The sequence below is a fragment of the Trachypithecus francoisi genome, unplaced genomic scaffold, assembly GCF_009764315.1.
Source record: "Trachypithecus francoisi isolate TF-2019V2 unplaced genomic scaffold, Tfra_2.0 Lachesis_group7, whole genome shotgun sequence".
NCBI lineage: Eukaryota > Metazoa > Chordata > Mammalia > Primates > Cercopithecidae > Trachypithecus > Trachypithecus francoisi.
In genome coordinates this window covers 30346004-30418092 of record NW_022681472.1, presented here as the reverse complement: position 1 = coordinate 30418092, position 72089 = coordinate 30346004, and the positions used below count along the sequence as shown (strand labels likewise).

The window sequence follows — 72089 nt, the reverse complement described above, 5'->3', positions numbered from 1 at the left end:
ATAAACACAGGTACATGTACAGTTGAGCACGCTGTACCTTGCAAAACTCTGGTGTGCATCTTATTTCACAGAGTCTTCTGTGTGAATAGTAAGACTTGCAGCTGTGTAGGGTACAGACTGAGTGGCTGTGGATGATGTTCCCAGACAAGTTGACCAAAAGTGACACAGGAGTGTTGAGGACGAGGAAGATCCCAAAATTTGGGTTCTACATTGGACCTGATTACCAACCCCGTCACCAAAAACTTGAGATTGTGATTGATTGGAGAAATGTTCATTGAAATATTTTTAAGATGTAACAAGGTAAAGTGAAAAGAGAACACTGGTTTGGGAGTCTAACATATATCATAACTTTGAGTCACGTAGTAGCTGTCTGACATCGGGTCCCCATGAAAAACTTAGCTTACTAACTCACCACCCCAACACAGAGTTCCCTGTCATCATTTTAGTGCCTACTCTTCAAATTTGAACAAGCACCAACAATTAGTCAATGTTTGAAGAAAGCCTCTAACATGAAAGAGGGAGAGACAGATTAAAAAAACAGCAAAACAAAACAAAACCAAAACAGAGAAATGGGAACCAAGATTAAAAAATAGAGAGTAGAAAAAAACTATAAAGAATATAATTAATATTCTCAGAAATACAAGAGAGGATGTCTCCATATTACAAGAACAGGATGCAATAAAAAGAAAAAATATATAAGGAAAAAACTATTTGTGTGTGTATAAATTTCTGCATGGTGCAGTGGTGTGGCCCATAGTCCCAGCTACTCAGGAGGCTGGGGCAGGAGGACCATTTGAGTCCAGGAGTTCAGTGCCAGCCTAGGCAACATAGTGAAATCACCCATTAAAAACAAACAAACAACAACAACAACAATAATATATATATATATGTGTGTGTGTGTGTGTATTTCTAAGAGCAAAAAAGTATACATTTATGAAATACATAATACAATATATAATAAATATAAATATAAATCCACAAAACTCAGGATATAAAGTTTAAAATATATCAGAAATAAGAACAAATAAAAGTAATAGGAAAATAATAGAGAAATATACATTTGGGAAGATTGGAAGATTAACACAGAAGGCCAACAACAAAAATGGAGATTCAAGAATGAGAGATCAACAACACCACAAAAATAGATGGATCAAAAACACTAAAGAAATACGCTTGGGAAATATCCTAGGACTGAATAACGTGAGTCTTCATATTAAGAAGGCCAAATAAACGTCCAACAAAAAATATCAGTATTGAAGTATATTATAAGGAAATTCCAAAACATTGAGGATAAATATTGGGCCCTAATCCCTCCAGAAAAACTTCTCAACAGCTATGCCAAATGCTAAAAAAAAAAATACAAATGATACCATCAAAAATCTGAGGAAGATGTTTTCCAACCCAAAATTCTATGCAGACAACTATTGATCAAACATAACAGTAGAATGAAGATGTTTTTTAAAATACACAGGAACTCAAAAAAAGTGTTCTTTCTTTTGCATACTGGTAGGAAACCTTTGGGTAAGTGTTTCAACAAAATGTGTGGTAATACGAGAAGGAAGAAGCCTTGGAATGGAACAGAGGATACAGGGATTTGCTAGAGAACAGTTCAGGAAATTTCTAGGACTGAGCTATGAGCCACTTAATGTGGAATCAGCAACCCAAAGTGGTGCAGAAATATAGAGATATGAGTGAGGAGGGAATCAAAAAGAAGGAGAAGGAGAAGGAGGAGAGGAGGAGAAAAAAGGAAATAATAGATTATCAAATGGATGCAATTATTTGAAAAATGTATTGCTGGACATTGACAAATATCTTGGAATACTTCCAAAAATTAATTTTAAGTACATCAAAAACAAAGCGAAAGAAAACAAGTAATTTCACAAAAAGTAAAAGGTGATAATGTATTTTCCAGCATTAATTTGAACATTAATATTATAATAAAGTATTGGATCATCATTGAATAAAAAATATTGTGATTATTATTTTGCAATGATGCAGGTAAAGGCAGTGGTTTCATCACAGTCACTATCTAGCATTGTTATAAGAATGAAGATAGGCCGGGCGCGGTGGCTCAAGCCTGTAATCCCAGCACTTTGGGAGGCCGAGACGGGCGGATCACGAGGTCAGGAGATGGAGACCATCCTGGCTAACACTGTGAAACCCCGTCTCTACTAAAAAATACAAAAAACTAGCCGGGCAAGGTGGCGGGTGCCTGAAGTCCCAGCTACTCGGGAGGCTGAGGCAGGAGAATGGCGTGAACCCGGGAGGCAGAGCTTGCAGTGAGCTGAGATCCGGCCACTGCACTCCAGCCTGGGCGACAGAGTGAGACTCCGTCTCAAAAAAAAAAAAAAAAAAAGAATGAAGATAAATAACAATAAACAGAGAAGAGAGTTAAAAGTGGTTTCCTCTGTGGAGCAGGACTGAAAGGACGCTGTTTGTCTTATTCGTAGTCTGTTTTAATAGGAGCCTTTCAATAATGCTTGTCTTTTTAATGAAATGTCTATATTACTCTGATAAAAATAAAAATTTATTTTAGAAAATCTACAAAACTTCAGATCACATTGGCTAACTATTAAATAAATGGAACAGACAGTGCAGATGATCTGCCTTGTAGAATTCGTCAGCCAGACAGCCCTGTTGTCAGAAAATATTAATATGTTTTGCAGATGAGGAATGAAGAGAAGTTTTCTGTGTGGGATCCTTGGGTGCTGATGGAGGAGACCAGTCATCAGGCAGGTGGTGACAGGCCTTCAACATCATGGTGAGTTGTTGGAACTTTATACTGTGGTCAGGAAAAAGCAATCTTGGGTTGCAAATAGAGGAGAAAGAAAATTAAATTTATTTTTTTGGAAAGATACCTAGCACCAGATGGGAGAAGAAAAGTTTTGGAAGGCAGAATAGTGAGTAGCAGTTACAAAGTTTTGAGACAGGATGAGGGTCACAGAGACCTTAGATAAAGGTTACATTTGGAAAATATTTGTGAGATAAAACTTCATGGAAGATTGGATGTGAGGAATGAGGGAATATTCTAGTGTAATTTCAAGCTTTCTAACAAGAGAGACTGAGAGATTGCTGACCCATAAAATTGAGACTAGAAAACAGTGGAGGAGATACAGTTGTCATCCCTTTGTCCATGGCTTCACTTGGCTCAGTTTCAGATACTCACAGTCAACCTCAGTCTGAAAACGGTGAGTACAGTACAAGAGGATTTTTTTTTCTTGCTCTGTCACCCAGGCTGGAATGCAGTGGCACAATCTCAGCTCACTGCAAGCTCTGCCTCCCGGATTGAAGCAGTTCTCCCACCTTAGCCTCCCAAGTAGCAGGGATTACAGTCGCATGCCACCACACCTGGCTAATTTTTGTATTTTTTTAATAGAGACAGGTTTTCATCACGTTGACCAAGCTGGTCTCGAACTCCTGACCTTGTGATCCACCTGCCTCAGCCTCCCAAAGTGCTGGGATTACAGGCATGAGCCACCGTGCCCAGCCAATAGGATTTTTTTTTTTTTTTTTTTTTTTGAGACTGAGTCTCACTCTGTCGCCCAGGCTGGAATGCAGTGGCACGATCTCGGCTCACTGCAAGCTCCACCTACTGGGTTCACGCCATTCTCCTGCCTCAGCCTCCCGAGTAGCTGGGACTACAGGCGCCCGCCACCACGCACCGCTAGTTTTTTGTATTTTTAGTGGAGACAGGGTTTCACGGTGTTAGCCAGGATGGTCTCGATCTCCTGACCTTGTGATCCGCCCGCCTCAGCCTCCCAAAGTGCTGGAGTTACAGGCTTGAGCCACTGCGCTCGGCCCGCCCATAGGATATTTTAAGTGATAGAGAGTGTGAGAGAGAGAGAGAGAGCGATCAATTCACATAGTGTTTATGATAGTATATTATTGTAATTCTTCTGTTTTATCATTGGTTATTGTTTTTAATCTCTTATATGCCTAATTTATGAATTAAACTTTAGCAAAGTTGATGCGTATAGAAAAAAACATAATATTTATATAGAATTCAATACTGTCCATGGTGTCAGGCATCCACTGGGGGTCTCGGAACATATTCCTTGTGGATAAGGAGGGAGGGACTACTGTAATTCCATTGCTGCAGATTTTTGAAATAATCAACAGAACATGCATTTTTCCAAAGTGGGTCACACATCCAGAGGGGTGACACGGGCATGTACTTTAAACAGTCAGAAAGTCAGATGTGTGAAAAGCAATTCTGTTTATATCTCAATATCTGAAAAGTCACTTTGTTCATAAGACATCAATTCCAATTGTAACAGAAAATGTAACCTTTCTACTTCAATGTAATTCAGTCAGATCCTATTAGAGCTCAGTGTCCTTTGGATAACTGCAAATATATAATAATGGATATATATCCAATGTCCTTTGGATAACTGCATATAACATAGAACTCCTCATGGATTTCTTTCCTGCTCCCTCTTCTCTTTCCCCTATTTCCAGGACAAGGGAGTGAGGTAGGATCCTGGTTAAAAGGATAGTTAGTGAGGAAGCAGAGGTAGGCAGGGTGGTTTGTGAATTGTTCTGGCATTGAGAGAGCTGTGTTCGTTCTCTGGTACTCATACATCCCTGCTGGCCTCAGCTTGTACCTTCCTGTCTTGCACAGTAGCCTCAATCCCAATCTGCTGCCAATGTCCATAGTCCTGCAACAATCCTTATGTCTTAGACCCACATGTTATTCATCCTCCTTTCCTCAGGGAAAGCTTACTCCTCAACTGGTCCTTAAAACTATTTCCACACCTTGCTGAAAGTGTTTTAGAATTACCCAGTGTTTTTTCTGCAACTTGCTGATCTAAGCTGAAGTCTGTAGGCCCATATTCTAGATTCCTCCCACAGACTTAGCTACTCTGGGACTCCAGGGCCATGTTGAATATCAGTGCATTAACATTAATTGCTAACATGGATCCATACTTATTTTAATTTACTTATCCATCCATCCTATGCATTTATATTTCTATTTGTCATATATATCTCCTCACCATCTCTCTCAGTATATATGTTGAGTAAACCAATTTCAATACAAATCACTTCCTTCTTTACTTTTATTTTAAGTTTGGGGGTAAATGTGCAGGTTTGTTATTTAGGTAAACTTGTTTCATGGGGGTTTGTTGTACAGATTATTTCGTCATCCAGGTATTAAGCCTAGTACCCATTAGTTATTTGTTTCCTGATCCTCCCCTCCTCCAATACTCCACCCTGTTCTTATCATTTAACTCTCACTTATAAGTGAAAACATTTGGTATTTAAAGAAGTCACTTTCAATTAGATCCTTTAGTGGTTATGAGAAAGATGAAAGTGTATGTGAGTGAAGCAAGCAGAGGCCTTGAGAAGACTATAAATTCCAGCAAAATGCACTAAAACTAATAGACCAAGGCTAATGGCGAAGACTTAGAGGACAAATCTTTACCTTGATGAAGGTCAGAAAGAACAAATGGTGACACACATCAGACACCCTACTGTCATTATTTCAGGACACATCGTAATTCTCCCGCACATCCCTTGGTGTAGGAAAGGAAAAGGGGTTGGGGGTAAAATTGAGAGTTGACTCAAAAGTTACAAAAAGAGACTGTTAAAAATTGGTCATAAAGAACATGGTCTTTTATTTGTTTATTTATATTTTTGGAGATGGAGTCTTGCTCTGTCACTCAGGCTGGAGTTCAATGACACAATCTCGGCTCACCGCAACCTCCGCCTCCCGGGTTCAAGCAATTGTCCTTCCTCAGCCTCCTGAGTAGTTGGGATTACAGGTTTGCGCGACCACACCCAGCTAATTTTTTTGTATTTTCTGTAGAGACAGAATTTCACCGTGTTGGTCAGGCTGGTCTCAAACTCCTGACCTCAGGTGATCGACCTGCCTTGGCCTCCCAAAGTGCTGAGATTCCAGGCTTGAGCCACCACACCCAGCCTAGAACATGGTCATTTTTTTAAGAGTAGAAATGGTGTAAATATTCTTCTGACCATAAAACAATAAGTAGGAATCAATGCCAAAATGAGTTAAAATAGACAATACATAACTTTTCACCTGGAAATTTTAAATAAAATACTTTCTTAAATACCATGTCAATGTGGGAATAAAGTGAGAAATATATGGAATTTGACAGTGGAAACCCTATCTGTTAAAATCTAATAGATACAGAAAAATCAGAGGAAATAAATAGCTTTACTCATTTACATTAATAAAACAAGTATAAAAGATAAATATAATTTTAAATAAAGATTGATAAAAATAACAAAATCAACCAAAGGCATAGAAGAATTCAAGACCAGCCTGGGCAACATGGTAAAATCCCATCTCTACAAAATAATAATAATAATAATAATAATAATAGAAAAATTGGCCTGTTGTGGTGGCATGTTCCTGTAATTTCAGCTACTCAAGAGATTGAAGTGGGAGGAATACTTGAGCCCAGGAGGTCAGGCTGCTCTGAAACATGATCCCCCACCTCACTCCAGCCTGGGTGACAGGATGAGACCCATCTCAAAAAAAAAAAAAAAAAAAAAAAGAATTAATGAATTTTAATAGCTTTAAATATATAGTAGTTCCAAGAGCAGATCTTTTGAAAATGTCAAAAAATTAAAAATATAGTTAATTTAAACAGATAAAGACATCACAAATTCACAGAATCCAAATGATAATCAGTGAGGAAACGCAAATGCTTAAGAATGAAAAGAAATGTAAGATATTGTTTGGTTCAAAAAAGTATGCAATTATATTTGGAAGTCTGAATTAAGGTGAAAGGTTTTTTCCAAAACTGTGCAGAAAGAGCTAGAAAATGTAAAGATACCAACAAATATAGACAAAGTATTTAAAAACCTACTTCCTCTAAAAATAACAGACCCTAAGAGCAAGATATATAATTCCTACCAAGGTTTTAAAAATAGGTAACTCTCATATTATTTACACTATGTCAGAATATTGAAAAATAGGAAAACTTTCACATTCTTTCATAAATCCAGTACAACACTGATACCAAAGCTATTAAAATAGAGTAAAACAAATCTTATTTCATAAAAATTTAACAAACACTACATGAAAAAAGCCAAAATGAATTGCAAAATCTAAATGAAATACTGTGAAAAAGGTATTCTTAAAGGTTTCAGAGTTAATATATGTAATGATCAAAAAGGTTATGCAAATGTGAAAGCAACAACTAACAACCAAATAGGAAAAAGGGTAAATATTTAAAGTTATTTTAAATAAATGTAAAAAACTATCCACAAGATGAAAAATAGAAGCTAAATCTATAATAGAATATTATTTTTCTCTAGTCAAATATACCATACAACCATAAAAATAATATTTTGTCCAGAGTATGGAGGTAGGTTGGAGATGAATTAAGTGATACTTATTAATTTTTCTCTTTTTTTCTTTTAGTTGGAGTGGGGTGGCATGTTACCTCCTCATCACCCTGGAGGATCCCACATGGGCTTTTTTATGCTTTTTCCCATTAAACTTTTAAATGTAAACACCTTCGACTTAATAATGTTACTTCTATAAATCAAACCTGTAAATAAATGCACATTGTACATTTCAACATTCATTTAAGAATTTTTTTAGTAACAAAAATGGGAAACAACTGAAATGCCCATCAATAAGTTAAATATGTACATTCATACTAGTGAATATTTTCTAATATATTTAGAGGAAGGTGATGAGTTAAGCTTTCGACCAATTAAATATGTGCTATTTGCAGGAACTCCAGAGATACATGTTCAGAAGCAGTTGTAATTGCAGTATAAAGGATGAGAAAGAGGGAGAAACTACAGGTTAAAAACAAAACTTAGTGATTCTATAATGTGTAGCAACATTTGGAGGAATGGGTAAGATTATCTTGAGAGAGAATAGAAGTAGTAAGACAGGAAATATGGGAAACGCAATATTTAAAAAGCAGGCAGAGGAAGAGAGGCCAACACAAGTCACAGAGGAGTGAGCAGAGGAAGAAAAACAACAGAGTAAGAGTGGAGGAAGTTTCCCAAAGAAAATCCTCAGTTTTGCACAGCACATAATTGAATGCCACTGAAAAGGGCTACGTGGTATTCCATATGAGAAATGAATGTAACCCACAAAAGAAATGTTCCTATGCTAATTAAAGACTAGAATGTTATCTATGCTTAGAGGCACATATAAAACACTACATTTTGAGCTAGTAAAATAGCCTATATCCCTATTTATGATAATCAGTAGTTTTGCTTTGCAGGGGGCATAACAAAGGGTCCTACAAAACTAACATTTAATCTCATTAATCAGAGGATGAACAAATATGTAATATGTGACACATTGTAGGAAATCAATAAGTAGCTACTGAATAAATGTTGAATAAGCACAATTGCTTTTTCAGGCTCAACGAAATGTTATAGTTTAATAATTATAATATGTTCTGCAACCATAAAATAGACTAAACAGCTATTAAATAGACAAGTAATCAACTATGAAATAGTTCCACTTACACTTTTCTAATGCTTCTCCCTAATTATTAGCAATAAATTTAAAATGCTTGTTAATTTTCCAGCTGAGGTGCAGGGAAAGAGGAAAGAGGAGAGGGAAGATGGAGGGCATGGAGGCTGTGAGTGCATCATTTCCATTGTGAGACACACTATGACACACACACATGATTATGCAATTCACAAAGAAAAAAAGAGTGAGACATGAAAGTTAACATTTTCTAATTACTATCCTAAAAGTGAATTAGAAGGCATTTAAATAGTAAGTAACCATTCTACAGTAAAGGAGGCATTTGGGAAGGCATTTTGGCAGTTACTCACAAAATGAAATAAACTCTTGCCATATGACCTAGTCACTGCACTGCTAGGTATTCGAGTTGAAAACATAACGTTCACGTAAAAACCTGCACATGCATGTTTATAGCAGTTTTATTCATAATTGCTAAAACTTGGAAGCAAACATACTGTATGATCTCAACTACATGACACTCTGGAAAAAGAAAATCTGTGAAGACACTAGAAAGATGAGTGGTTGTCAGGGGCTGGAGTGAGGGAGGGATAATGAGGTGGAGCACAAAGGATTTTTCAGGCAGTGAAACTACTCTGTTTTTGTAATAGTAGATACATATCATTTTACGTTTGTCAAAACCCATAGAATATACATCACAATGAGGGATCTCCAATGCAAATGATGGAATTTAGATAATAATAATTTATATTGACTCATCGACTGTAATAAATGTACCATAGTAATGCAAGGTGTTAATAATAGGGGAAACTAGTCAGGCATATTGGCTCACCCCTGTAATCCAGCAATTTGGGAGGCTGAGGAGGGTGGATGGCTTGAGCTCAGGAGCTAGAGATCAGCCTGGGCAGCATGATGAAATCCCATCTCTACAAAAATACAAAATATTAGCAGACATGATGATGTACACCTGTAGTCCTGGCTGCTTGGGAGTCTGAAGTGGGAGAATCACCTGAGCCTCGGAAATGGAGGCTGCAGTGAGCCAAGAGTGAGCCACTGTACTCCAGCATAAGCAAAACTGTGGAATGAGGAGGTACATGGTAACTCTTTGTGCTTTTTACTAATCTAAACCTAAAATTAATCTAAAAGGTAAAGTGTATTCATGTAGAGGGGGAAGTAAAGGAGGCAACCCCCAAGGACATAAAAAGTAATATACAACTTGCGATAGTTTGAATGTTTGTGTTCCCCACAAAATTAATATGTTGAAATTCTAAATCCCAAAATGATGGTATTAGAAGGTAGGGCCTTTGGGTAATTGCGTCATGGGAGTAGAGTCTTTGTGAATGGGGTCAGTGTCCTTTCAAAAGAGGCCTGAGAGACAGACTCCTTGCCCCTTCCACCATGTAAGGACACAGCGAGAAGGTTCCATCTATGAACCACGAAGTGGGTGCTCACCAGGCACTGAATCTGCTGGTACCTCGATCTTTGCTTTCCCACCCTCTAGAACTGTGAGAAATATATTTATTTATTTAAATCACCTAGTTTATGGTATTTTGTCATAGCAGCATGGATAAGCTAAGGCATGAATTATTTAATTAGTAACTTATTTTTGACCTAAAGAAAATAGAAAACTGAAAAGTCAGTGTGCATGATTAGGTATTGACCAACTCTGTATTTATTTATTTACTTACTTATTAATCTTTTTTTCAACTATATTGAGTCCTTTTTATGTCAGGCAGTTTCAGAAACAATGGAAGCAAGTAAAGCCCCTGTTTTCATAGACCTTACATTTGATGGGACACAAAATAATAACAACAATAATCAAAGCGATGGGATAAAGTTGAGAAGTCACGCTTCTCCTGTTAGCATTCCAGCTACACCTGAGCTTCTCCTCATTGCAGCAGCTACACTTTCACAGCCTCAGTGAAGGGATGACAGCAGAGCACAGATAACAGAACTGAATTCTTGTTTCTCAAATTTCTAACTGAGCCAAAGACAAAAATAATTTTTTAAAAAAAATCCATGATAGTTAAAGTTAGCTGTCCTCACCACCACCTGGACTGTACAATAACCCTGCACTGGAGGACAGGAAAATGAGAACAGTGGCTGAGGATTGGCAGGCATTGGGCTCCTTGGAAAGGGAATGCTAGATTCTGTGCCAATTCAGGCCAACCCCAGGGGTGGTGATGTTGGATGATGAAGCCACTCCAGGAAGGTTTGCAGAATTGAGAGGAGATGTGGTCCTTTACTATCCACTGAAAGCCCCGAGGAGCCGTGAGACAGCAGAGCGTGGGGCTGAAATCTTCTTCTGAGGCCATCTCTAACTCTCAGAAACTTAGGTTAGGAACCTGCATGTCATTAATCTCAGACATATTTTTTTTTACCTTTACTGAAAGATATATGTAATAAATGACGTGTTCCTTTTGTACAATTACATTCTAAAAAATAAATGCTTCCCCATGTCTGAATTTTCAAATGAAAATGAAAATATCTGGTCATTTAATGCTTCTCTAAGTTTTCTTACTCCGATTATAATGATGTCTTATAAACAGGAGTGAGCTCACCTCAACTGATTTTTTTAAGATTAATATCCTAATAGGATTAAAATAAATACCTGTGTATTCATTTGAGACAAAATAGGAAAAATACGTCCGTTGTCATTCTTAGACAACTATTTGGATAAACCAAAGTACTTTGAATTTTAGAATCTGACATTGTTTTTGAGTCTCTAAGTGTGAAAAGAATGCATTTTTTTCTCTGTACATTTTAAGGCAATTTTTTAAAACGTTTACTTAACAATTAATTTGATTGTTTTGGGGAAGGGTCTGATTTTGGACAGTTAAGTTACCTTACAACTGATTACATTTCAGGTAGATTTGAACACAAATCTTTTGTATGAAAATGCTTCTTTTTATATACTTCCTTCTTTTTTTTTTTTTTTTTTTTTTTTGAGACAGAGTTTTGTTCTTGTTGCCCAGGGTGGAGTGCAGTGGCACGATCCCCGCTCACTGCAACCTCTGCCTCCCAGATTCAAGTGATTCTCCTGCCTCAGCCTCCCAAGTAGCTGGGACTACAGGTACCTGCCACCACGCCTGGGTAATTTTTGTATTTTTAGTAGAGATGGGGTTACACCATGTTGGCCAGGATGGTCTCCAATTCCTGACCTCAGGTGATCCACCTGCCTTGGCCTCCTGAAGTGCTGGGATTACAGGCGTGAGCCACCGCGCCCAGACTATACTTCTTTTTAACACTGTTTCTATTCTTACTTAAGCATCAATAGAATACACCATAGGTCACAGGTTCAAACAAGGCCATGGTACATTTGCGGTTTTCCCAGTGATGTGGCCACTGCAAATTAACCCAGTAGTTGATTTGCTTTCCAGTTTTAGAATTCACTTTAGCTTTCTTTACTAAATGTTAGAAGAGATCTTGAGCCTGGTCCGTTGGTTGCTTGTTGGATGTCAGGGAAACATGTCTTCCTCAGAGAAAAGGGCTTTGGCTGTAAGGTAACTCTTACCAAATGAAGTTTTGATGACTTAAGTGTAAATGAATCAGAACATACATATTATATTTCCATTGAAATACACTGGGATTTAAACATTAAGGAGCAAATGGCTTGGCAAAATGAATTAGGAGGTTTTGCCAAACCCAAAACAAAAAAAAAAAAAAAGAAAAGTCAGGCTATTTGCAGAATTCTAACTGCCAATAGTTTTGCCTATCCCTAAAGTTTATAGTTTGGTATTAATCATGAAATCTTGTAGAGCGGGACTGAAAAACTGAGAGGAGAAGAAGATTACCATCTAATTGCCATTTATTTGTCACTGTGTTTTCCAGAGTTAGCTTTCTAGCACATTTTAAATCTACATTCAGAGTAATAGATTTTCTGTTCTGACTTGGGTTCACATGCTGCCTCTGCTAGTTACCAGTTATTTAACCTTAAGTAAGTAACTTAATATCTCTGTACCTCAGTTTCCTTATCTTGAAAATGAGCAAAATTATATAATGTTACCTGTATATATATAATATATTTAAGAGCCTTAAGCTGAACCAAGCACACAGTAAGTGCTCAATAAATATTAACTATTAATTATCAGATTGTAAACCGCTTTGGTTACTAAAGACCAGCCACTTGTAAATAACTTTACTTTTCCCAATACCTACTGGAATTGGAGGAGTTAAACATCCAGACTTTAGTGCGGGTATTTGGCTCAAGCTCCCACACACTTGTTTCTAAATTCTCTAGTTTCTTCTCCCCTCTATCTATTTCTCTTTTGAGCTTGCTCTTGCATTCCCTCTGCGGAAGAGGTGTTGTAGTGACTACTTTTGTCAAGACAGTTAGGACCATATTCTACTCCTCTGCTGCTGCTGCACCAGGCCTTACAAGACTACAGTAACTCCATTCCTTGTTCCTTCTGGTGCTCTCACCAGGGAAGAGGGTGCTATCATACCTCCTCCCCCAACTCCAGCATATACACCCTGTTTTAGTTCATTTGTGCTGCTGTAACAAATATCTGAGACTGGGTAATTTACAAATAATAGAAATTTATTATCTTATAGTTCTGAAGGCTGGGAAGTCCAAGATCAAGACACTGGCGGGTTTTGCATCTGGTGAGGGACGTCTTGCCACATCCTCACATTGCCAAAGAATGAAAGAACAAAGAAAAGGGGACTAATGCTATGTCCTCACATGATGAAGAGGAGAAGGGCAAAAAGAGCCAAAGCTGGATGCCTTCAGCGCTTTTGTAAGGCATTAATCTATTCATGAAAGTGGAACCGTCACAACGTATCAATTCCCCCAAACGCCCCACCTCTTATTACCACCACAATGGGTATTAGCTTTCAACATAAACTTTGGAGGGAATACGTTTAAACCGTAGCACACCCCAACCTTTGACATCACCATTTGAAGCGTTAATACCAGAAAGCAAAGCATAATCTTGTCTTGAAGTGGTAGATTTTCTCTCGGATGGTGCTCAGAACTGATCTTCCCTCACTCACTCCTTTATTCATCAAATATATGTTGAGGATACAACAAATTATTTGATGTGTTATAGGAATCATTTTAATACAAGATAGGGAACTTCATTTATCCCTGCCATTCAGAAACTTGCAATCTAGCTGAGGAGACCCATAAATCCTGACCGGGATGTTGTAGAGCAGACTACCGGTAAATGATGAACTGAGAGGAACACACTGTGGTGCCACAGGAGACCAAGAGGAAGGCTGAAGGCTCTGCAAACTGGTGGGCAAAAACAAGGCTTTGTGCAAGAGGTAGAAATAGAAAGTTAGCTCATGGGAAGTCAGGCAGTTACTAACTCGAACAAAGGAGAAGGGAAGCTGGTTCTGGGAACTCAGAAGAGCACAAGCTGAGCACAAAGGGAGGGAATTCCCCCAGGAAAAAAAACAAAATACAGCATGGTGAGAAAATACAGACATGTTTTTGAGGAATGTTGCATATAGGGAATACATACAAAAGAAATCATCCTTGAAGTGTACACAGCCTAATGAGGCTATTGGCTGGTGTTGCATGAGTAAGGACACCCAAGGTAAACTGGGGCATGGAGAAGTACCTGCACCTGTATCTCCAGTTTTCTTGGTAAGATCCAACAGCTGTTTGATCCTGAACTTAAAGCTGTCTTGTTTATTACCAATGTCATCAAGTAATCTAAGTATTTGCACAAATTGCAATAACCTACCAAACTGACTGTCGGCCCATCAGCTGCCTCTCTAGTCTGTGTGAAAGTTCTTGCTACTCCCCTCTCCTCTCCTCTCCTCTCCTCTCCTCTCCTCTCCTCTCCTCTCCTCTCCTCTCTTATCCTCCTCCTTTTCTTCTTCTCCTCCTCTTCCTTCCTCCTCTTTTTTCTTTTAGGCTCTGATAGTCTTTCACTCTTAGTCCATCAACTTTAATAAGAAACAAAATGGAACTGTAATGTATATCATAAACTATGTATCTGAGTTTGTCTATCATCATGTTGCAGGTTCTCTTATATTTCAAATAATTACAAGCAATTTGTTCCTCTGTCAGCCTTTTTTGAGGGCTCAGTGCTGTGAAAGGGAGGGGTAGAACCTGGAGACAAGGACATATATAACCTTGGTGATTTTTGTAATGAGCTTCCATCAACTTTTTAACACATATACATACACTCTCTCTCTCTCTCTCACACACACACACACACATGCATGCACACACACACTATTTATTAATTTATTTACTTCTTTATTTTGAGATAGAGTCTCGCTCTGTCACCAGGCTTGAGTGCAGTTGCACAATCTCGGCTCACTGCAACTTCTGCCTCCCAGGTTCAAGAGATTCTCTTACCTCAGCATCCCAAGTAGCTGGGACAACAGGCACATACCACCCAGCTAATTTGTATTTTTACTAGAGACAGGGTTTCACCATTTTGGCCAGGATGGTCTCGATCTCTTGACCTCGTGATCTGCCACCTCAGCTTCCTAAAGTGCTGAGATTACAGGCACTAGCCACCATGCCCAGCCACACATACTATTAATATATATTCATTATTAATTCCATAAACCTTATCAGGGACTTAACATATGCCAGGCACTATTCTAGGAAGTGGGAATGCAGCAGTGAACAAAAAAAAAAAAAAAAGAAAGAAAGAAAAATTTAAAAAAAATCATGGAACTTTATTCTAGAAAGGGAGGGAAACTAGAATCAAACAGGATAATATCATTTGTCATGTGGCAGAACAATAAAGCAGGAGAAGGCGTGAGGATGGTCGCCATCACACACACATGATCACTACCCTGCTGTAGTCTCTGTTCAGATAATAATTTTGTGTCTTTAATAATATGGAGATTTTCAAAGATAAGACTGGAATGGAGAAAACATAAGTGTCTTATACTCAAACTTTTCCTTTCCATTAATGGTAAATCTGTAGACCACAATCACAAATAAGTATTTCAGTATTTCAGTTGTATTTAAAGTTGCATTTAAGTTGTATTTAGTAATACATATATATATGCACACAATATATAATGCAATATATGTTTGTAGTTTTTATATATTATATGTAATATATGTGTTTATATATTATAGGTAATATATGTAGAAAGTAGGTATATTATGTAATACATCATTTAGTTATTATATATCATATATTATCTATAAACATATATAAAATACATATATATATTTAGTCTCTAGTGGAATTTAAAGTGTTCAAAAGTCTTACTTTTGGTGCTCTTTTGAGAGTCTGACAGTGAACCCCAACTCACCTGACATTTTTACCCCAGGGAACATGGATGCTGGGTGCAAATGAAATGCCACCTGACCTCTGACACCCCAGAGTTCCCAAGTCCAGTATACACTCTGGTCCTGACTCCCAATCGCTCCCCAATCCTAGACCTCAAATACCAAGAAGTTCCAAAATTGATTCTTGGCCCTTTCACTCCTTCTCGTTTCCAATATGATTCACAAAGCCTGTGAAAATAGACCTGTACCTAATTATCTCCCATAGTTGTTTAAAGTTCATTTGAGTAAACTTTCTATGGATTTCCTCTCATTAGGGCAAAATCACAGTTAGACATTTCACAGGCATGTGTGATTGAACACGGGGAGAAAGTGGGTGACAGGTGGCTAAACTCAGCAGGATACTGGCAACATTTCTAGGAGAAAATATCTACTCTTATTATTGAAGAAGTGACAGATTAATTAATTAATAAAAGTACTTTTTTAATGCTAGTGAATGAAATATAACTTTAAGAAATTTTAACAAAGCATTCTACAAAAGTTTACAAAGTCTAAGAAGAATTGTATCACTGGTTAGGAGATTAATTCTGTAAATTTTACAAATTCATTATTTATACTTGCTATTTCTTTTGCCTGGAATGCGCTTCCCTTTGGCAAAACTCTTATCATTTGCAGTTCATTTGATGACCTACCTCTGCTTCTCTGATAGCATGGCTATACAAAATTTAATGCACATCTGTGCTCCTATAAAACACTAAGCTTTCCTCTGTTACTGATTTTTCAATCAGAAGCATTACAACTCAAATCTGATTTTCTCTTTATTTCCATTCTTTGTGGTTGGTGGATAATTTGTCCTGAAACCTGTGCAGTTTCTTACTTCTATAATTTAAAAAGAGGCTCATTAGGAGTCACCAATGCTTCCAGGCAGATTTGGAAGTTTTAGGGACAGAAACTATGATCAACATCTTTAGACTGAGATAGGTTGAGATATAATTTGATCATTAGATTGAGATTTCACATTGACTACAGAATTAGTGAATCCAGAGTGGATTAACTAGTTAATTAATTTATGCTTATATATAATCAGTTAATCGGTAGTCGTTGAATACCTACCTGTCAGGTATTGTAAAAAGCAGAATAAAAAGTTAGAATGATAAATACCATTATTATTATAGGAATACATAATAATTTTAAAAATATCTAAATATATGATATAGGAGTGTAGAATTGCCTACCATCGAAGAATTTGATAATTTTGATCAGAATATGGAAAATCTGAGATCACTAAACACAAATGAAATATTTACAATGAAAAGATTAAAAATGTGTTTTAGTGGGTTGTTCGAGATGAAAGAGAAGACTATTCTTCCAGGCTTCCAACAGTTTTATCAGCAGGATTTTTACTAAGAACCTTTTTGCACAGAATGAGAATAAATAATTTTCGAAGTCTCAGAGTCAGAGTCAATCAAGACCTTTGGCTCCAGAGTGAATACCATTATGCTATTCTGCCTCTTCTATGTTCTGGAGGTTTTAGAAAGCCAGTATGAAGCTTGCTTGGACAGTACTGGGATGGAGCAGAAGGATTTAGGAGGGGGTAAGCTAAAAGTTCACAAAAGCCTCTCTCCTACCTACTCTCCTCCCTTCCTCACCCCTCTCCAGGACTGAGGATAAAGAAAACGAGAGCATCAGGGTTATTTGTCCAATAGATGCAAGTCTGAAGTTGGTCTAAAATCAGGATATCAATTAAAAGAGAAAAACACATGCGTACACAGGAACTGTTAGGCATTTCACATTCTGGTACCTAGAATTTCATTTATTCAGCAGTGGTGGCTTGAGCCAAAAAAATGCAGTCAATCAACCTTAAAGTTTCAAGTTGAACTGTACATGTGTAGTTTCACAGCAGATTTTCCATGATAACGCATACAAAGTCACAAGATGACTGGAGTTCAGAGGTGGAACTTCATTCAGTGGAAGGACTAGAAGAACCAATTAGGAGCCTGGTGAATGGAGACCTAAGGACAAAAAGGAAAAGCCAGCAGAAAAGGCAAACTCAAGTACTGGGGGGCTAGAATACCAAGGTCCTAGAGTGACTGGTTGGAATGAATTCTTGTAATTTTGAATAAGAGTTGTACTTTCTCATAACAAAAGTAGAGCTTAGTCACTTTTGAACACAGTTTCCAGTTCTTCAACTCCTCCCAATTTTCAGTAGGATCAATCCAGATATCTGCCTTAGACAACCACCTCCCAGTAAAACCACCTCCCTAAGGACAGATGGGTACAATTCTCTTGACTCACCCCACTGATCCCCACACCTTGCATGGATTATTCAGACAGGTCACAGTGATCCACAAAACTTGTGCCTGCTTGCTGTAGGTCAACTAATTAGAACTCCCTGCAGGTAATCTGCTTGGGCAATGCCCTGGACCCCAGTGAGGTCTTGCACTACAGTCCTTCTGTCTCTCTCACTTGCTTCTCACCTGCTGGTTGAGCCGAGTGTTCCCGTTCTCCCCTTCACATTGGCCCTGCAAAGTGTGCTACCATCTTCTCTCTGAATCTGTTAAGTAATACACCATTTGTGTTATTTCATGTGTTTTGTTGTGTGGCCTTCTTTGCATCTCACCTGATGGGCACACTCGAGCACAACTCTCCTCCTGCTCAGGGCCCTCCTAGAGAGTGGCTATTTTTGTTGGAATAAACCGAACACAGGCCAGCCAAGAGCTTCGAGGGCACCTGCTAGTATAAACAAGTTTCCTGTAAGAGAAACACCTGATCAGAGGTTAGACACTTAGGTATTAGGCCATCCACCAGGATAAAGAAGCATCCCATGAAAGGCATTCTGTAAACATCCATGACAACCTCCCCTGGAGCCATCAGGTCAGGGCTAGAATTATAGTCACTCTCCAGAGAGAGAGACCTCAAGACCAAATTAGAGGAAAATTTGACACCAGTTGTGCATTAGTCCATTCTCACATTGCTATAAAGAATTACCTGAAACAGGGTAATTTATAAAGAAAAGAGGTTTAATTGGCTCACAGTTCTGCAGGCTGTGCAGGAAGCATGGTGCTGGCATCTGCTTGGCTTCCAGGGAGGCCTAAGGAAATTTACAATCATGGCAGAAGGTGAAGGGGGGTCAGGCTTCTTAGCTGGCAGGAACAGAAGCAGGAGAGAGAGAAGGGGAAGGTGCCACACACTTTTAAACGAACAGATCTCATGAGAACTCAATATCACAGGGACAGTACCAAGAGGGAGAATCCTAAAGTATTCACGAGAAATCCGCTCCCATGAGTTAATCACCTCTTGCCAGGCCCCACCTCCAACACTGGGGATTACAATTTGATGGAGATTTGGTGGGGACACAGATCCAAAAGATATCATGTAGTGCTATGGAAGTTCACCTAGCACTGATCTAAGTTCTCTTGTTGTCTTCTTGCTTAAGTAGAAGGCCCCAGACCTTTAGTGTTAGCCTAAGTCTTAAGTGACACTATCTGAGAGTTATGGGACTTAAAGACTGAAAGAGCAGTTGGTACTATAGAGCAACAAAAAAGAGGCTGTCCAATCCACAGGCCTATTTTGCAGTCCACCATGTGGCAGAAACTGGTCTAGAATATGGGATTCTCTGTGGCCAACTCCTCAGACAAGCCTCATTGACTGTCTTTCTTCAAGCTGAATTCTTGCAAATAGGAGGAGAAGTAAGTATCATAAATACTGTAGCCAAAAATAAACCAAAACAATCCGTGTATACAACATGTCCTGCCAATTAGACATTCCTGAATGAATTCATGCCAAAATATTGGGAACATAGAACAGCAAAAGACTCAAGCATGAGAGATTGCCAGGACATCACAATGGCTCATATTCCTTTGTCTTCACTCACACAAACTCACTTTCCAGAAACCTTCAGTTCATTCTTTCATCACCTTGTCCTGCCAGTGGTGTTGAACCTCTGTGGAAGAAGGGCAAAGTATAAAAGAAAACTTTTCCCACCTGTTACGAAGAGGGTCAGAGTGGCAGACTCCACTGGAAAAACATCACTGACTCTCTTATTCTTCCACAACACCCAAAGAAGGTTTTTGTTTTGTTTTGTTTTTGTGTTGGTATAAGCTGAGACTGCAGTAGCCTCCATAAAAATGTCCCTGATATACTCATGTGTGCAAAAAGACAGAATATGAAGACAAGGGTATTATCTGTAGTGTGTGAAAAACTCATATACTCCTTAGAAAGACTGCGCCAACACTGAGGCCAACCCCAAATGAGAATGAGAGAATGGGTTTATTATAGCCATACTCCCCTCAGTGCCTTAGCAAAGCGTCCACCTCTTGTTTAAACTCTGAAACAGAGCAAATCTTTTAGGCACTGAAAGACTTTTCCAATCACTGTTTCAATAAAGTAAGTGGCTCCTTAAAAGACACAGAGCTAGTTGAACTTCAGAGTGAGGAAGTCATCCAGTTTTCCATTCAATGTGGTGGAGAGAGTACAGAAAGGGGGCTAGTTATATTAAGATCAGGTGAGCCTATAAGCATATGTGCAGTGAAGCTGGGTGGGCTTCCCTTGCTTATTAAGGGCTCAAAGTATTAATGGACTTATTTGCTGAATGCACAGATACGTTATAAATAGGTCAAAGAGAAGGTAAGCTGTGTTTAGTTTTTTTGTTTGTTTGTTTGTTTTCTTTTCCCTAAGTTCTCTCTAAGCCAGAAATTGGTTTCCTACCTTTTGAAAAATTATTGTGTATAAGCAGGCACTGAGACTACTGCCCAAGAACCAGCCCAACTGCCGGCGGTGGTTACTGGGAATGCTTATTTGTTCTGGGAAATGACACCATCCGGGTGGGGTGGGGGGTCAACTTTTGAACAAAATACTAAAAAGAAACAGATCTGAGGAATCTGGTGAAATTGAAACATTTTATCCAAAGAAGATAATAATGACTGAATGGAAAATAATTTCATCCTCTCATATTTTGATTTCAAGAAGCATTGGAAGTTCTTTTATGGTCTAGAATTGCTGCCATAGCAGTGGATAATTGTGCTTGATTGGCAGTAGTTTATTGGAGATATTTCTTCTTTTAACCTCAGTTTAACTGATGGCAGCAAAACAAATTAACTGGGGAAATTGCTTTAAAGACAACCATTTTAAGTAAAAAGCCTGTCAACTAATTCTGGGTTCCTTTGGCTGTGATGCAAGAATAATCACATTAAAAAATAAGCACTGAAACTAATTGTAGGCATGGCCAGTTTCTAAACTGAGCTGAGCTTGACTCAAGAGGATCCCTTCCAGGGGCTAACATGGTCTTACTAATGAACATACTTACATTTTAGGGGAAATATCAATGTGGAATTTGTCCATTCATAGTCCATGCCCAAAAGCGCTCTATTGTTTCCCATTTAGCAAATATGGTGAAAAAGACAAAACACTACAAATTAGAACAGAAAAGACAGCCTTTCCTACTTATTGCTCATATTGAATCAAGTGTGTATTACTGTTCTAGTTTCATAGGCTCTTCTTCCCATAGCAATAATAATGTCTTGGTAACATATGTTTTTTTTTTTACCAGAAATCTTTATTTTTTTCTAAAGTTCTCTCAGGATTCCATGAAAATTTCTTTGAAATTATTTTTTTTTTCCTTTTCGTTGACGTGAAAGCCTTAAGTGGAAGTGTACTGAAGATTTAATTCACTTTTAAAAAATAAGTTAATGTTTTATAACACGAAATGATAGCAAAAAAAGGTATTTCGTGTTATCTCCTTACATTGTTTCTCAAATCACTTCTTCTATCCAAGTTTCTGCTGAATGATTCATCAATACAAAATCCAATGCTTGCAAGGCAAATCTCAAATTAGGCCGCTTTCTGTAACTACTTGTGAACCTTAGATAACCAGTAGACAAACTCCATCTTGTGACAAAACAACAACACAAGTATTCTAAAGAAAAAGTGAACCTACTTGACAAAGCAAAAGTTAACATTAGCTTGTGTTTGCTGTTCTAAAAATGTTACCTTGTGTATTCTTTGACTTCTATTTAATGTTCCCCAACTCTCAGTCTGCCCTTCGCTCAACTCTGAACATCCAATTCGTCTTCTGGAGTAACAAAATAGCATTTATTCAAAAACCTATACCCATTTACATTGTACTGCATTGTACTTAAATCACCTATTACTTCTATTACTTCTATTTTTTAAATTCGTATTGGAATTTAGTTAACTTCAGCATCTAAAATTGTGAATTAGAAAACTATTCCTATTTGCACAAAATTCTAGAATCAAAAAAGTTATCTAAGACAACTAAAAGCAAGTTTTGTGTGTGTGTGTGTGTGACATATGGTAGGTGCCAGAGGTATTTTAGCTGTACATAAAAGCAAATGGACTTTCATTGTTATATTTAAAATATATATTGGAGTTTTTATCAACCATCTATCAATGAAAACTGGAATTACGAAACAAAGACTATTTTAAACTTGAGGAAGGAAATCTCTGTTTGACAAGACTGTTATAAATTTGATAAAATCTCTAAAAGAGAATAATTTAAGTAGGAAAATAACCTACCAATCTTTCAATGGAGAAGGCGGGAAAACTCTAGTGGTTTAATACATTTTTTTACAAAATTAAAATAGCAAAAATGAAACCTTTATTCTGATTTGGAAGAATTAAAAAACTGTAAAAAAAATCTTACTTAAAAATTTTTAAGAGTACATCAAAAATTAAATTATTTATAGCAAAACTCCTACCTTCAAGGAAGAATCAAAAACATTAATGCAAAAGTGTTTGATGATTTAGTGTCAAATGTTAGATCCAAAACCAGATCATTTCTCCTCATGTAATTATGAGTAAACATAGCAACATATGGAGAGTTCACCTAAGACAAGATTCCTTAATTTTCTTTACTCCAACTACATTCACTTGAGTTTTACTATATCTCTATGCAGTATTTTCAACTAATTATTCAATATTTAACTAAGGGCAATGTCATTATTCAACATTTATTAAATTTCATTAGTTCACTAGTCATCAGCTGAAGAAATTTAGTATTGGTTAAGAACATATTCTAGAATTTATTTACATGGGTTCAAATTCTGGCTTACCTACTAGACGAAGATCTAGCTGAAGATCTCTTCCTCGTATTACACAACTATTCATCCAAACCCTATTTAGATTTAAAGTTAGTGCAAAGATGCAACCTTGCTTCTAGCCAAGTAATAAAATAAATATCTTCAGAAACCCTCATACTTAAAATCATTAAAATTCTGTATAAAATACTTACTTGCTTTAGCGCATCACTGGACTGATAAAAAATGAAGGAATCTGCAGAACAATTTAATAAAAGGGGAAGCAACTGGATATTCTCATAGGAGACTTCAGGTAAATCTGGACCCCAGCAGTATAAGAGCAGATGAGAAATAAACCCAGCACACAGAAATGAACAGCAGGAAATCTTAGCTGACTTGATCTTGGCAGTAAGTGGTAAGATAATAAAATCGTCCTTGAGACTTTATAACCACAAGCTAGCCCTTACATGACCAACGTTTCAGTCTGAATCCACTCTATCTTGGCAGTCTGAAAAATCTGAATCCAGGAACTTAATTTAAAGTGGTAACTGAAGCAAAGCCGTCTTAGAGAAACTCAGCTTCAGCCCAGGCCTCAAATAATCTACAGGTAAAGTTCCTGGTGTGTGTGTGTTGTTTGTGTGTAAGCAAGGGAGGGCTTTATGTAAAAAAATCGCAACTAAAACAAACCTGCAACTAATGCAGATATTAGAAGTAGCAAATGCAGACTATAAAATAACTACCTTTCATTTATTCAAAAAATTAAAAGAAGCCTATAAAAATATAAATAGAATAAGATACCATAAATAATAACCAAGCAATTTTGAGTAAAAACCAATTAAATCTTGGAAGATAAAAATTTAAATTTTTTGTCAGATTTTTTAGAATTCGAATATCTTTTTCTTTTTGATTTATTCAACAATTCTGGTATAAATACTTTTTTGGAAGTGCACTATAAGTTATTTCTCCTGGCTTATGCTTTACCTTTTTATTCTCTTGATGCCATCTTTTGATAGGCAAAGGTCTTAATTTTAATAAAATTCATTTATATTAATAAATAATTCTATTTTTTGAGTAAATGTTTATTGTGTCCTGTTTAAGGAGTGTTTGTCTCTCCCAAAGTTATGAAGATATTTTCTTAGGTTTTCTTACAGAAACCTGATGTTTAATTTTTGCTTACAGTTCTGTAAATTAAATTAATTTTTGTGTATGGTGTGAGGTAAGGCTTAATATTATTGGTTTGTTTGTTTTCAAATAGATAGTCAAATTATAAGGAAGAATTTATAGAAAATATCAACCTTTCCCCAGTGAATTGCAGTAGTACTTATGTTATAAATCAGGAAACACAGACACGCACACACAAACACACATATACATATGAGTTTGTTTCTCGTCACTCTATTTGAATTTTAGTATTCTTATGCCAATACTACACTGACTTACCTACTCTAATTGTAAAATTAGTCCTGAGATCTGGTAAAGTACTTTCAATTTTGTTCGTTCAGTTCAAGACTTTTGGCTATTCTAGGTCTTTGCATTTTCCTGTAAATTTCATATTCAGTTGGTCAATTTACACACACAGACACACACACACACACATACACAGAGGAACTTTAGTGGGGACTACATTGAATTTACAGATCAACTAGTAGGGTACTGGCATCTTAAAAATACTGAATTTTTCAATGTTTAAAAATGATTTATACATTTCAATTGCTTTTTAAAATTTCAGAGTAAAAGTCTTACACATATTTTATTAAATTTATAACTAAGTATTTGGTTTTTTGGCATTATTATAAATATTTTTTAATTTAATGTTTAGCTTTTGTTGCTGATAAGCAGAAAGTAAAACTTACATTTGCATATTCAATGACCTTGTCAAACATACTTATTAATTCTAATTATTTGGATATTCTTCTAGATTTTATATGTGCACAATCATGTCTTGCATTAATAGTGTAACTCAAATATTCCCTTTCCTCTCTTTATATATATATATTTTTTTCTTTGCCATGTTACACTGGATAAGACTTCAGTACAATGTTGAATAAAAGTGATGATAATACATATAGTTGTTTCATTCTTGGCTTTCGTAGAAAATTGTTCAATATTTAACCAGATTAAATATGATGGTAGCAGTAAGACATTTGTTAATATCTTTTATCAGATTAAGGAGGGTTACTTTTCCAAACAATGAGAGGTTTTTGTTATTGTTTTATGATAGTTCATTAATTTTATCAAATTATCTTTCTACTTCTATTTAAATGATATATGAATTTTTGTCTTTATTGTGATAATGATTAGAATTATATTAATTGACTTCTGGATGGCAAACCAACTTCAAATGGGTTTTGGATTTATTGGTTTCAAATTTTTTCAAATTTCTGGAATAAATATATTTTGGTAATAAAATACATAAGCTGTTCATATATACATTATATATATATAAAGAATACAGAATCTGTGTGATTGTAATCTTTTGAAATTTGCTTAGTCTTGCTTTCTGGCCTATTATAGGGTCCAATTTGATAAGTGATCCATTGACACATATATTGAACATTGTTAAGCAGTTGTTGGATAAAGTCTTCTATATGTACAAATAAGTCATATAGGTAGGTCCGATCTTCTAGGTCTCTCTTGGATTTTTTTGACTGCTGATTCTGTCAATTATTGAGACAAGTGCTCCAACCTCCCCTGATGATTGTTGAATTCTACATTTTTAGTTCTGCCATATCTTTACATTGAAAATACATGGCTTGTTGCCTAAAATTTTGTAATTTTTGTATTTTTCCATAAAATCAAGATAAAATAACTATTTAATGTAATTACTGATATACAACTTGAATTGTAAAATCCAGCCATTGTTTCTCTGTGTCTCATCTTTGCTTCCTAATTCTTTCTTTTTGACTTCTTTTGAGTAATCCATTTTTTCTCATTTTCCTGCTCTATTAGATTTTTATTTTTACATTCTTCTATTATTCCTTCAATAATTGTTATAGAGATTATATGGTTTCTTAACTTACTACTTAAATTAATACAACTACCATTTCCTAATCAATGCAAGACACTCTATTTTCCTCCCCACTTTGTATTATTGTTGTCATATATATTATTGTATACACATTATAAACCCCATAAGACATCATTATTGTTCTCATTTTAAACAGTTAATACTCATTTATATTCCCTTTGTATTCACCTTTCTGGCATTATTTATTTATTCTTATAGTTTACTTTTTTCATCTAGTATCATCTTCCTTGTGTCTGAAGAACACCCATTAGTGTATTCAGGCAATAATTCTCTCAACTTTTTTCTTTCAATCTGCAAATATGTTATTTCATTTTTATTTTTGAATGATAAGGCCTACAGGTTTGGAATTTCAGTTTGGAGATTTTCTGCATTTAATACTTTAAGGATGTTATTCTTTTACCTTCCATCATTCAAAGTTTCTACTGAAAATCACCCTTTGGTCTTCTTTTTGCACCATTAATAACTATTGTCATTTGTTTCAGCTGCTTTAAAACCTTTCATTGTCTTTGATTTTTAGTAATATGATGTGCTCAGGTGCAGTTTTCTTTTAATATGTTGTGATTAGAGTTTTAAAACTTTAAGTGTATTGCCAAATGTCTTACATCAATTTGGGGAAAAAAATCTCACGATTATGGAGAACAGGAATAGGAAGAGAGGATTTGTTTCAGAGATTATCTCAGTCAGAAAGTCTAAGAGTCCATACCTACCCACAAACCCCAGGTCTTCCTAAGGTATACTTGATATTCTCATTTAATATTGCATTATAGGCCAGACGTAGTGGCTCACGCCTGTAATCCCAGCACTTTGGGAGGCTGAGGTTGACGGATCAACAGAGGTCAGGAGTTCAAGACCAGCCCGACCAACATGGTGAAACCCCAGTCTCTACTAAAAATACAAAAAATAGCCGGATGTTGTGGTGCAAGTCTGTAATAACAACTACTTGGGAGGCTGAGGCACGAGATTCGCTTGAACTCACGAGGCGGAGGTTGCAGTAAGTCAAGATCATGCCACTGCACTCCAGCCTATGTGACAGAGGGAGACACTATCTCAAAAAAAAAAAAAAAAATTGCATTACAGTACATTTCATTCTAGAATGTAACTAGCTAGGTTTTCCACTGTGAAATGAGTAGAATGCAAATAATGTGGACTGTTTTTTAATATGTAAAAATATGCATGTATATGAAACATATAGAAGGTGATACCATTATACTTTTTATTTAATGTTTTGTTTGTGCATTGTGCTTGTTAAGAAAAAAAAAAAAAAAAACTAGGAAATAGAATAGGTGCTTTGAAATGCCCTAAAAAATATTTATTTACTGGAGGGTATTAAGAATTATTTGAATTATAAAGTTATTTTTTGCCATAAATATTTACTTAACAAGGGCATCAGCTATTCTATTGTAATTGATGTTTAAATTTATACTAAGTAGAAATGATCTTTGAAAATACTTTTTTATTGTTGTTTTGTTTTGTTTTGTTTTGTTGTTTTTCTGAGACGGCGTCTCATTCTGTCATCCAGGCTGGAGTGCAATGGCACCATCTCAGCTCACAGCAACCTCTGCCTTCCGGGTTCAAGCGAGTCTCCTGCCTCAGCCTCCCGAATAGCTGGGATTACAGGCATATGCCACCACACCCGGCTAATCTTTTGTATTTGTAGTAGAGATGGGGTTTCACCATGTTGGTCAGGCTGGTCTCAAACTTCTGACCTCAGTTGATCCACCCATCTTGGCCTCCCAAAGTGCTAAAATTACAGGCATTAACCACACCACCCAGCCCGAAAATACTTTTAATTAAAGAAGAGCCTTGAACCATTTTTGAAAAAATGTACAACCCTTATATCTGTTTCTTACTCTTATTTAGTCAGTGTTTCTCTTCAACTTTATTCTCAAATATCTTTGAAAACATCACCACACACTCACTGGTCCACTTGAAGTATGAATTACATTAGTTTGTCAAAGATTGGAAAACTAAAAATCATTCACATATTCTCTGCATTTGACAGACATTTCTTTGACAAACATTGTCTATTTCTCTATATTTAATATGACTAATGGAAAAAATATATTTAATATTCCTATGATGTAACTACTCTAAGTTCCCATAAGTTTGCAACAGAAGTAGGCCACTGCAGATAGCTACAAGAGTGGCATCTGTTAGTCACTCATGTACCTGCAGGTATATGACTATGGCAGAAATAATATGACAGCTTGACCACAGTCCTGAACAAAAGAATCAGTTCTTTCAATGGTGAATGGCTATTCTGTGCTAATAGTTTGTAATACAAAGATGACCCTAGCACAGACCTTGTTGTGTACTACAGATATTTTCAGGATGTTTATGATTATGCAGTAAGAGAAACTGGAAGGTAAATGCAAGAATAGAGATATCATTCAAGTGCTGTTCGGGTTCAAAGGAAAGTATGCTTATAAATGGGGAAATCAAAGACACCCAGAAGAGGTAAAATTAAAGCCATGATAGATTTGTGCTGTCCCGCACATGCCCAGGCAATGTAAACTGTATGAGACTCAGCAGAGATGTTAGGAAGTATGGAAGAGGATATAAGTGATACCAGGTATCAGTTTATCCTTAGAAAAAAATGTGAAGCATAGCAGCAATAAGCTGTAAATATAAATATAAATATAAAGCAATAAACTGGCCTCAGCATGAGGGCAGTTAAATGAAAATAAAGGCTGTTTGCATTTATTCTATAAGGAGAAAGAAGCAAAGAAAAGTATTTGAACCGCAGAGTGACATGTCAGGCTTGTCCTCGGGGATATGGATTCCTCATTAAACCACTCAAAGTCCCAGAGATAATAGAGGTCAACTAGGATAGTACAGAACTGAAGAAGAATTTCAAGAAAAATCAAATGAAAACTGCCTTAAATTCAACAGAAACAATGAAGAAAGACAATAAAAGTTCTAGTTATTTTCAGTGAAATCATACAATTCTTTCAAGGCACAGTTGCATTTGAGGAAGAGTGGACATCACTCAGGTGTTGGCTCAAATTTTACCTCTTCAGCGAGACCCTTCTTGACCAGCTCAGGTACCCACGGGCCCGTCATCCTCTCTGTCCTCCCGTTTCATTTTTCTTCGTAGCAATGATCTCCACTGGACATTTTATTATACACTTAGTGATTTCTGTATTTCTGCCACCTACCACCACAACATAAGTTTCTGGCAGGTATACACATGCGTGATTTTTATTTTAAATAGTACCTAACATGTGAAACATACTAAAAAATGTTTGTAGAATGAATGAATTGCAAGAGGCCAGGGATTAAGCAGGCAATTGGGATAACCTGAAGAATGAGAGAAAATATTTTTAACTACCCATTCGACAAGGGATCAATAACCGGAATATATAAGGACCTCAAACAACTCTATAGGAAAAATCTAATAATCTGATCAAAAAATGAAGTCAATGACTATGTGAGGCACATTCATGAGTCTGAGTGGTCAGGGACTAAACAGTGGATAAGACAGTGGCTGTTTTATGTATGCTCTTCTGGGCTTGGAAGAAGAGTAAATCTACCAGAGAAATAAAAGATGATTGACAGAGCAAGATCCTAATGAAGGTGACCTCTCTGCCTCTTTACAGTCTATTTTAAGCATGGTGAAAATAGTGATCCTTCTGAAATGTGTCAAATCATGGCACTTTTCTGCATAAAACTCTCAATGACTTTCTGTTTCACTCAGAATAAAAGTCAAAGTCCTTACAATAATCGAGTCCACACAGTATTTTGTGACCTCCCTGTCCTCATTTTCTTTTTTTTTTTAATTGACACATAAGTGTACGTTTTTTGGGGCACACAGTGAGGTTTTTTGATACATGTAATATATTGTGATCAGATCAGGGTAATGATCTCAAACATCAGTTTTTGTGTTGGCAATATTCAATATCTTCCTTGTAGTTATTTGAAACTCTATATTATTGTTAACCATGGTAATCCTATGGTGGTATAGAACATAAAACTTATTCCTATTACCTAGTCATAATTTTGCATCCTTTAAGAAATCTCTGGCCTCTTTTCTTTTTTCTTCTTTTTTTATTTTTATTTTTTATTTTTTACTTGTTTGTTTTTGTTTTTGAGACGGAGTTTGACTCTGTCGCCCGGGCTGGCGTGCAATGGCGCGATCTCGGCTCACTGCAACCTCCGCCTCCAGAGTTCAAGCGATTCTCCTGCCTTAGTCTCCCAAGTAGCCGAGATTACAGGCACCCACCACCATGTCTGGCTAATTTCTTGTATTTTTAGTAGAGACAGGGTTTCACCATGTTGACCAGGGTGGTCTCGAACTCTGGACCTCAGGTGATCCACCCAACTTGGCCTCCCAAAGTGCTGGAATTACAGGCGTGAGCCACTGCACCAGGCCCCCCCCTTTTTTTTTTTTTTTTTTTTTTTTGAGACGGAGTCTTGCTCTGTCGCCCAGGCTGGAGTGCAGTGGCCAGATCTCAGCTCACTGCAAGCTCCGCCTCCAGGGTTTACGCCATTCTCCTGCCTCAGCCTCCCAAGTAGCTGGGACTACAGGCGCCCGCCACCTCGCCCGGCTAGTTTTTTGTATTTTTTAGTAGAGACAAGATTTCACCGTGTTAGCCAGGATGGTCTCGATCTCCTGACCTCGTGATCCGCCCGTCTCAGCCTCCCAAAGTGCTGGGATTACAGGCTTGAGCCACCGCGCCCGGCCCAGGCCCCCCTTTTTAATACTATTTTATTTTCCCCCTCTGCTGCATACCTGCGGACCAGATAGGCAAGGTCCTGCCACAAGGCCTTTGCCCTCCATCTTCCACTGCCTGGAAACTTCTTCCCCAGAAATCCACATGGTAGATGCCCAGGTGTAATTGCCACATGGCTATCTATTTCCAGCAAATCTTTCATATATTTGCTGAAGTGTTACTTTCATTAGGGCTTTCCTGACTCCTTAGGTAAAATTAAGCATCCTCCTTCCCTGTTCTTCCTCTGCCTCATACTGCCTTATGTTTTCTCCATAGCGTTGATTACCCTCTGACATATTCCATGTCTTACTTTGTGTCTCTTGTCAACCTCTCCCTGTCTAGAATAGATGTTTTGCTAACACTATTACAAATAGTTACAAATCATGCTATAATGAATCACATTACACACATATCATTTCATATTTTGCCAGTGTATCTCTGGAATGGATGTGTAAAAGAGCAATTGCTGAGTTAAAGCATAAATGCATACACAATTTTGCAGCATACTGATGGATTCTAGAGCCTGTAGAATTTTCACATACCTTTTCGCTTTTAGAATGAAGTATAGTTATACCATTTTCATGTGCATATTTTCAGTAAAAATCATTTTTGAAATAATTAACTACATTGTTCAATGTATTATGTAGAAAGTCACAGAATGAATTTCTGTCTGCCCTTAAGTTTGGTAAAATCCATGTGTTCCTTCATAAGCTGGTATGTTCCCTTCAATTATTAGACTGTCAATGAAGGAAACATGCCAGGACTTCACTTGTCCTTCATCAAAGGAGAAAGTTTGGGTCACACATATTCAACTGAGGATATGTGCCACCTCTCCATTTTGCTAAGACAGAACCAGGCAGGACCAATCACTCCTGCAAAATGTAAGCACGGCCCAGGAGAGAGTCAGTGCTCTGTGGGACCACAGTGCCAAGGTTGCTGTCTCAGAAGGACCTAGGGCAGAGTCAAATGACAGCAGGAATAGGTGTTGCTCATAAGAGCACAGTAATGCTGTATCTGGGAAAGCCAGTGTCTGCCTTGTCAGGGGGCATTGCCTCTCATGAGAGCATAGGCTAATTAGTGCTCACCAGTGGGTAAGACTGAATGGGGTCATCACCCCCCGCCCCATTTCTTTACCTTCAGAGCTATCCAAGAATAGAAGGATGAGATTTTGCTAGCATCAGTCAGGCCTCTGTGGGGCTAGAAATTGTGGCACACACACCTCACACACCTGCACATGCATGCATGCACATACACACACACCCATCAGTGCATGGAACCCCACCTCCTCTAGAGATGACAGAACTTCGCAAAATTGTGAGTGGAAAACCAGAGGCTTCAAATAGGAGGAAGTGAAGTGAGCAAGGACAACTAGCAAGAGAAAGAGAAGCTGAAAGAGAGCTACAGGGTTGGGGGGAGATGCTCTTTGAAAAGGCTTCAGTTTGTGAGGCTCTCTCAATGGTAAGGAAAAATTTAAATGAAGTCCTAGATTCTGGTCTTACTCAGCTGGCCTGTGAGATCAACCATCTCATTAGAGATGAAGGAGATACCCCTCTACAAGAAAGAGCCACCCTGGGAGTCTCCAGCCTTGGGCAGATTGGTGGCCTGAGATGGTGCCTCTCCCTTAGAAAGGCTTAGAAGCCCTCTCTAGGAAGGAACAAAAAAATATTCATGGTCAACTGCTGCAGTTTTCCTGAGTCAGGACTTCTTGATGTTCTTTTCCTCTCCCTCCATGGAAATATCTTTTATAATGATACCTCAAAATATTTTGGGGGATTTAGTGGCAAAAGAAGGAAAGAAGGAGGGAAGAAAATAGGAAAGGGAAGGAAGAAAGAAAAATAGAAAAGTTGGTGTTCGGTGATGCATTAAAGATACAATCATTGTTGCTTTAGAAAAGTGAATTATCTCTCATCAAAACTGGTAGATGGTCCATCCAACAGGCCAGTTCATCTAGTGTCTAATCTACTTTAAAATTATGAAAATAAAGAAAACAATTAGATATACTTCAAAAACAACACAATTAATTATATTCTTTTATTGAAAGAAAAGTAATACGATGGAGTTTAAAAAGCTACATTTGTTATGGTTCATAAGGACAGAGGTTTACACAGGTTTTATATATGTACACACTCACAACACTATATCACAACATCAGAGGCACCGTTTTTGCCACAGCATTAGGTAATGAATACAACTCCAAATTAATCTGTTTAAAAAAATATCTAAAATGATACAGTATATTTGAGGATTATATAAATATGTGAGACATATTTAGATATTTTTAAAAAATAGTGTTTATATATGCATCACAATCATCTCTAATTCTCAAAATATTATGGTACCAAAATTCTGTTTGTCAAATAAAACATAAGATGCTGCAGTATGTATCCAAGCACCAGTTTAGCACAGTATTTAATTCTCCTCCAAACTAAAAGGCTGCTAACATGTACAAACTGAACTGAAACAACCGTTGGAATAATTTAGGCCTTCAAATTTTTTTTTTCATTAGCTGATTGTTCTTAGAGAAAAAAGAGGGAGCTAAACCATTTAGATTAATGTTGCTCTGTGTAGTAGAATCAATCCTAGGGCTCAGAGAAGAATATTCCTAGACACTGGAGAAGGTACGGGGAATAAGTAAGTCCATTTTATGTATGCTACAAGTTGGAGTTTTGCATGGGATTTGGTTCATAAAAAAGGTTCTACTGCTTTAAAATAAGTTTGGAAATATCAATTTGGAAAGTGCTTCAAGGTAAATCTTACTTGATGATGCTAACATAATTTCAGAAATCTGTCAAAACAGATTACAAAAGAGATTACACCCAGATCACAAAAGAGATACACCCAATTATGTACCTAAACTGAAGGTTTACAGGAAAATATTATCTATATTAATTACAGATGATATAATCCTAAGCTTTTACATACATTTTTCAATCTAGAAGGACTTTGAATGGAATAATACAATAGTTCAATAATATGACCAAATAACATTGTCAAATTATAGGCCAATAATTAAAGGTGGGGAAATAATCCTTTTATATATGAAATTGTTTATTTTTCTATATGTTTTTTATCTTATGAACTGTGCTAAATAAAATAAATGATCACTTCTGAAAGTGAGACAATTATAATTCTGTTAATTAAATGTAATTCTAATTGTATTTATAAAGCTAACTAAATTTAAAAATATATTTTAGCAATACCTAATTCAGAAAAAAAAAAAACAAGAGCACTTTAATAAGTGCCTCAGACCTGGAAAATCATGGAAGACATTATTAATTAGGAAAGTGGGTGCCAGAATATATTAACTCTCCTTTCCTCTTAGATACATGTTAATATTATCAAATATTTTTAGGTGCTGTCAGATTTAGGAAATATATGAGAATTCTAATATCGCGCAACAAATTTTTATGGAACAGAAATGGCTTTTGCTGTAAAGTCAAGTAGCCATTAAGAATTTGTCCTCATAACCACCAGAGGGCGCCAGTGCCTGCAACATTATTAGTTGCAGACACTCTAACCAGTTGAGGTGATACGTGACTTTGGACATTTCCAAGCTATAAAAAGATTTTAAAAAGAAAATCAATAACTCCCAAAGAAATATATTTACATTCTGTAACATCTAAATAATTTTGGACTGTTGAATTAAAACAACAGAGTTAACTTGCCTATTTTTGGTAAAGATTAATTTAACAAAGGATTTTATTAATATTTCTGAATCAGGAATCCAATGGATAACACTTTTAACAATGCATAAAAGGAGCATTACTAAAGCCATCAACACTAACAATTCATTTAGCACCATATATTTAGCACCAGAATAGACACTGAGAGTTCACACTGAATAAAAAACTTTAGTTGCTAAGAAACTTCAAAACTGATAGCAAGGATATGTGGTAATTGTAATGTGTTTTCAGCACCATTAATCAGGGAAGTGTTAAACCGTCTAAGTTTTTTACTAATCTCCCATAAGTCAAATTTAAACAATAATATCATCTTAAAAATTGTTTTGCATGTGTTCAAATGATTGGACGTGATTATATGTTTCACCAACACAAATAATGACAAATTTTTATGAAACATAAAAGCAAAGATAATGTTAGACATTAAGACAAATGTAACTTTAGTCTCCCTAATCACTTTGGTAGGTAAGGGCTTCCATCTATGTCAAGATTGGCATCGTTTGATACTGCAGAGCCTGGGTATATGGCTACACAGGAAGAACCTACACCAAAGTCTAAGCATTATTTTTCCTTCATAGTCCCATTCAAATTATGTTTAGCTTGTGCATGTATTTCACAAGCACGGCATCAACACAGAACAAGTAAACTGGCTTAAATATGTTTACTTACGATTTCATTATGTAGATAAGTTGGTTTCACACAAGTGCATATTATGAGAAAAATATCTATTGTTTCAATTCAAATATTCTGTGTAAATTGAACTTGTGTTTGGTCAACTCTGTGCTAAAGTTGCATGGAACTTTCAAATGAATGTTTCCATGAACTTTTCAAATGAATGTTATGGCGCTGCCAAATGAAATTTGTAGGGCAACTCTGTTGGGTGATGGGCCACAGAAAGGATGATGCTTAGACAACTGAACAGAAGCAAAAACAATAAGAACAATAATGACTTCATCCACATTTTTTGAGCAAACTTATCTATCATAACCAGAAACATTAAGACGGTGCCTACACAACTCACAGATAATTCTATAATGAAATCCATCAGTTTAATTATAAAATTATAATTTTTCAGCCTCTTGATGATATGGAAGCCCCAAAACCTGTATTGTGAGAATATTAAAATTTTTCTACTGGTCATATAAAAAAATCAACACCATAGGGAGGATCGATGCTATGAAATATGTATGCCAATTACTTTTTTTTTTTAATGATACCTTTCCACATGAAAACCTTAATACTGACAATTTAAAGCTGCTCTTATGAAATAGCTTATAGCCAGACCCTTTCTGCCTTTGGCAATTACAGTGAGAAATAGTTATCTTAGCACCATTGTTGCATGCTGTGAAAAATATGGCAGGCTGTGTTGATACTAGCAAACTTTCATTTGCTTTAGCCTGGAAAATAAAATATTTTACATGGCCACTTTATATTATTAACTTTAAAAAATAGAGTTAGAATAACAAATATACCCGTTATATTTTCAGCTGAGTTGTTAAATTATAAATAAACTTGTAGTTCTTGTCATGGTTTGGAAAGGACTGTTGCCTAAGTGTGTAGACGCTAGTCTTAATCTGATATATTTGATGATTTCTCTGGATTTTTGATACAATCAAAACTTTGTATTTAAGACATTTTTGTCTTAAGCATGGAAAGATGGGATTTCTGTAAATTGTTGCCATTCTTGGCTTTTTAGTTAATTCTAAAAATCCATTCATGTAAGCATTTATTAAGCATTTATTATGTTACAGCCACCATTTAAGAAGCTGGGATAAATACAAAGAATTAAACAGAGTTCCTGCCAAAGAGGGGCTCGTGAAAAATTTAATTTAATCTCAAATAAATGTTTCATAATATCAATGAACATTTTAATATTCATGAATTTTTATTAATCTGGTAAATTTACCTTCATAAGAACTCCTGTGAAATATGTAGCAAATATTATTCTTCCTTAGAACTGAAAAGTGAACTCACAGAAGCAATTCAGCAACAAAACTGGAACTTAGTGTAGCCATCTTCTGTTTAATAGTACTTATTGCTGTTTCTGTAGAATGAATATAGCAAAATCGAAGAAGGAAAAACTTTCTAGATAAAATCAAGCAAATATCCAACGAATGAGCTTCCCCTACAATTGTCTAGATATATTAGAAAAAAGTTGCATTAAGACCTAAATAATGTAATTACTTCTATTCTCCATTTTAATCTCAAAAATATTTATTTTTAGTAGCATCTACATATGTGCCCACAGAGGCAGAGTGGTATGATATCAAAGCATTTGGTCACCATATTCAATTTATAAGAATAATTGGGCCAGTCATTCGTTAAGAAGTAGACTCAATCTCCAGATGGTGTATTTCTTCACCATTGAATGGATTTAACGATCTGTTATCTTTCAAAGTATCCAACCTAAGAAACTGCAAATGTGTGTGGAATTTTAAACAAGTAGCTTCCTTCTGTTATTTGCACTCTGGAACTAACCATATTTAATTGTTCTGTAATTCTATGGAAGCATTGCACAACCTGAATGAAACACACACACACGTACTTGAAGTGCAATATGTTAAATGTCTGGACCAATATGTTGTATTCTCCTCTCTGAAAGAGATTTCATGATAGGAAAATGCTGCATTTCCAAATTGCATGAGGAAAATTTTCATAGTGACTTTGAATGGATTTCCATGATCAGACTCAGGGAAGAACTGAAAATGTTTCTTCTACAGAAACACAAAAATAAAGTTGGCAACTAGCCCTTAGAAAAGCATCTGAAGAAGGCTACTTTAACAAAATCATGACTGCATGTGGTGTGCACAAAGGATCTTTTGTACAATACTCAAAGACCCAAGAAGATACATAGATTGATTCAATGACAGGCTAAACAACAAAGAGATAGAGGTGGCCTCAGCACCTCCACATCTCTTTCTGAAATCCTTCACCTCCTGCTGACAGGCCTCAAGATGTACTAGACCCTAAGGATAGCCCATTCTGAAGCTCTCCATCTGGTAGTTAGGTGCAATTACACTTTTCATACCTGTCCCCTGAATTTTATTTCTCTTGAACTTCATTAGTTTTCTGACAGTCTTACTTTCTCTTTTCCAAAGTCACAGCTCTAGGATCTGCTCCAGAAATCCTGGCATTTGTTAATTCTTCCCTTCCCCTTCTCATTCCAAGCACCATAACTAAATTTCCATGAGAAGCAGAAGCCTTATGTATATATTGCACTGCATGGCTTATTACTTGCTCCACCTACAGGTAAATACTGCTGTGTCTGCTTCCTTCAAAAATAATTTTATAGCAAAATCACCAGTCAGCATTATTTCCTGAATATTTTGTGAGCTTCTTGAGGGCAGGAACCATGTCTAATTATCTCTGCATTATCAGAACATAACCAGCAGAGTGCCTTGCTTGTAGTAAACGCTCAACTCATGATGACTGATTCAATAAAATGAGACTAAGAGGAAGGTATGATTTGAGAACTTACATAAGATATACGTTGGCATTATCCTTTGGCAGACTCAAATAAGAAAATATATCTCCAGAATGAAATTCATGGTTACTTAATTAAATTATTATTTCCAGATATCACTAAGTGCTATTTTACAAATTAACATTTTGTGGATATTATAGAAATGGGTGCTAAAGAAGTCCCATCACCTCATGTATATCTGAAAATAGTTTTTTAAAAATTTCCGTCAAGTTGACTACTGAATCATATTACTGTCTACGTGTAACATCACATATTATATGTTTGTGTGCATATATAAATCCATACATATATATGTATATGTATACATACACACACTTACAGGTCAAATATATACTCATTCCTTAGGAACATAATGATATAATTCCTTTGGAATGTAAATTTTAGGATTGGATGCATCAACTATGTCATCATTACATATACAATATCTTAATTTAGGCTTAGAGGTCAGAAAATAGAAATTGATGTTTCAGATATCTCAAAGGATTAAACAAACATGCTAGACAAATACTAATTTATACAAAGGAATACTAAAAGGAAAACAAGATTAGCACAAAATATGTATAATATGTGCAAAATTCAATATATATATATATATACACACACATGCCCATGTTCCCAGAAATCATTATATTTCGTGGAGGATAAAGTAAGCTTATTTAAACCAGTACAGGTAGTTTGACGTAACTCCTGGAAAACACAGATTGTCAGTACAAGATCCCCCATAACTTGGAGGACAAGATGAACATGGTACCCCTACTTTATATGGTGCTTCTCCAATCCAGTTGCCTCTAGAAGGGAAAAGAAAAAAGATAGCCTTAATGCAACCCATCCCTTTTTTAAAAGTAGATTGTCCTTAAGCCATATGTTCATATGTATTAACATGTGATGATCTGTTTGAGAAGTTGCTTTAGAAAGTCACTGAAAGTTATAATCATTTCTTATTTCAATAGTAACTTATTCTGTATATCTTGCTTTTAAAATATAACCTGAGTATTGTTGATGATATGTTAATTTACAGATAAGAAGTTACTCCCTGCAATGCCTGATGACACAGAGTCCTGGGACACCAGGCTCATTCCACTCATATCGCTCTCCTTCTACAGCAGATTTCTGGAGCACATACTCAGGCCATATTCCCTTAAACTTACTCCTTTTAAACTCATACTAATGCTCATCTAAGGATGATTTAAAAAAAAAAAAGCTAGTATTTTTTGGGAGACATAAAAGTAATGGAATGAGTAACAAGTTATCATATACACAAAATATATATAATCATAAACAAAAGGAGATTTGCTTCTAAAGCTGTAAAGTATTTTAGATTCCCAATCTTCATAAAATGAGATGTGAAAAGCTTCATATATGGTATAATGGTATAAACCAATATACCATTATTCTCATATTAAGAGAATAATGTCTCTCAGGAACAATTAAAAGTGATTTCAAAAGTTTTATTTCATATGCAAATTCATAGCTACTAATAGCACTTAAATTAGTGCTATTAGATTTTTGATAATACTGAGCCTATTTAGTTGAATTACTTTGTGTTATCAATACTTTTCCTTCACTGTGTTGATGACCATTATCATAACAATAAACCAAAATCTCCACTTTATAGTGTTAAAAACAGCCGTGATGTCATACTGTTATTTTGCTCTTTTAATTATAAAGGAAAAGTTAATAAATGTGTTTTCAGTAGCGTGGTAATAAGTAACTAGAATACTAAGAAATAGCAATATAGACAGCAATGTGAAGACAATTGAATGGTTGGGAGAAAATTTGTTTATCGGTGATAAAAAGTCAGGGTTGAAGATAAGACAACAATAGGTAAGAGGCTAAAACATAAAACAGGTGGTCCTCATCTTCCTGAAGACCCAACTAAGACCCAGCAGTGACTCATAAAGTCTGTAAGACATGAAAATATCTTGATCAACCAGTCAGTTAAAAATTCAGACTTTTATCTATAAAAAATCTATACAGGAAAATCTACCTTTAAAATGAAAAACTTTTATTCATATTACAAAATGAGATGGGATTTTAAGACTGCCCACCTCTATTAAATTTATTCTACACTATGATCTAAGGATAAGCTTCCTCATGCATACTTTTGATGCCATCACAGGCTTGCTCAAAAAGGTTCAAGGGGAACCCATTATCTTATGAGTGTAGCTCACTCTCTTATTCTAATCCTGTACCATTCACAATCTTATTTCCCTCTATTTTGTTTGTTTGTTTGTTTGTTTTGTTTTGTTTTTTGAGACAGCGTTTTGCTCTTGTTGCCCAGGTTGGAGTGCAATGGTGCAATCTCAGTTCACTGCAACCTCCACCACTCAGGCTCAAGCAATTCTCCTGCCTCAGCTTCCTGAGTAACTGGGATTACAGACACACACCACCACACCAAGCTAATTTTGTATTTTTAGTAGAGAAAGGGTTTCACCATGTTGGTCAGACTGGTCTCGAACTCCTGACCTCAGGTGATCACCCACCTCGGCCTCCCAAAGTGCTGGGATTATAGGAGTGAGCCATTGCACCCGGCCTTCCCTCTATGCATTTACCAAAAGCTATAAAAGCATATGGGCCAAGCCAATGCTATCTTAATTTCACCTTTTTGTCGATTTGTTTTTCACACATTTTTGGAGCACATATTTTTAGAAACAGAAACTTGGAAATAAAATTGTATTATAAGTAAAATTATTACATATTTTATATGATAAACTTTTACATAAATGTCAGATTTTATTGAATAGAGGGTAATTATATTTAAAACAGTGAATCAGCCAATTTATACACTTATACTATTCATTCTTTTGTTTTATGCTATTCTAACTAAATTCTTTCTCTTTCTCTCTTTCACTTATCTCTTTGCCTCCTTCCATTCCTCCTTCTCTCTCTCTCTCTTTCTCTCTCTCCCTCTCTCTTTTTCCCACTGAATAACAGTTAGACTTGACATAATTTCATATTAGGTTTCGAAGAATTATTCAGCTACCAATCAGGATTTGAAAACCTTCTTCATTACTTAGTTTTCAGAAAAATTGTTCTTTATCACAACTGAAATGTAGCATGTTAATGTAATATCTTAATCTCTTGGACCTATAAAGCAATAATATATCTCACCGATAACATTAGAAAATTATAACTATGGGCAAAAAATGAATAGTTACATAAATGAAACAAAAATCTCTTAAACTATTTGAGTACCAATTGGCTTATTTATGTCAGGGAGAAAGGGTAAAGGTTTCACAGGAAAAAGCAATGTGTAAAACTAAAATTTTCATACAAATGTACAATTTTAATGCTTTTTTAATAATGCAGACACAGTCTACTTTCCGAATCTTCCTATTCTAATAATTATGAAGAGGGAAACATAGGGAGAATCACTATTTTTCTGACTTTGTAAAAACACTGCCACTGGCATACTACCATATAAATGAGTAATGCAGTTATTTGTGAAACATTTTCTCATTCCCTCTCCATGCTGGAATAGCTGGAGAAAATCTTTGTTTGAGACTTACTTTGGAAGACACTAGCAATGTCATAAATCCTTTGCACATTTTGGTATTTATTCCAAATGGGAACAGAATTGTGTATAAATATTGGAACATTTTATCATCTGAAGAGCTATTGTAATCAAGAGGCATTTTACCAAATGCTGATAAATGTTTATCCTCATAAAGAACGTTCATGAATATGGCTATATCTTATAATGTTTGATAAATTTCCATAATCCATTTTATGTATGCCCTAGGATTAAATTATGAATTTTTTAAATATAAAAAATAAGAGAAGGAAGAAGGAATTGACTTCCAATCCTTTGCTAAAAAGGTAAGCCAACATTTTTGTACTGATAGATGAGAATATCATGGAAGATTCTTCATTTATTTTATATAGTTATTAAAAGCTTGTGTGGTACAGTGTTTATTTTACAATTGCCATAATTAAAACCTACGGTGAGGAGAATTTAGCGAGCCCCAGCATTTCAAATTGCTTTGCCTACAATTTTAGACTAGAATCCCCATCTTTGTGAAAAGTAATCTTTCAGCTAATCTTTTTTTCAGAAATATTGGAAGGATGGTGGATTTGAAGATTAGAGGCCATTATAGCTAAGTCTTACTCACTTACCTGTCACAGATACCTATCAGCCTAGGGATATTTACCATCTTTAAAGGATCCAGGAAACAGAATCCAACCTGGTACTTACTTTGGGGCATAGTTGCATACCAAGTAAACTGCACGTCGCCAGACAGATCCCCAAACATTCATGTTTTGGCAAGTATGAATTGCACATCCTATCCGATTGGAAGTGGCCCAAACCATCTGTGAAAATAAACCAATATACTATTACAGACATCAGAGCTAAGACAATGCATGTCCACCAAAATAGTATTAGCATATTTTAAAAGTATGACTCAAAAATTAACAAGGTCATTGAAATAACCTGCGTATAATGTGTGCACATGGGACCAAAACATCTCATAGGACATCTGGGGTTGCAATCCTGGGGATATGGAAAAGCATAATCTTTCACTTCATCATACCATGGCTTGACCAACTGGAGAATAGAGCGATATCTGCATATCAAGAAAATAAAGAAATCAGAGTGCAGCAGTGGTAACATATAAAGGACTCAAGTTACACTGTAAATTGATTATTCTTTTTGCAGATTATTGATGATGATCCAAGAGCACATCCACCCCTCACAATCACCATCACCACCTAGTCAGGTCCCCTATTCCTCCAAGTAGGGCCAAGCATGGAAATGGCCAGGGCTGGAGTAAGTGATTCTGTATTTGTCTAAACATGTGTCTGGTCATTCCACAAAGAAAATGCAAATAATTTCAGGAGTCATCAATGTCTTATTTAATCCATGTCGAAAACTTCCTCCATCAGAATTTTATAAGCAATTCAGAATTAGATGTATAAAAGTAGTCACAATATTAGAACCCAGTGCATTTTTTTCACTTCAGTTTGAATTCCCTTAGTTTTAATAATAGCACAGTTGATTTTCCTTCCTTATTTGGGGGAGATGGGTCTTTGAAATGTTGGATAATGACATTGCACAGTGGTAGAAAAATTATCCTAGCAAATTGGAATAGCTTTTCCCATAGCTGCATATACCTGCATGTATATGTGTGTATAAATATATGTAAATGCATGTATTTTTATTGTATACATTTATGTATATGCAGGTATATGCAACTATGGGAAAGTTTCATGCATGTGCATATGCACCCACATACACACACACAGCCTCTGCACAGTCATGGGGCTTTTTTCCTGAGATGGAGGGGGCAAGATACAGCACAGGCTTAACCCTTTCTAAGATTCTGTGAGCTCAAAGAAAAATCCAGGCTAAGGGAAGGTGTTCCAAGGGTGAAAAGAGGAACTGGCCCTTTAACCCAGTTAAATAATTCTGGATGACTTCTAAAATATTCATAGACCAAGCATTAGTACCTGACACATAGTGAGCATTCAATAGGTATTTGTTGATATTATTTGAAACTGATGTAATTCCCTCCTAGAGTCCATAATTAATAAAGCCATATGGATGAACTGCATCAGTGAAACTACTTCCTACCTTCCAGTGCGTACAGATAGATTTTGACCCAAAAATCTCAGTAAGTAAGAAGGTCCATGGTCCCAAATGCAAGTAGCGGCCCAAGCCTCTGCCGATTTCGCAAGATTTTCATCCCAAACCTGTAGAGGCAAAAAATCTTCAGCATTACGGGATTTGCTAATAATAAACAAAAAGTAAGATGAAATAAATCGTGTTACTATTTCCTAGAGTGTTTTTTCTTTTTTCTTTTCTTTTCTTTTTTTTTTTTCCCCGGGCTGGAGTGGAGCGCAATGGTGCAAACTTGGCTCACTGAAACCTCTGCCTTCTGGGCTCAAGCAATTCTCTTGTCTCAGTCTCCTGAGTAGCTAGGATTACAGGCGCACACCACCACGCCCAGCTAATTTTTGTATTTTTCTTAGTGATGGGGTTTCACCATGTTGGCCAGGCCAGTCTTGAACTCCTAGCCTCAAGTGATCCACCCACCTCCACCTCCCAAATTGCTGGGATTACAGGTGCGAACTACCACACCCGGCTAATTTTTGTGATTTTTAGTAGAGACAGGGCTTCACCAAGTTGGTCAGGCTGGTCTGGAACTCCTGACCTCAAGTGATCAGCCTGCCTCAGCCTCCCAAAGTGTGGGGATTACAGGCATGAGCCACTCCAGGCCTCCTAGAGTTCTTTTAATTCTGATTCCTGAGACTGCTATAACTAAAATAAAGCAAATTCAGGCCACTGTTATTCAAAGTTCTGTAATGCAATATGGTTATACTACAAAAAATTACTACCTTTTCAGTGTCATCTAGATCCAACATTCATACATCAGTTTTAGTAAAGAAAAGGTTAACAAAAATACCGTAACTAGTTGTAACTTGGGGACAGCTCATCTTGACTACTGAAGTTTGAATCCAACAAAGTCCATTGGTTTTCCTAGAGATAATTTTCACAGCCATCGGGAGCCATTATATTAATATATTTTAAGAAACAAAGATGATCCAATTTATTCAAACTGATTTTACCAAAATTAACAATGTCTAATTTTATATTGCAACTTTTAAGGTCATACTCTATTATGATATAATAAATCCCATAGAGTCTACATACATAATATAATTTGAATCATTAGTGGTAATAACAATAATACTATGAGAATTTACATTTTTATTGGCGTAAACTAGAAACAAACTAATACAAGTAACACTGCTACATAGTGTTATAAAAACATGGTACTTCATGGTTCAATTAAATGAATTAAGAAAAATAGCAACTGTTGCTTTCCTTTATAGAGGAAGCTAAGTTAATAAGGATGTTAGTGATGTATGGTAAATTTTCTTTAATTGAAAACTATTGTAGGACAAAATTTGAATGAGCCATGGATTTAGCATACATTCATATTAGTTACCATATGGATTGGCATACTCATTTCCATAGCCACAAGACGAAACCAAGTCGAGCATTTGCGGACCTGCCAGTAATAAATCAGCTCGGAAATAGTAATCTATTTTCCGGCAAGTCATAAGGTACAAAAATACAGAATAGAGAATATTTATAATTCTATACATATTATAGAAAAAGAAGTTTAAAAATTTTCTCTTTTAACATAATTTAGTGATGTATTTACCTGTTGAGAATAATTATTTTAAAATTAGTTTCATAGTTCAATGTCATGGCATTATTTCCTAAACTATTTATAATATTTATATATTATTATACCTGGAAAAATAGTGTTCACATTGTGAATAGACAGTGGTTAGCAGGATATTTTAGAAATTGAGACCTTGTGTGAAGAAGGAAGCAACAGTTTTATAATCACTTATATTTACATGGAGCTTATATGAGGAGGTATGTAAATGTCCTATTGATCTTTTTGTCCTACTTTTCTTCCATCAGATTGTGTTCAGCTAAGCAAGGATTAGTAGCTATGGTCACTGTAAGTTACAAGCTTTCAAGCAAACTCATGGGAATGCTTGACCATATCACTGAAAAGGCTTCATTTCCCTCAAGGATAATGGATTCCATAGATGTATTTAATATAACAATATATTTAATTAAAAAAACCAATTTAGTGATTTTAAACAAAATAAGAAAAAAAAAAGATGAACTCCTCAAGAGACCCTGTTACCTCAGGAGGCCTACTTTCAAAAGACATTTGTTAGTTACTCAGAAATAGTTTTAAATTAGGAAAAACAAAGTCATCTTACACATATTGACCTAGGATGGCATAAAATAAACTCACTCACAGAGTTCATATAAAAGTTATAGCACTCTGGGGCTGAAATGAACTTTAAAAAACATTTCATTTGGTTGAAAATTGATTTATCAAATATTTTTTCTTCTGACCAAATATTAACAAAATATGGATTCATAAAATATTGATTGCAGTTCACCACAATACAAAACACTACAATTAATTTATAAAGGCATTTCAGATGGAGTAGCTTCAACAAATTATGTCCCCAAAAAGGTCATTAACAAATTTTAGTTACTTGGGAAAAAGTACATGTATCCATTCTGTACATATCGGACTAGAGTGCACACTCAGATCTATAACTGCTAAAATCACTTCCTTATAATCCTACGCTGAAATACTAGCACACCATGCACACGTAGTGCTGACCTGGATCAGTGACTAATCAAGGATCCTGTGCTCTAACCCTAATTCCACTGCTAAGGTCATCTGCGACTAAGGCCATGTCAACTATGATCTCCCAGTTAACTCATCTGTAAAATGAGATTGAATGAGGTCATCTCCAGGGTCCCTTTCATCTTTAACTTTTTGTAATTTCGATACACTTGAGTAGCCCTAACTTCAGAGCCAGGAAGATCTATGTTCTATTGGCCTGGGACTTCCTCAGTTCTAGTGTTTTCCATATCATGGAGAAAGCAAATCTAGATTACTTTCAAATTAACTAAAAATATTCAAGACATTTCTTTTTCCTTATCTCACTCCCTCTATGTATATTGAAACATCACATTGTGCACCTTGAATATGTACAATAAAAAATAAGTAATAAAAAATTAAGGCATTTAACAATTTTAAAAGTAATTTACCATATGTAATCCTATCTTTATACTCATTCATATATTTAAAAGCTAAATATTGAGTATGTCAAAAAGATAAACTAAAAAGTTCATGCCTGAAAAATATCTTACAAGACCATCCTTTGTTAACTATTATAGGGAATTTTGATATGAAGAAAATGTGTTCACTGACGTCCGTGCTTTTAGATATTTCTATGTACAAATATTATATATCGGAGAAGGTAGTTACAGGGAAGAAGGGATAATTGCTTTCTCTCACTGTGTTTGCTTTTAGGAAACTGGGAGGGTTTCTACCTGTCTCCATGTCCCTAAAGGAAGATTCTGGAAAGTCTGGCAGGTACTGTCAGACTCCCACATGGAGACAAGACTGACCTACCCGCTGATGCTCACTGCGGGGGAAGTCAGAGGGCCCCATGCTCTTTCTTGCCTCTCTGTCTCCAGGCAGAACTCACATCTACTCGAGAGAGAGGGAAGATCTGGCTTAAGCAGTGAGCTCTAAAATTTGGGAATTACATCGTATCCTCTGGTAAAACTGAGACCTACATTTACTTTCTCTGTCTTTCTCCACTGGTCACAATTCCCAGGGAAAGATCGGTAAGTGATTTATCCCCTTAGTCTCCAGTTATTTAAATGCATTAATATGAGTTTTATTATTAATATTAATAATTAAGTTTGAAACTGACAAGAAATGATAACTTTATTTAATAACTATCAGAACCACATGAAGAGAAGTTGATTAATGGGTACAAATGTAGAGTTTGATAGAAAAAATAAGACCCAGTGCTTGATAGATAAGTAGACTATAGTTTACAATAATCTAGTGTATATTTCAAAGTAAATAGAAGAGAGTTATTCAAATGTCTCTAGCATAAAGAAAAGACACAAATTTAAGGTGATGGTTATCCCAATTACACTGATTTGATCTTTCCACATTATATGAATGTATTAAATTATCATATGTACCCTAAAATATTTCTATCAATTATGTATCAATAAAAAATTTAAAAAATTAAGAAACAAAAAATATATAAATTTTCAACAAAAAAGTGGGGTCTGTAAGAACCTATGATTAATTCTTTCCTATCTGGAAGCTTCACGTTGTAATGAATGTTGCCATTGTAATTATGGGAAACATTTAACAACTTATGAAAGTTCAGAAAATGAAGATGTAAATTATTTAAACATTTCACTTTATTAATTTCCAGATGCTTAATAGGTAACCTATCTGACAAATTTCTCTGAGTGTCTGCAGCATTTATTTAAAATGATTTTAATATACTCTACAGATGTATCAGTGGAAGAAAGAAGGGCACAGGTGTGTACTTATTTCTACGAAATGCCTAGTAAATATGCAACATATTGTTATCTATTCTTGAAAAAACTAAACACCTAATATATAAGGAGCTCTTATTAAACAAGATTCAACATTCTGACGTCTTAGTTCTTATCCCTCTAAATAGATAAGGTATTTTCACAGATAATTTGCTTGTAAACACTTCAAATATTTCAACTTAAAAATGAGGCAAAATTAAGAATATTATGCGTAAATATGCAAAAATATTTACAAGACCCGCTAGAAGTTATATATTATGATTAAATTAGATAAATCAGATAAATTTTAATTCATAAAATTAAAATGGTTCATAATGGTGTCAGAATATACATATGCTTGTAGGATGCTTTATTGCTTCCAAGCAGTTTTCTTCCATTCTTTTTTGTTAAGAGACATTCAGTTGGTCAGCTCATACATTGGTTGATTTAGCTTTGGACTAAAATATTCACCATAAGCTATTGTGCTTATAAATAAAATTAGGGAGTTTGAGGTAGACACAGTACCTTGTCTGAGAAGCACAATAAGTTGAAACCACATAGTCAAACTAAGACATGACACATATCCAGAATTCACACTGAAGTCATTTATCTAAAAGAGTAGTGATGCCAAGAGATAGAAGGAATATGAAAGGAATGCAAGATTCTCATCAAGTTCAGAGATCTTTATAACTTGAGCTGTATACAAAATTGAGTAAAAAATGTTGCTGCATGGGCAAAGGTTGCTGACTTCCATTAGTAGACAGAAAAATTTGATGATACTGATCCAAACCAGCTATGAGGCTGTCTTATCAATTGTTTTTCTAAGTTTTGGGATCCTCAACGTAGTGGCAGCCAGGACCATGAAGCCCACTGACATCTGAAGATGTTGTCCTAAATCCCAGCCACTATCTCTGGCTAATAAATGCAATAAGAAATGGAAGGCAACCGCCAAAATTACTTGGGACTCTATTCCTAAACCTGATGGAGATGACTTCTTTTCCTTTTTAGTTGGGTAAGATCCTTTAACTCCAAATATAAAAATTAAATGTAGAGATGTTTAAAATGATAACATTTAAGGTAAAAATCCAAATAATGCCCATTCTCACTTATAAGTGGGAGCTAAACATTGAGTACACATAGACACAAAGATGCAAAAAATAGACACTGGGGACTACTTGAGAGGGGTGGGAGGAAGGTGGGAACAGTAGAAAAACTGTTGGGTCTTATGCTCACTACCTGTGTGATGGGATCAATTTACTCCAAACCTCAGCATCATGAAATATACCGAGGTAACAAACCTGCCCATATACCCCCTAAAATATGAAAGTTGAAATTACGTTTTAAAAAACATTAAAAAGAATGGGTTTTTAGGGTAAGGAATCTGATCTTATTTGATATTACTAATATATGTAATGGCCACAAAAATGCCCTATTACAGTAACATGTTAGTCTTACATTTTCAATTTAAATATATATGCATATAAATACTTGAAATTATGATTTTACATTGAAAATGATAAGAAAATCTGTTAATTTTTTCTACAGTTTTGCAAAATTTAGATGAATTGAATCACTACATTTCTTAGATTATATAACTTACTTAACTATATGGAAAGTATTACTATCAGTAAATATATTGAAATACTAAAAAAGAAAATCAAATCTATTAAACCTGTACATGCAGTTTAAGAAATTTAATTTGTAAGTGGTAACAAACATTAAATAAATGTGATTGTCAAAACTTGCTATACTTATGAAAAGAACAGAAATTTATAAAGTTAAAATGTTAAGGAAAAAACAAGAATATTAATTTTGAAAATTAAAGTGACCTTTGAGAAGTCTATTCTACACATGGAAACCATTTTCAAATACACAAAATGCTAAAAATAAAAATATCAGACTTTGAATTTGGGGGAACAGATATATAGTTATTTTCTGGATGCCATATCAATGGCATTGGAGATAGTATGGCATGTCCTATAGACATTTATTTTTTCTTGGATGTTTATGTGTCATTTCACATATATAATATAAAAAGCAAAAACATCTTACATAGACAAGTTTTTATTTTTAAAATAATTTAGCTAGGGCTATTTGATCTTTTTCTTAGATTGAGAAAAAAGTGCTAACCTATAGAAGTGGGGAAAAAAAGCCATTAAAAAATAAGTGATGCCATAATTATTTTCCTTTAGGGCAGCCAAAGGCTTGAAAGCACTTCATAGGCATGATTACGGTTCTGTTTTAAAATTAGTGGATTTATCCTCATTAGATAGAAATGCTTGTGAAATGGCCAATAAGGGAAGCTGACAGCTGAATACACAAGAACTTGTGTTAAACCAGACAGGAGGGCAGTACTGAGCCTTGTTAGGCCAGGGAAGGGGAGGGTGGCGCAGAGGATGAGAAAGGGCTTTCATAGGAGAATTTGAGAGTGGTGATTAGATTAATTAGATGATATTAAAATAGTTCTTTGTAAGAGTAGAAGAGGATTAAAGAAATTTGATTTAAAAAGCATTCCCGGCCGGGCGCGGTGACTCAAGCCTGTAATCCCAGCACTTTGGGAGGCCCAGACGGGCGGATCACCAGGTCAGGAGATTGAGACCATCCTGGCTAACATGGTGAAACCCCATCTCTACTAAAAAAATACAAAAAAAAACTAGCCGGGCGAGGTGGTGGGCGCCTGTAGTCCCAGCTACTCCGGAGGCTGAGGCAGGAGAATGGCGTAAATCCGGGAGGCGGAGCTTGCAGTGAGCTGAGAGGCCACTGCACTCCAGCCCGGGCGACAGAGCGAGACTCCGTCTCAAAAAAAAATAAATAAATAAAAAATAAAAAAAAAAAGCATGCCGTTCAACCTCAAAAACAACTACAAAATATGACACTATATTATGTATATCAAAAAATATAAAGGTGAGATCCAAACGATTTTTGTAATGTTTGAAAAAAGATAATGAATTCTTTCCTTAAATAAGATGAGTATTATCTTTCATGTAAATTTCTTTATCTATAAAGAGATGATGTAAGTTGCACTGTTTTTAGGGGCTCTGAACTGAATCATTGCCAGTAACATAAATATCTTAAAAGCACATAGATAATTGTAAAAATCCTCTCTTGAACCCTTTTCCTATTCCAACTGCTATGCCATTCTTCTCCTTTCTTTTACAACAAAATTCCTTGAGAGAGTTGTCTTCACTGGGAATTTCCAGTTTTGCTTTCCCCATTCTCTCTTGAGCCCACCCAAGGCAGATTTTCCACCCTATCCCCACTCCACCCAAGCAGCTGTCTTCAAGGTCATCAAAGGTCATCTCCTGGTCATCACCTTCCTTGGTCTATCAGCAGCTTTTGGCATGCCTGACCACTTTCTCTTTCTGGACACACTTTCATCCCTTGGTTTCATGACTCTACACTTGTCTTTTTTTCTCTGGCTGCTTCTTCTCTATCCCTTTGCTGATTCCTCCTTATCTCCACAACCTCTGTGTGCTAGAAAGTTCCCAGGGCTCAGCCCAAGTCCCCATATCCACTTCTCTTTTTTTTTCCAACCTTGTTTCTTTTATATTCACTGCCCAGATAAACTCATCCAGTCTCATGGATTGAAGCACCAATTATATGCTGCTGGTATTATTCCAAATTATATTTCTAGACTCTCAGTTGAATTTCAGACTAATTTATTCAACTACCTACTTTTCCAAAATTGAACTCCAAGTATTCATAACCTTACCCCCATCCCTCCAAACCAACTATTCCTGCTGTCTTCCTGGTATCCGTGAATGACAATGCCCTTTCTCTAGTCCAGGAATCAGCTAACTATGATGGACAGGTCACATCACCTCCACTGCCTGTGACATGTTGTCTATGATGTTTTCCTGCTACAGAGGCAGAGTTGGGTAGTTGCAACATAAACCATAAGACCTGCAAAGCTGAACATATTTACTATCAGGCCCTTTACAGAAAAAGTTTACTAGTTGCTGTTCTTTATTGCTCAGGCCAAAAATCTAGTCATCTACTCTATTTTTTTAGTCTATATCTGCTCAGTGAGCAAATCTTTTTTCTTTTTTTTGAGACAAAGTCTCGCTCTGTCACCCAGGCTGGAGTGCAGTGGCCGCCTCTCAGCTCACTGCAAGCTCTGCCTCCCGGGTTTACGCCATTCTCCTGCCTCAGCCTCCCGAGTAGCTGCGACTACAGGCGCCCGCCACTTCGCCTGGCTAGTTTTTTTTTTTTTTTTTTTTTGTATTTTTTAGTAGAGACGGGTTTCACCAGGTTAGCCAAGATGGTCTCGATCTCCTGACCTCGTGATCCGCCCATCTGGGCCTCCCAAAGTGCTGGGATTACAGGCTTGAGCCACCGCGCCCGGCCTCAGCGAGCAAATCTTGTTGACCCTACCTTCAAAATACTGTATATCTGGACTATAACCACTGATCACCACCATCACTGAATATCTGGAGCTCAATTTTGGAAAAGTACATAGGTGAATAAATTAGTCTGAAATTCAACTGAGAGGTCTCTAAATACAATTTGAAATATCATCAGCATGTAAGTGGTATTTCAATCAGTAAGACTGGATGAGTTTACAGCAGCAGTGAATATAAATGAAACAAAGATGAAAACCAATGAATCCCTTTCCATTATAACAGCATCATCTGCATTTAAAACACACATTTATTTGACCTACAAGCAACTTAGTTCATAAGAATGTGAATCATCAGGAGAATGTGCCCACTGAGTCTACCAAGTTAGCTTTAGGATACCTCCACAAAAGTAGAGCAATTGGAGAGTAATTTGTCACATAAATTCTAGACATCTCACAGTCAGAAGAACACACACATGTTGTAACCCAACCAGAAAGTGCAACCCGTGATGGGAATTCCTTGCTCAGGGCTGCATGGCTTCCAGGTCCCAAGATGATCTCACTGTCACCATTCATTTGTGCATATGTAGAGTAAGAGGCAGGTGGGGAGTGCCTTGACTTTCCATTTCCTTAATTATAAACTTCTTACCTTTTCCAGGATCTTCAGAAATCCACTGTCTTTGTGTAGCCTCCCCTGACAGCTTATATTGGCAACATCTGAATGGAAAGGATTGTGTGTGTAGGTGTTTAATACAAAGGGTCTTGAGGCTAAGAAGGGGTTTGGTGACAGGATGCACTGAGTCAAGAATCTATGACATAGAGGTTCTCTTCCCTAAGAACTGCTGTGTAGCCCAGTTCTTAATATCCATTCTGAGACTGTATGCTCTGGCCTGTGAGTTTTTCTGGCCTGTGAGATTTCCAAGGGTATATATAGTACAAAGAGAAATATTTGATTCCACAAGAAGAAATTCTTCCTAATATTCAGCAATGCCCTCAGATGAAATGCCTATAGAGAAATTCTCTATCCAAAGGGCTCAGAAACAGGAGAGACGAACATGGGAAGAGGAACAGGTACTTTATATTGCTATTTAAAGCAGTGCTCCCCAATGTTTTTGGCACAAGGGACCAATTTTGTGGAAGAAAATTCTTCCAGAGAGGAATGCGGGGGAGGATGATTTTGGGAAGAAACAGCTCCATCTCAGATCATCAGGCTTTAGAGCATTAGATTCTTATAAGAAGTGCAGAACCTGGATCCTTCTCATGCACAGTTCACAATAGGGTTGGTACTCCTATGAAAATCTAATCCTGCTACTGATCTGACAGGAGGTGGAGCTCAGGCAGCAATGCTCACTCATCTGCTGCTGTGTAGCCCAGTTCTTAACAGGCCACAGATGGGCACTGGTCTGCAGCCTGGGAATTGGGGAGACCCCTGATTGAAAGCATGCGCTTGTCAGATAGAATTGTGTTCTTAACATTTTTACTTACTTGCTCTATGACCTTGGAGAAGTTACTTATGTTCTCCAAACTTAAGATTCTCTATCTCCAAAGGAGGAAAATTTTCTCATCTCGCAAGACTTGAGAGGGTTAGGTGAGACAGTGACTGAAGCGTATTTAGCATAGCTCTAGCAGGGCAAAGGTATATTTAATGGTAGCTATTATTATTGTTGGAGATTTGGGAATGGTGGTAGAGTCAGTCACCTAAAATGAAAAGCAGTGAGGTGCACTTTTGATCACATTATCTGGCAGTCTGAAGTTTAAGAGACATTAAGAATTAATCTCAACTAAGCAGCCAATCAGCTAAAGTGAAAATGGATAAACCCTGAAGCAACTAAATAATCAGAAACAGAATTGTAAGGAGATTCTAAGGAGCTTGCTTACAGGTAAAAGAAGCTGAAAATTAGAGAACATTTTAGATGTTTTAAAACACGTTAATTCACCTCCTTAGATCCTTCTTTAATATATGTTTTATCTTTAAATTTTAACACCACTTGTTGATAGAGTCTAACAATCATCCCACTCTCCAGGGAAATATAATACTCACCAGCTATCATTCAATATTAAAATTATAAGACAGGAGATGTATACTTGTGTTTGTTTTTACCAACTCAATATTATATTTTAATAACTAATTTCTAGATTGTTGAGCTCTCCTGTGATACTCTTGCAAACCTCATATCTTGCCATTGCCCACTTGGTCAGAAGGATTCAAATGCCTTTCCGCCTACCTACGGCCTGCTGAAAACATGATCTCTCTGGAATGCAGAGAGACAGATTTGATAGAATGTTCATAGTTAACTAAATTATGAAAAGTGAATTCGATGCACTTTTTACTAGAAAACAATATTGTGTCCTTAAGTAACATTTTTGGACTACTTCAGTTTGGAGTATGTGGTGTGAAATTTTAAGAGATTTTATGAAAAGTTTAGTCTAAAAACACAACTTGTTGGGCATTCTTCCATATGTGTGTCAAGAAAAATGATTGGCACCTGATTTCAGATGCTATGGATAACATAGACTGGAAGAATTCAAATCCCATCCCTCCAAGCCTCAGTCTAGGTTGCATTTTATGCCAAACATCTTTCTTGACCATTTTAAACTGTTAGTTTATATCTTCTGTGCCCACTTCATAGTATTTTTCAGAAATTCTTATAGAGAAGCAAATACCTCAAGTTCATAGCTATTTAAGGGTAAATGGTTTTCATAAATACTAAATTCATGACACCATTTAAAAAACAGAAGGGGTATTTTCTTGCATATTTGTTGAGTAGATTCCCAGGTATAAAATAATGCATCTATGCTGTCTCCATGACACTGCCCAACCTCTATTATGCAAAGTGATTCATTTTGACTACCAAAGGATATACCCATCCAAAATTATTTAGTAGCAGAATGCTCCTTCCCCCACACTAGCTACTTTTTTCAACCTCCAAAGGTGTGTATCCTGGGTAATAAACCTGCAGCCACTAATGGCTTCCAGAATTCTGCTCTTTATTTTGTGTTCTCTAACTCAGAGGAACTTAATTGTCTTTGTCAAAAAATGGAGGCGTCCTCCTTGGCTACCTCATCATATAAATCCTCATTCTATTTCATCATGTAAACCACTTACTCCTATGGACTTGTACCTTACATATTTCACGGCTCTAATTTATGTTTTTTTTAAATATCCTTATTGCCTTAAATGTAGCTGAGGCTACCTAGACTATCCTAACAGCCTCTTGACTGCATCTTTTCTCCACTTCTTTGATTATATAACTTCCCTGCTTAAAACCTTCAATGATTACCCTGGATCTTAAAATGAAATTCAAACAAATTTCTGTGTGCCTTCCTCAACCTCATCAAACATCAGTCTTTCTTCTCTACACTAATCCAAGCCTCACTGAATTTTTATCCATGTCTCCAGTATACTACATACCCTCTTAGAACATCCTCCTATACCCACTACAGATCCCTCTTTCCTTAACTCACGCCTGTATAACTTTATTTATTTTGTATATTTCCTATTTAAAATCATTCCTTCTGGAAGCCTTCCCTACCTTCTTACTCCCACTCCACATCCGAACTAGGTCGTCCCATGGGATTCCAAAGCACCCTGTATCTATCCTAGTTCAGTATTTAGCATGCTGCCTTGCACCTGACTTGTCTGTTCACAGTACTTCCTCCCAAAGAGAGTCCCTTTGCTCCCCACTGACTCCTTCAGCACACAGTGCCAGACACATGAGTAAAAATTATGGAGTCAGTGATTGAATGTTGTACAACTCTTGCCCCCCAGAGCACCACAGTTACACTCTAACAAGAAAAAGTTAAAGGACCTCATTTAATTGTTCCACAAATAGTTACTGAGTAGTTACTGCATATTCTCTGTGGAGCCGACATGATGCTAGGCTCTATAAACATTCAGGAGAAACACAGTAAAATTATTTTTCTACACTGTTGCATTTGGTCAAATATCATTTTCCACCAAAAAACTGGGTCCAATATTGGGAAGGACAGTCACCACCTATGTGATTCACAACTTTTCTGCCTGCCTCCTGATGCTGAGGTTTCAAATCACATCTTGTTACTGCTTTTACATTTGCATGTTTTAGAGCCTATATTGAAAATGGTGACAAACAAAATATTCTTACCTTCAGCGGCTGGCTCCCTATGGAGAGAGCAGAACAAAAGGAAAGAACCTTTAAGGTTACTACTACCTTCTTCAGGCGTATCCAAGTGATACTAAGCAACATGCACCTTGGAAGAAAATTCCTACAAAATGTGCCCAGTCTCTTTCTGAAGCCAAGACATTGAAAAGGTTTTGCATCCAGGAGAGCAGGAATGCAGAGTTCTGAATGTGCTGGAGAAATGCCTCCTGCCAGCAATTGTTCTCAGTACATTGCCTGCTGGCAGAGGCTCTCAGGAGGCCTTCTAGTGGTCATGGAAGCATGCATTGGAGAAGTTTACATTATACGCATTAAAATTCTCATGTTTACAGCAAGAAAATTGAGTTATCCTTCCCAAATGACAGGAAGTGTGCCATGTGGGACAGTATATGGCTTTGTTAAAAAATAGATATATACATGTATATATAAAGATAGACACTACAAGTGTTCAACTACTGAAGAAAGAAAAACAAAAAGTAGTTTACCTTATCCACATTCTCTTCCACATGAAGCCCAAATAAACAAAATCAGCATTTTTATTTATTCCCGAGTCATAAATTATCATCCTAGGCAAATAGTTCACGGACTCTTTTCAAACATGGATTAATATGTTCTCCATTCATTCATTTAAGTCATGCTTTCTGTAACTTTACTACCTGCTCTGATTTAGTATCCAGTATTTTTCTTTTTTCCAAAACACTGTAGGAAACCTTATATCTATAGCTCTGCAAATAATATTTGTGGGCACCAAATAAATAAAATAGATACTGTGTTATCAATATAGTTATTTTGGCTTCTTAAAATTACATTACGTATTTTTTTTTTCAGTTTTAAAGTGATCAGTTCATTTCCATCATTATATTCACATTGCCCCTCATCTGCCTTTCCACCACTCCATACCATCTATGAAGGCTGCCATCTCACCCATGACACTTCAGGGAGTTGTCTCTTTATGTTCATATTATTCAAAAATGAATAAATATAGACACAGCACCTGGAAAGCTCAAAATTAAAGTTTGCAAGAAATACACAAAGTAATGGTAAGTCACATATGCCTGCCGCTTTATGTTGGTGCAGCTGTGTGGTTCTTCCTTACCTTTGGCTGAAGGATTGGCATTGCTAATTCAGGAGTCATCACCTCTCTGGTCACTTTCACTGCCAATATCAGCTCCATTAACTGCCAGGATCATCTTTCTAAAATGCATCCCTAATCCTTCTCTAAAACCTTCACAGTCTTCCTAATTGCCTTTGGAGTATGGAATCCTCAACCTTTTCTCAAACTCCTCAAAAATACAGCTCAAGTGTCATGGTTTTTCTCTGCTGGAGATTTTGTTCATGCATTGCTTTGCCTGCTGTAACAGCCAACCCTGACCCTTCCTGGGCATCTATTTCACATGCCCCTCCTCCAAGGAGCCTTTCATGATCTGCCAACTAGAGATTATCGCTCCCTTCTTCAACTCCTCCATAGTATTTGTCTGTACCTCTTTTATTCCATCAGTCTTATACAGCAGTATATTATACTGAATTATATCCTTAGTGGATTTTTTTCCCATTTGTTTTGTTTTTATCGCATTGTTTAGACTCTAAAGACAAAAATTTTGGTTTTCTTTGGATCTCTTTCTCTCATGGAGGGACCTCAAAGTTTTTCAAATTAATTTATTCAATTGACTTGAATTCAGAGAACATCCTACAAATTTTACTCTACGTGTGGGTCTTGCAATTTTATTCTTTTGGAGATAATTCTTATTCTAAGAAACTAGTGTGGTTTGCGGTTTAGAGTCATGGTTTAAGCTACCCTCAGGAAGAATAAAAAACAGCTGGTGTCCAAGGAGCTCTGGAAATTGGTCAATAAACTAATTGTAGAACAGAAGCCAAGAGTTAAAAAGTTTTACTTGCAAATTTTAAGTTCTATCTATATGTTTTGTTTTTAGAATTTAAGAAAAAGTTTTTAATTCAGGTGTGGAATCAGATATATTATAAATGATGAGAAAAACTCTATTAAAGCATTTATAATATCAAAATTGATGCTAATTGTAAACATATAACAATTCACAAGGATTTCAACTAAATTCAACAGATAATGGTTGATCACTTTCTATACACAATAAATTGCCCAAGAAAACACAGATACAAAAATGAATAAATATAGACACAGCACCCAGAAAGCTCAAAATTAAAGTTTGCAAGAAATACACAAAGTAACGGTAAGTCACTTCATGAGAGCAAGACATGATAAAAGTAGACATGAAGGGCTACCCCAGCTCAAAACTAGGAGAAATCATCTGTGGTCATGGATATTAGAAGCATTCTGACATCAAAAGCTTGAAGGGTAGTATTATAAATAAAGGAATAAACTAAGGAAGAGACTTTAGAGGGAGAGAAAATGGAGTGGCAAAAGGTTCAAAGAGTTGTAGGTGAAAGGAATTACAAACCAAGCTGGTGCAATTCAAAGCCCTGAGCCAAAGACCATCTTTTATTAAGTTCCCTTGGGTGATATCACTCACTGAGGAGAATTTGCCAACACATGGCTGGTGATCAGAGCACATATATTTGTGAAATATCAAGTGAGGGGTGTCCTAAGCTTCTGAGGTACATAGAACAGGTTAGGAACTCTACTATCTTTCACATGCTCACAATCCAAATCAATGTTGAACAAGTATAACTAAAGGAAATAGTGTCAAACTAAGATCTGCATTTTCTATCTAGCCTAGAGAATTCAAGTCACTTACAGTCCCTGCTTCAATCTCCAAGCTACCTACTATACTGTACTTCCCTCCAAGTTCCTTTGGGTCTTCATGGGGGATTTAGATGAACTCTTTCCAGTGATCAATTTACTCAAAGAGTCCTATTAACTTATGATTTCACTCAATTAAGCACATTTTTCTAACTGAACTGATGGATGTTCTCCCACCTGCAGGCCTTTGTCCAAGACTCCTCACTCTGTCTCTCTTCCCTCATCTTTGAGAGTGGCTCACTCCCTCGCCTGCCTCCAGGCCCTTTCAGTGAGCTCCTCCTTGACCACTTATTAAAAATCAAACCCTCACCACAAACCACTTTATTTTTCTTCATAACCTCATCATCTTACATCCTATGTAACTTATTTATTTACCTGGCTTATTGTCTGATTTCCCCCCACCCCCCAGGGAGCCAAAGATGTCTATTTTACTCATGAATGTATCTCCAATTATGTAGCCTAACATATAGTCAATGCTCAACGAATGTTAAATATTTAATAAACATTAAATTAACAAATACAGGTGTGAATGAAATGTAGGCACAGTATTTACGTGAGTATTTGAAACAAACCCTATTTTAATTTCTAGCACTTACTGTTCTCATCACTCTTACCGAATTAATGAGGATTTACAAAGCATCTACTATGTAATCAGCATTGGAACTAGTTCTTACAAAATAAATAATAAGAAGAATGGAATAATAAATAGAGTATGAATATTATAGGACTTCAGCTGGCATTTTAAAGAAGGAAAGAAAGATACCTTGACATCTTCAGGGGTCCCACCATGGGGCATTTCCTCAATGCAACAAATGAGAAGATGCTCCCCAATAGAAGCATGGGCTTTGAAAGTACACAGACCTAAATTCTAATTCCAGCAGTGCCATTCATTATCCTTACCACCTTGGCCTAGTCGTTAGCATCTCTGGGTCTTAGTGATTTCATTTGTAAAATGAAGATCACAATGTTAACCTCACATGGAGAATGTGAGCTATCAGATGAGATCATCTATGGAAACAATTAGTCAAGTCATTGGCATATGGAAGCAATTAAATAAATGCATGTGGAATGAATTAATTCTTGATAAGTGAGGGAAAATTGAGCTAGAAAAAAATGTGGCTTTTTTCAACCTACTTATACTGTGTTTACCTAACTATGCCTTTCCTTTCCTCATGGTGAACCCTCTGACCTCAATATGATAAAAATAGTGAATTGCATTCTTTGATTGGTTATTACATGTACTGTTATTCTCATTTTACAGATAAATAAATTGGGTGTTAGGCACATTAAATAACTTGTGCAAGACCAGAAAGTAAGCAGCAGAGTTAGGATTTGAACCCAGATGAGCTTGCCTTCAAAGCTGGCTGGGTAGTCTTGGTTCTCACTTTAGAGTCATGTGATTGCTACAAATTCTCTAAACTCGTAGTTGGGATATTACACCTTTCTGAGCTTGCGTGGTATCTTAGGCATATTTATTTGATCATTTTAGTGATTTTAAAAACGTATTTGTTCCTCTACTTTTTACATATTTACATCACCTTCTAAAAACATCTCTTCTGAACGGGTAACTTTTTGTCTTTAGATCTCGAATGAGTTTTCACTGGGCACCTTTTACAAGAAGTTCAAAGAAACCATCAAAACTAATGTTTGTTGAACATCGAGTTAGTGACAGGCTCTGGTCCGATTACTCCCCAACTCATACACTTATCACAACAACGCTATGTGGCAGATACCACCTTTATCTTCATATTAGAGATGATGAAAATGAAACAGTGTGGTAATGAGTTCATTCAGCATATACTTCAGGACTAGGATTCAAACCCAAGCATTTAAATTACATAGCCCATATTCTTAATTATGAGACTATACTATCACACCAGGACTGATTACATCTTCTCTTTCTTTATTAATTCTAGGAAAATGCATTTTTATGGAGTCTAAATTGTACTTCTATGAACTATGACTCTCTTACATCATTTAGCAAGTCTTTAGTTTTCCTGTGACATTGGCATCTGCAACTAGCCAAACTTTTTAATATAAAACGTATTTATATAAAACAAGTAAATCTAGAATATGATAAAGATCCCAAATTTTAATTCAGCACATATAAAACTGTTAGTGGTACCCCGTCCCCTCATCCCAATTTGAAAATACCATATTGATGGTCTTCATTGCCTTAAACAGGCTCCAAGTTGTACTCTTGTAAGACGCTGGACTTTAAATCATAACCTTGCATAAATTCAAAGCCAAATACAAGCTTTAACAAGACTTTTTCCTTTCAATACTAACTTTTTTTTTCCTTTTTAAGTAAAATGATTTAAACATTTTCTATTTTTAAGAGAGAGCAAAGAATGTGTTCACTGCAAGTTGGAACAGTGTGGAAGTGAACTGGCTTCACTGTTATCTGGACGGCAAAGCATTAAATCACAAGGAGAGAAAAGTCAGCATGTTCTCTAGAATACAAATAGATTAGCGTCAGTAAGAGCTTTGTCCAAGAAAGGGAAAAGACACCTACCCAGAGAATACATCATGAATATGAAACCTATAATTTAAAGAAGTATTTTCAAGAAATGTTATAGCTGATAATATGACTATGAGATAAAGAAAGCACAGAAAAAGTTCATGTGACTTTTCTTTTAAGTGGACCTTCCAAATTTGATCAGTCAACATACCCCACTTTTTATCTATGATTCTTACATACGATACAATTCACCAGTAGCTATGGAACTCACAGAAGAAAGTCTATGTAGACTCTCTCTCTCTCTCTGTCTCTCTCTTTCTCTCTCTGTCTGTCTCTCTGGACCTCTCTGTCTCTCTGATTCTATGATGCAACAATACACAACATTATTAGGCACATAAGAACCTTAGGTTAAAATATGTAAAAAGTCCATATACCCGGACATAGAAACACTCGTGGTCGTTTGAGATTCTGCTAATGTACAGTACAAAACTTTCTCCCTCAGAACTTAAAAAGGAAAAAAAAAAGAATTCTTCTTACCATATATTCCATATTTGCTGCCGGTGGGAACACTTTGCCCCGAACTTGATTATGATAATCAAGAATGGCGATCATGTCATTCTGCGAAATGTAGCGCTTCCGCCTGGCTTTGGGAATATCCGCCGAATCTAGTTGTGCTTTCAGAGCTGCTTCAATATCAGTGAAATTATTGGTTGGCGGGGATGAGCCAGTGGAATTGAGTAGGACGACGGTACTTGCTTCACAGAGAAAGGAGAATAGGAGTGCACTGCTGACGGCAGAGATTGCTATCATTTTGAGGGGTGGAGAAGAAGAGGCCACCGAGTTTACTTTGCTTTAAAGCAGAAAGGTAGAGTTAGGGTCTATGAAAAAAAAATAGGGCTAGAGGGTATGAATTTACAAAGTCATTATTTGGGAGCATTGCTTGATTTGACTTTCTCCAAAAATCCAAACAAATGTTGAACTCAAGCTTAGGAGATAACCTACAGTAGAATCTCTATTCATTTTGTGTAGTGTCATGAGGCAGACCCCTAAGAGGAACTTTGCACAGCAGAGAAAAATAAACAGCATGACCACTAACCCTAAAATGAATGTGAACCATTTGTCCCAAATGTCTGAACCACAAAATGCATTACTACATATTTATTTTCAGTGGGAAATTTTCAGAAATGAAATTCACCTTGAGAGTGAAGAATAAATGAATCACAGGTAACAACAGAGAATGTGCTGAAAATGTCTGCCAGACATACAGACACACCAAGTGATAGAACACATACAAAAAGTCATAGTACTCCAATCTCATTTCTTTAAAAAAAATGTGAGCTACTTTAAAATCAATGCATGCAATATAAACTTGTTGAGCTAAATAGCTTACCTCTGCACAATGCCAAAATGAATATATGGTTCTTCCAAAAATTTAAGGTTCTTTGCTATGTTGTAGCATGAACTCTTGTAAGAGGAGTGTATCTTATTACAAACTCTCTGAGAGCAAAGCTCTGCAAAGTTTGAATGCTGCTGGCTACAGGAGCAGCTAACAGCTTTTATATGTCACAGTTTGCAACGTCCAGAAAGGGCAGTCTTTCTAAGGGTCTCTCTTAGCCAAAATCAAAGGGGAGGGGTTTCGGGTAGAAAAAAAACAGTGATTGGGTGGCAACCTTTTTATATGGGTGGTGAGGAAATTGAGTCACACCCACAGCTTACAAAGTACAAGCCATAAGAGACAAACCCCTTTTTCTCTGGGCTTCCACCTTTTCTGTGAGTCATTTCTCTCATTTTATGCTTTCTAGTTCCTGGTTCCCATACAAAAAAGAAAAAACAAAGAAAAAAAAAAAAGACTGTGGGTTCATGAAAACACAGACGGTTAAGTAACAAGCAGTACGTTTTTTTAAGACAGTAAATGACATGGGAGCTAAAAAGAACAAGCTGATATTAAATCAAGAGATCAGCTAACATAGTTAATCTGGGTGGCCACAAATATGATTTGAGAGGGATGCCAGGCAAATCAGTAGTAACCAAACTATAGCATACGATATTAGGATACTAGATGCTCAAGTGGCTGCGTTCTCTGCTTCCATGTGGCTGTATTCCTGTACTCTATATATTTCTTCTTCTTCTCTCTCATTTTACCTTCTCTCTTTTTTTCTTTCTCTACAGAATGAAGTCAGAAATTACTTGCCTTATATAAAATGTATAATTTTTTACCTGCCTTGTATAAAATGTGAATAGAGAAGCTCATGGCAAATGACAGCAGCTAAGATAACATCTGTTTCAGGTTTAGAAACATATAGCTGAAATTTTAAGCAGAGAATAGCTCAGCCTCTCAGGAAACATATTAGAGGGCACAACACAGAGGCCATGAAGAATTTTAACAGCAGCAGCAGCTGCCAACAATTAGAAGTGCCTTGTTAGGAGGATGTCATAGGGGCAAAATCTGTGTCCGACAAAGCAAAAAGAAGAATGTGAACATTGGTGCTCTGTAATGAAAGGACCTTCCCCCAAATGCTTCATGATCTCATTAACAAAATGTGGACCATTTACAGTCAGTAGCAATAGGAATCCTGGAAAATACACACTCTTCAGTTTAGAAACTTATTTAACTTACACTGATTTTTTCCAGCTTGCTAATGTGATTGTCTCCCACATGTTTCAGCAGAAGAAATACTATGTGAATTTACAGTCATCAGAAATGATGGTCATGTGGCACACTGGACAGGGAGCCAAGTTTCCTAGGATATATTCCCAGTTGGATCACGAGTAGTATGTGTGGCCAAATGCATACTGTTTAACTCTTCATTGGTGCACCTAAAAATGGGAGAGAAAAGATTCATGTTCTGTGGTGAGACAGACATCATCAAGTTCTTTAAGAGGGTAGTGAGGTATACCAGAAGTGTCACTAAAGTTCAAACTACAGTGAGATACAGACTTTACAATAATATGTACCAAAGTTCAAGTTTTGACACATTTTGATGACTATTCAACTCCTAACTAAAGTGAAATCATTTTAGGACAGCCATAGGTGAAATATTGAGAGCTTTAAACAAGGAATTAACACTAAAATTGAAAAGGCATAAACAGATAATATAAACTCAGGAAGTGAACAAGGATATTATGAAACATTGGAGCAACTAGAGGAAATTCATGTGGTTGTTCACAGCTGCAGATCTTAACAAGTGGAGCTGTCCAACTAGGGTCACACCACTTCAGAAAGTATTCATGGCACCTTAAATGAATCTCAAATATGCTTTATTAAGGACTCCTGAATCAAATCAGAGGTTGGATGAGAAACTCTCTGTAGGCCATCCAGCTCTAAGATCTGTGGGCTTTTTGAGAAATCAGTGGCAGCACACATTAGCCTTTACTCTCTACATATCTCATACAGCTTCCCAGCTATCTGAGGAACTAAAGGACTTTTAATACCTGAACAGCAGTCATGAGCCTTTCATTCTCCAGGGTGACTGAGTTCTTGCTTAGAACCTCATAAGAATCAAAAGTTATATTTAAGACTACACCCTTTGTCATACATACAAAGAGGTATTGTCTACCTCTTGGGGTTTGACTTGAAAGATTTCCGTAGGGATAAAAATGTGATGCTTGAGAAACTTGTCAAAACCAAAAATGGATTTCCTGTAAGTGCAGGAAGTGGTGGGATGGAGGAGGAGGAGAAGGAATTTCTGAGATACATCTAAACAGGAGATCACCTCTGAGTCCAATTACACAAGGGCAGAGCTGATAGTTGCTTAATCCGGAGACCCTGAGGCATGTCAATGATTTCAGATGTCTTTCAGCACACATGGATTATATTGTGGAATTTCGGACTATTAAGGAAACCCACAAGGCTATGGAATCATAAAAGGAAAGACCTGTGGGAGGAGAGTTAAGAATTCTGCTTCCAAGCAGACATTATTGCCAGAAGAAGTATTTGAAATGCTTTGGAAGTAATTTTAATTTTAAAATACTCACAAAATTAAGAGGCATACATCCAAGTTGTCAGTAAGAGGACTATTAATGAACAACTAACAATGAGGTGGTTTTTATGAGGATTCTTCTTGAAAAAGACCATTGACATGTTTTGAAACCTTTAGGTCCTGCTTGCCAACAGAGACAGAAATGGAATTTAGTTATATTACTGAGAAGAAATGCATATACATTTGGCAGCATCTTGAAACCTGTGAGAAAGTGGTTGAGTGGTTGTTATTTTAAAATGGAAATCACATGTAAGCATTCCAGAACGGTACACCTGCTTAAGCAAAGCTACTTGTGTGTGTGTGTGTGTGTGTGTGTGTGTGTGCCGCATATGCATTTGACTTTAGTCTAATTCTTTTCTAATTGAAATATGTTCTGTGGACTAGTACCCTTGAGATCACCTGGAAACTTGCTAGAAATGCAGAATTTCAGGTCCAGCCAAGACCCACTAAATCAGAATCTTCATTTTATCAGGAACCTCAGATGATTCATATGCACATTAAGGTTTGAGAAGTACTATCTAAATCACTTTGCTTTCAGAGACACAGAGACACAATCTACTACACACATGCCCATTGCATCAGCTATTGGAAAAGTCGATCTATCTAGTAACATGGAGAGAACTAAAGACAATAGAAGTATGCCCAAGTGTCTTTGAAGCGGAGAACACAAGTCAACCTTTATTTTATATGAAAAAAATTGATTGGGCATGGTGGCTCACTCCTGTAATCCCAATACTTTGGGAAGCTGAGGTGGGAGGATCACCTGACGTCAGGAGTTCAAGACCAGCCTGACCAACGTGGTGAAACCCCGTCTCTACTAAAAATACAAAACTTAGCCAGGTATGGTGGCAGTGCCCGTAGTCCCAGCTACTTGGGAGGCCAAGGAAGGAGAATTGCTTGAACCTGGAAGGCAGAGGTTGCAATAAGCCAAGATGGCGCCACTGCACTCCAGCCTGGGTGACAGAGGGAGACTCAGTCTCAAAAAAAAAAAAAAAAAAAAAAAAAAACCGGGAAAAGAACACACAGCATCTTACAAAGAAGTTATTTAGCAGTGGTGAGAATCTTTGCAAGATTACTATGTAAGCCATATTTTTAATTTAATACATATTAATTCATCACAAGATTGCTGAAACAACAAAGTTCAGTATATGTGAAAGGACTCATAAACTGTGATGTGGCATATAAATAAAAAACTATTATTGTATTCGGTCTCCCTAAGACAAAGGCCCAAATCATCCTTTTTTCCTCACTCTCTCACCTTGTTTCATACAATCAGTAACTCTGGAAAACATGTGTATTTTTATCTCTGACCTGTTTTGCCAATCTACTCTTTTTATCATCATCATTATTATTGTGACTGCTTAAAGTTAATGCCATTATCTTTTTCTAGAGTTAGAATAATCACCTTCTAGCTGATATTTCTCACTCTAGTGACTCTCTTATCCATTATCCACAGTGCTTTCAGCTACCTTCCTATAAAACAAGCTGAATCATTTAACTCATCTACATATAACTCTCTACTGGCTCTCCATTGTCCACAGGGCCAAGTTCAACTGCCTTGACCTGCCTTACAAGAGCCTTGACTATTAACACAAAAGCATATTTTTAAATTTTGAGTGCTCTGTGTAATTCATATTATATATTTTAGGGTATAAATATATTATATATCATTACATATTTACATATTATATATATTACACATTTATATAATAGATATATAATTATAAAATGCCAAAATATGTATTACCAAAATATTTGAGAAATTTTATAAAATATATATATATATATATATATATATATATATATATATTACAACCTATTACTATGCATGCAGCATAAATGGGGCTGGAGAATTAACTTCCAGGATGGCTCATCCACACAACTGGCAACTGAGTGCTTCTGGCAGGAAAGCAGCATACATGGATCCAACCGCATAGATCTCTCCATTGAGCTGTTTGATCATCCTCACCACATTGAAGCTGGCTTCTCCAGGGTGAAGTGGGAGCAAGGTAGAAGATACAATGTGTTGTATGGCCTGTAGAAGTCACACACCAGCATTTTCACAACATCTTATTGTTAACATGGGTCACTCGAACCTATTCAATGTGAGAGAGTACTATACAAAGCCATGAACCAGTAATTGAGAACTCTTGAGGGTTATCTTGAAGGCTGGCTACAACAGGGAAATTTTGGAAAATAGCTGAAACAGAACTACGATTAAACCCAGCAATCCCATTACTGGATATATACCCAAAGGAAAACAAAAATCTACAGAAAAGACACATGCACTCATATGTTCATTGCAGCACTATTACAATAGCAAAGATATGCAATCAACCTAGATGCCCAACAATGGTGGACTGGATAAAGAAAATGTGGTCCATATACTCCATGAAATACTACCGAGGCATACTCCATGAAATACTACCCAGGCATAAGAAGAATGAAATCATGTCCTTTACAGCAACATGGATGCAGCTGCAGGTCATTTTCCTAAGCCAATTAACACAGTAACAGAACACCAAATACCACGTGTTCTCTCTTATAAGTGGGAGCTAAACACGGAGTTCATATGAACATGAAGACAGAAATAATAGACACTGGAGTCTACGGAAGAAGAAAGGGAGACATGGGCTGAAAAATTACCAATTGGGTACGTGCTCACTACCTGGGTGATGGGATCATCCACACCCCAAACCTCAACATCACTTAATAGAACCATGTAAAAAACCCTCGCATGTACCCCCAAATCTAAACAAAATTTGAAAGTATTTTTTTATTTTTATTTTATTATACTTTAAGTTCTAGGGTACATGTGCACAACGTGCAGGTTTATTACATATACGTATACTTGTGCCATGTTGGTGTGCTGCACCCATCATCTCGTCAGCACCCATCAATTCATTGTTTATGTCAGGTATAACTCCCAATGCAATCCCTCCCCCCTCCCCCCTCCCCATGATAGGCCCTGGTGTGTGATGTTCCCCTTCCCGAGTCCAAGTGATCTCATTGTTCAGTTCCCACCTATGAGTGAGAACATGCAGTGTTTGGTTTTCTCTTCTTGTGATAGTTTGCTAAGAATGATGGTTTCCAGCTGCATCCATGTCCCTACAAAGGACGCAAACTCATCCTTTTTTATGGCTGCATAGTATTCCATGGTGTATATGTGCCACATTTTCTTAATCCAGTCTGTCACAGATGGACATTTGGGTTGATTCCAGAAGAAAGGCTGGTTCAACATTTGCCAATCAATAAACGTAATCCAGCATATAAACAGAACCAAAGACAAGAACCACATGATTATCTCAATAGATGCAGAAAAGGCTTTTGACAAAATTCAACAGCCCTTCATGCTAAAAACGCTCAATAAATTCGGTATTGATGGAACGTACCTCAAAATAATAAGAGCTATTTATGACAAACCCACAGCTAATATCATACTGAATGGGCAAAAACTGGAAAAATTCCCTTTGAAAACTGGCACAAGACAGGGATGCTCTCTCTCACCACTCCTATTCAACATAGTGTTGGAAGTTCTGGCTAGGGCAATCAGGCAAGAGAAAGAAATCAAGGGTATTCAGTTAGGAAAAGAAGAAGTCAAATTGTCCCTGTTTGCAGATGACATGATTGTATATTTAGAAAACCCCATTGTCTCAGCCCAAAATCTCCTTAAGCTGATAAGCAACTTCAGCAAAGTCTCAGGATACACAATTAATGTGCAAAAATCACAAGCATTCTTATACACCAGTGTAAGTATTTTTTAATGAAAATAGCTATCTAAAAAAATAAAGAAATATCTATATTACTTGGAAATATGGAGTTAACTACCAATAAGAAAATTTTCAAAGAGGTAAAAGTGATTGCTTCCTGAAAGCAGAAATATAGATGGGATTGAGCAACATGGGATTATCATAATTTTTATTTTAAATTTACAGAACTATTTGACTTTGAAAAATATATGTATTTGCAACTTTAATGTAAAAGGTAATTACTAATTAATAGAAATTAATTTGGTAAACAGTGCAGATTAAAGTATGTTCAATGAACTAATAAACACATAACTGAACTGGAGATGTAGATAAAACTGAAACCCCATTTGAGTTTGCCTGGTATCTCTCTCACTGGGTTTGGTTATGTTACAGAAGTTTCTAACTGACTGGAGCTTTAATCTTAATTCAGTCGCCTTACTCTGAAAATAACCCTTCAATGTTTTAAATGATCCTTGTCTAGCTTCCTTGTTCTACTGAGCTTGAGACTATCCTTTTATCTTCCAGTTCAGTGGAGGAAATGAGGCCCTGAATTAGCACGTACATGACTGTTCCTCAGTACAGTAGCATGGCCCCAGATAAAGAGGGGGTAACCTTCACTCTTCAGTTTTCTAATCAATACTTAAAATGCACACATCTTTTTCTCTCTGTTTACTAGACATCCTTCAGAAAGCCTGGGCAATAAACCAAAGGCTCTTAAAAAGAGCAAAGTGTCTGGTGAGTCAAGCAGAATCTCAAAGTTGAACTAAATTTGATGAATCTGGATTTTGCCAGCCCTGAAGAAGAATAAGCATGAAGGAACTCTTCAAGTAGCTAGTGCATTTGTGTTGCTGTCAGCAAAACAGCCAGTTGGAGAGCCATGCTGTTCTCCACTAAAATGACTGTGGAACCATTGGGCTTTAATAGGTTTGAAAGACTGTATAATTGAATTTATAATCATCTGGCTTAGAAAATATGCAAAATCGCATTCATAGTGAGTAGATGAGTTATGGTATCAGTGGACAATTCTGATGGGAAATATGGGTTATATCTGGTGAAACCCACGATAAACCAAAGGCACTTTAAGGGCAGATGGCTGGAGTTGGGGTGTGATTGTTGGTCATATGGTGGAGGGGAAAAGACTAGGATGTTAGGAACATGCAGAAATTATGTGGTTACTCTACAGAAATGATAAGCCGTAAAGTTCTACTCTGGCCTGTGCCTAAGATAAAGTCGATGCTAGAAAAGAAAAGCAATAGTGACACAAGGATAGGGTATTTGTTTTCCACAGGCCAAGAATATGTCAAAATAAAGCCCAATAGGATGTCTATTCAGTGGTCAAGTAGACTGAGAGATGTTAACGCACTTATTCATGGCATCATTTCAGATTTTGCCTATAGAAGGCATTCAAAAGATGTTTGTTAAATTTTATAAATAAACAAAAGCTATATCAGCATGGCCTTTTTCTAATCCAAGACCTGGTCACACAGCCAGGGTAAACTTAGGCTGTCCAAAAGCCATGTGCGCTCTCGCCAGAATCATCAATTCTCTCCAGTCATTTCACTATGAAGAAGGACTGGATGAACTTAGTGGGAAAGTCCCATAAGCTGCCACTGTAGTATTGCATATCTACATATCCTTCAGATTTTATGTCCCCCAGTCTATTTGTGTTCTTGCTAGTCCTGATTTTAAATTATTGCTTTTCCTTTTAATATTGTTCTGATTTATTTTTATATGTTACTCAATATCCTTTAATGACAGCAAATAATGATACAAATAATAGCTGCCATGGCATGTTGAGGCTTCCTATGACAGAAACTCTTCTAAGACAAAATTTCATCCTCATGACAACCCATAACCTTTGAGAAAGTTTCTATGCATTTCTATTTTTACTAATAAAAATACTGTGGTTTAGTGAGATTATGCAATTTACTCAAATTCACAAAGCTAGAAAATGCTTGAGCTGAGATGCAAACCTGTATCTAAGAGAAAAACCTGATTTCCTTGTTGCTATATATACTATTAATTTGGAGCAAAGCAAAATCACTTAAAAATCCTTTTAAGTGATGATTAAATAAATCATCAATTACTAAACAATGATTGGATGCTTAATTATTTTAATTTGTTTAGCACTAAATGTAACAACAATAGTAGCAATAATAATAATGATAACCCATCCGCCTGTATTCTTAAGTGTCTTATATATTAGTTGTGGAAATAAGATATATATGGTGAACTGTTAAAAACCATAGAAGAGAATTTATACCTAAATATGTTGTTCATGTATTAAGTCATACAAGAAAGTCATTTGAAAATTTTAAAGTGAAATCTGCAAATATTAAGTCAACTGGGCATTTCTTCTCAGGAAATGAAAATTAAGCTGAATCTGAATCAGAAGGATCCTAAGAATAAAACTGATGGAGGTGAAGACAGAGACTTTCACATAAAGGAAATAGTTAGAAATTAAGCACAGAGACGAAAGTAAAAGACAGTGTTTTTGAGGGGGAGAGTGATTGGGCATATCCAAGAAACAGGATTTATTAAGTAGATTGATAAGAAGGTTTAAATGCGTCAAAAGTTCTAAGCCTAGATGCTTGGAAACAAAATTTGACCAAGAATTTGGGTAATAAATTTGAAGAATAAAATGAGAAGCTTAATTTGCATGTGTTCAGTTTAAAATGATATCCGTTTGGAAATACCAAGTTGCAGAGCCAGAGAGATTATACTGGGAATTGAGTATGGTCAGGATTTATTACACTGGGACAGATGAGACCAACACAGAATACGTTGAAGGTCAGGTTCTGTCTAGAAACCAGTCAACACTAGAGCATTAATGAATATGTGAATAAGTAAGTACATCTTCTTAGCTCAGGCAAGGAAACGAATTTAAAATGTAAGAAATCTATATGGGTGGGAGAAAGAAGTGGAAATCAATCTAAGGGCAAAAAAGCAAAATCAGAATATACAATCTCTCATCTGAGGCCCTAGTCACATGTTGCTAGCTATAGAGAAGTGATTAAATAAAAATGTGTACATTTGGAAGCAAACAAAGACTGCATCCTATGAGATTTCAGAAGCTTTGATTATTATAGAGAGCATTAGACTCTCAAAAATACTCTTAAAAGAATATACATAAAAATAGCTAATATTTAAAGGCTCATAAAATTCTTGAACAGGTACTAGCCATTTAAGAAGTGATGGTAGAAAGAGAAATGT

General features: G+C 36.3%; 1 protein-coding gene across 1 annotated transcript; it reads right to left on the bottom strand.

Annotated features, from left to right (window-relative positions):
- Positions 1-32410: 32410 nt before the first annotated feature.
- On the bottom strand, positions 32411-62427 carry PI15 (peptidase inhibitor 15). Its single transcript, XM_033202919.1, has 5 exons — positions 61685-62427; positions 43146-43264; positions 42006-42138; positions 41769-41884; positions 32411-38361 (listed from the first exon to the last, which is right to left on the bottom strand). The coding sequence occupies exons 1-5, from the start codon at positions 61955-61957 to the stop codon at positions 38226-38228; spliced, it is 777 nt and encodes a 258-aa protein (XP_033058810.1). The 5' UTR covers positions 61958-62427; the 3' UTR covers positions 32411-38225.
- Between the last annotated feature and the right edge of the window lie 9662 nt (positions 62428-72089).

Bases quoted from the DNA above. Each gene is read 5' to 3' on its own strand.
- PI15 (XM_033202919.1), bottom strand. From the start codon at position 61,957: ATGATAGCAATCTCTGCCGTCAGCAGTGCACTCCTATTCTCCTTTCTC. The intron at 43,265-61,684 runs GTAAGAAGAATT...TTGCCTCTACAG, and splicing joins CAGCAAATATGGAATATATG to GTTTGGGATGAAAATCTTGC. The intron at 42,139-43,145 runs GTAGGAAGTAGT...CTTGATATGCAG, and splicing joins CTATCTGTACGCACTGGAAG to ATATCGCTCTATTCTCCAGT.